The 60,948-nt window shown below is 37.6% G+C and overlaps 5 protein-coding genes across 5 annotated transcripts; 2 read left to right on the forward strand and 3 right to left on the reverse strand.

The window, feature by feature from the left end:
- Positions 1–15,798: 15,798 nt before the first annotated feature.
- LOC143565910 (P-loop NTPase domain-containing protein LPA1 homolog 1-like) lies at positions 15,799–21,166 on the reverse strand. Its single transcript, XM_077052743.1, has 8 exons — positions 21,058–21,166; positions 20,796–20,961; positions 19,577–19,902; positions 19,410–19,491; positions 18,291–18,686; positions 17,169–17,864; positions 16,976–17,086; positions 15,799–15,981 (listed from the first exon to the last, which is right to left on the reverse strand). Exons 2-8 carry the CDS (start codon positions 20,937–20,939, stop codon positions 15,859–15,861), a joined length of 1,878 nt encoding a protein of 625 aa, XP_076908858.1. The 5' UTR covers positions 20,940–20,961; positions 21,058–21,166; the 3' UTR covers positions 15,799–15,858.
- Positions 21,167–24,947: 3,781 nt separating this feature from the next.
- Positions 24,948–29,609, reverse strand: LOC143565911 (ruBisCO large subunit-binding protein subunit alpha-like). The gene is made up of 7 exons (XM_077052744.1): positions 29,551–29,609; positions 29,287–29,482; positions 28,342–28,671; positions 27,771–27,916; positions 27,382–27,688; positions 25,953–26,404; positions 24,948–25,311 (listed from the first exon to the last, which is right to left on the reverse strand). Exons 1-7 carry the CDS (start codon positions 29,602–29,604, stop codon positions 25,024–25,026), a joined length of 1,773 nt encoding a protein of 590 aa, XP_076908859.1. The 5' UTR covers positions 29,605–29,609; the 3' UTR covers positions 24,948–25,023.
- A 9,512-nt stretch (positions 29,610–39,121) lies between these two features.
- LOC143565892 (vacuolar protein-sorting-associated protein 37 homolog 1-like) lies at positions 39,122–42,239 on the forward strand. The gene is made up of 7 exons (XM_077052729.1): positions 39,122–39,228; positions 39,466–39,675; positions 40,681–40,768; positions 40,862–40,901; positions 41,018–41,064; positions 41,191–41,311; positions 41,922–42,239. The coding sequence occupies exons 1-7, from the start codon at positions 39,215–39,217 to the stop codon at positions 42,083–42,085; spliced, it is 684 nt and encodes a 227-aa protein (XP_076908844.1). The 5' UTR covers positions 39,122–39,214; the 3' UTR covers positions 42,086–42,239.
- Positions 42,240–44,835: 2,596 nt separating this feature from the next.
- Positions 44,836–47,993, forward strand: LOC143565901 (uncharacterized). Its single transcript, XM_077052735.1, has 12 exons — positions 44,836–44,844; positions 44,886–44,990; positions 45,888–45,971; positions 46,081–46,196; positions 46,280–46,381; positions 46,465–46,578; positions 46,876–46,932; positions 47,029–47,095; positions 47,361–47,414; positions 47,572–47,637; positions 47,789–47,824; positions 47,895–47,993. Exons 1-12 carry the CDS (start codon positions 44,836–44,838, stop codon positions 47,991–47,993), a joined length of 909 nt encoding a protein of 302 aa, XP_076908850.1.
- A 2,288-nt stretch (positions 47,994–50,281) lies between these two features.
- Positions 50,282–50,776, reverse strand: LOC143565902 (protein S40-4-like). Its single transcript, XM_077052736.1, has one exon. It carries the CDS (start codon positions 50,774–50,776, stop codon positions 50,282–50,284), a length of 495 nt encoding a protein of 164 aa, XP_076908851.1.
- Between the last annotated feature and the right edge of the window lie 10,172 nt (positions 50,777–60,948).

Raw genomic sequence — 60,948 nt, forward strand, 5'->3', positions numbered from 1 at the left:
TTTTTAGATTTTTAAAAACGTGGGCAGGTAGTTGATGAATATATTGACAATTGGCATCTTATTTTATTGGTGATTATTAGGAGATGGAAAAAAAAAGTTTTCTCAATGTTATTAAGGGCTGTGTTGTGGGTAAGCTAAATAAGACTATTATGACTTTAGGCCTCCAATTTTATAGGGCCCTAATTTTAAATAGGACTGATGTATAATGATATTTTGAAAGTAGAGTTCTTTTTAGAATTAGTAACTTGTTGATGAACATAAGAAGGATTGCTTCATATCAATTATCACTTCATATCATCCATATTCTATAATTTTTGTATACTATCTAGCTCTGTATGCATAAAGATCGAAAAGAAGAGAAAAGAAAACGACCTCAACATTCTAGTTAGTTTTAGGCATCTGAGTACGTTAAGCCGGTCTTGGGCCAAAGTGATATAAGATTTCATGTATATAAAATATTACTATTGTATGTATGTATATGTAATGTAACTACACAGTTCCCATTATTTGTGTCATGACTGCCCTACTCCTAATCTCTCTCTTCAATCTCCTGATATCATGAAGATCTACTTCCATCTTTCCAACTTTTAACCAATAACCAGCTATCTCAGATCTCAGATATATTATCTTTATTTCTTCTTTTTTTGTTAATTCTTGATCTATGATTGTTTCCTTGAGTTCCCACTTTTCCTATATGGGTTGTGTTTGATTTTCCGATCAGCCACCGGAAAAGAGAAAGAAATAGGGTTTTGTTTGTTGTTACTTGTTATTATTAATAATATTATTTAGTTTAAACAAAGGTTTGGTAGCTTTTGAAAAAGAGTTCCAACAGTAGATCTTATTGGTTTCATGACTTTAGGATTCGACCAATGTAACAGGCCCACATCACACCTACGCTCGTGCCCTTAATAATTGAGTGACTCTCAACTCAACCCCACTAAACAAATTCATTCCATTATTATTATACTTATTATTATTATTATTATTTACACCAATTTTTTCCATCTCAAATCAAACCCTATTCCTATTCGTTTTCATATTCATTGGTTAATTAATTATGCTACAGCAACCGCGGCCGCCGTCCGGTTAGTTAATATTACACAGTCGTTGTTTTCCGGTGTAGCATCTTCAAGATTCACGAACAAAAAGCAGTAAAAAGCTTTTTGAATACGAGAATCTTGATGATGCTGCATCGGCAATAAAACGGCTAGCTAGCTATAAGTAGAAGATCAAAGGTAGTTGATGTGTTGTGGTTGTACTTGTTCTGATCTCTTCATTTGCTGATGGTTACTGTCTCATCAAATCTGTCAGTTTCAAAACTCTCCCAATCTGGTTATCAGGTGGGTATTTTTGTTCTTGTTTTCTGTGTGTGTTTCTCTTTATTTAGTATATATTTTAACTTTATGGTAGTATTAATGTTTCTTAAATGTGTAGGTGCATGTCTAGGTTTTCTTTGTGGACACATATTTTTGCAGATCTGTGGAGAAAAAATTAACATTTTATGGTTGAAAAACTATTAATTATTTGTGAAGAATAAGGCTCATGAATTGATCAATCAGTTTCAATTAGTTACAATTCCTAAGTCTGGTTAGTTTGTTCAACATTCTTTTCAGGGTTTAGCTTTAGGAAAATCTTGTTAAAACTTAAAACTAGTGGTTTTGTTTAAGGATTATGCAACTTAATGACTTCATATAATTAGGGTTAATCATTATAATCATTATGATTAGTATTTTTTGAGCTACAACTTCATCATATATAACAGGTTTCCTTCATATATATATGCAAACTCTGTGAAAGTACATTTTATGTGATCAGATAATATGAATATATATATTTGGTGTTAACTTGTTAAGATATTTGTACATGGCTTGGAGAAATACTAACAATGAATTAATGGGTTGACCGTGAAATCTTTCATAGTACGGTTCAGTAATGCTTAATCCATATAGTGGAGTTAATTAATTCATGGTTAAGTCAAATTTGTATACAAAATGTGTATTATCAATCTAATCTTAGAATTAAACTTGACTAACTGCTTATGAGGTTAACAAGAGATATCTTGTTTGAAATGGTTAGGGGGAAATGTGCATGAACTTATGATATTCTTTGAAATATCACCAAACAATTGCTTAAAAGAAAAGATCTTTGTGTTGGATAAGCATGTTGTTATGAACTTATGATATTCTTTTAAATGTATTCCATCACTAAATATTTCAAATCTTATATATACTTGTCATTGTGATACAAACTTGATCTTTGTGCTTTAGTTTTTGCATACCTTGCTGACTAAGTCATCCAAACTATTTGTATTTGGGTATCTACAACATCAATCTGCATTGTTTTACTGAAATTATTACATTGTTAAAAATCCGATATGTTGACATGTAAGACCACATCATGAGCGGAGCTAGAAGGGCTGGCCGGCCAACTTATTTATTAATAGCGTTGTCTTATATAGTTTGAACTCTAGGTACGTAGAATAGTTGAAGTGAATATAAGAAGTAATTTTTTGTTGTGACCTATAGTTAAAACTCTCTCTTGTCGCTATGGACCGGTGAAGTGATCAAGGTGCATATTGAAGTGACAATGAGATGAGAAAGATTATGTTTTAGATGCTTTTATTTTCTGTGAACTAACATTGATCTTGGGAGATGTATTTAACATGTGCAATACTATTATGATCATATATTAATATTAAGCTTTAATTTAGTTCTACATGTACTTTGGTTAATATGCATGTCATCCATGTTAGGTTTATGCTAACTGCTAACTACCCTTTTGTTGGACACTAATAATAAAATTCTTTTCAAAAATATTATGTTTGAATTCAATTTAATATGACATCATGACTATAGTACATCATGCCAAAACTCTAATGTAACCAGTTGTAACTTGTAAGTCTTTTTGTCGATACTATAGAAAACGATGTCTTAAAAAGGCTGATGTAGCTTGATAATTAACTATAGAAATATTTCCAGCAAAGAAGTAGGTGTTGGTGACTTTAAATTTGAATCAAAAACATGTCACATTGCTTGCTGCCATTGTTGGGGTTGCTTTTAAGCTTTGTTTGTGGGGTGCATGGTCCTCTCTTGAGTGCTTTGTTGTACTACTGGCTGACATCAATCTGAGTCACTGGAAAATATACACACACATCATATAAAAGGTTTTCATATCTTCAATAATACTACCCACAAAGGTTTTCTACATTTATAAACTCATAAACTTTTTATTTTTCTACAATTATCATCATTCACTCCGGAATCCGGATGTCCCTAGTCTAAATTTTTCATCCAAATTAGTGTTTTGTAAGGTTATATTAAACTGAGTTCCTTTGAGAACGTTCATTTAGAAAAATTGTTTATATATGTTTACATGGTTCAATAGCATGATGGTGATGGTTAAGGTTTGGAATTCTTGGAGTCTTAGGTTCGAACTTTGACTCAAGGTGTGGGTTTCCTCCTTAATTGTGGTTTTGGGTGAGTCAGAAGCGTCAAAATCAGTATGGACGGTTGACATCTCATATCAAAAAGGCTCGCTCGGGAATTGTGTTCCAAGCAGTGTTAAAAACATGGTAATATAATATGAAGGGATCTTTGATCCGGAATAAATCTTATGTAGAGTTGATGAATCATATAATCATATGTATATTTTGTTTTAATTACGATAGACAAGATGGTTACAACATTCACAATAGCTTCTCCAAATTAGGTGGTGGTGGGGGGGGGGGGGGGGGGTTTCTATATTTTTTAGAGTATATTTATGAGCATTCTCATTCCGTTGCTCTATATTATGTGAGGAGTGTTTTTATATGTTGGGGAGTCTCTTAATACATCCATGAATTATATACAAGTAAATTATGTCATTTTCCCGGTCCTATATTGAAAATTAGTATCCGGTCGAAAATGTCTCTTGTAACATATCTTAGTATTTAAAAAACATGTGTGATAATTTTATTTATATAAACATTTGGCACCTAGTAGTTCATTTTTATCTACAAATCAGGTTATTTTAATTCATGAGTACTCTTTTCTAGGCGTTTACAAATTAATTAAATGCGCTATATGATTTTTGATTAATGAGTTTAGTTATTGGACAACTGATTTAATGTGCCAAGTAGAGACTTCTTTTTATTATCTTAATGAAAAGAAAAGTATGATTTACTATAAAAAGTTTGTTGATGCCCTTAAATAAAAAAGGTATCATACTTATCGTTTTAGCAAGTATGGCAAAATATGTAAATTTGTGTTTTTACTCCTACATTGGAGTCCCCATTTTCAATTCTCATACCTCATCCTCCATATGTATATTTTATTGGAAACTAAAGTAAAAACCCTATGTTAGGACCGGGCCGGTGTCAGCGTCAACCATCGTGAAAGCTGAAGCTTCGACACTTTCGCACCACTCATTTAATTTATCTCATGTAATTTAATGTTGAAATTATGTAGTGTTTGTTTAAAGCTTCGGCCACTCGTTTATTTCTATCTCATGTTTTGTAGATCATGTAATGTAAGACTGATTTTAATGAGAAATTAATCGTGTTTTATTTAATTTTTTAGTTCAGTTAGATTAATAACAAGCTCTCCTATAAATTTTTCGTGTTTTGTTGCGTTAAAAATCTCGAAATTCATCTCTGAAAAGTTTTCCAGTATAGGCAGCTACAGATGTTGTCGTTATTAATTGGGCATTAGCAACAAGGTGTTAACGGGGCAACATCTATGCCGCAAAGACCCCAGCGGCGATAGATGTAACGGCGATTGTAAGTCTACATTTTGGTAGTGAGGGCAACCAGGTTGTCAATTTGATCGTGATAACGGAGCTCGCTTGTTGAGAATTAAAAATAACTGGATTATATATATGTTCAAATCCTCTCTTAATACAAAATGGAACTTGTTTGTTTAAACTACTTTCATTGGCAATCTCACAATCTCAATCTTACATTATAAAATTAATTTCTCTCTCTTCAATCTACATAATTTAACTCATCCCAATCTTTTATACACATTCACAACCCATCCCAACTTAAAAAAATGTTTTTTTAAGGAAGTCCGTTTTTAATAAAATTTATATCGGAATGTTCATATTTTTTTTAAGAAATATCGTGTATTTAATTATTTTTTTTAGTTAGAATATTAAAAGTTAATTAAATAATTAAGTTATCGGGGGTTAGTTTGGATTGCAATCTAGGTTTGCTCCACCAACCTAGATTGCCAATCTAGATTGCATTATTTTCTTTTTCAATTTTTTTTAACTTTGGGCCCACCAATCTCATTATGAGATTGCCAATGGAAGTAGTCTTAGAAAAGCATAGCACTCTTAAAATATATTCTTTAATTAACTAACCGAACCTAGTTTTTATAAAAATAAACCATTTGGAATTGTGGATTCTATTTATTATAAATTATTTTTGTATACTTGATTACAACATACCATTTATTTTAGACTATTTGTTGTGGAGCGCCAGGGAGGTGTTACACGGCCACCTCACCCATTAACGCCCTAATTGTCATTCTAGTGGCAACACATGTTTTTGTTCTCCGGAGTGATCCCTTAACTGCCCTCGATCTTTTGATGGGTGTGGTACACTTCAAACTCACCAATCATATGCAACTTACACACTTTTATTTACTTTTTATTTTTTTCTTCTTTTATTTAAATACTAGTTAAATCAAGTCAAACCAAAACATACTAGTTAAAAATGAGCTAGTTAAAACTCTGTAGCCTATGTGCTAATGGCGTGACGTTTTAACTAACATTTGCTAGTTAAACCACATTGATAGTGGTTATGTATGGTGTCAGGTAAAAAAAGAGGCAATATGATAAGTTTTTATGTCACGGTTGTTATTATTTATACAATGTTAGATATTTATGTTGTAAAAAGTATCTTGATAGGTTTAACATGCTTTATTGCTTTTATGGAAGGATTATCTTAAAATAGTTTTATGGAATTGTTTTTAGTCGATCTAATCCACTTGTTTATCTGTTGTGTTGTACTTGTGTAGTGCTAACAGTTATATGCTGACATTTGAGTAACGTGCTCTTGTAATAATAATAATGGTTTTTCGATTAGATAGCAATAAATTATGTCATTTTTGTTTATTAAAAATTAAAATATGTACTTTTTAAAATAGTAACACATTGACGGTTTCAAACTATATTTTATTGGACTATATATATACTGTGAAGAATGATCGGGTTAACGTCATAATGCTAAAGACAAATGGTAATTAAAATAAACAGAAAAAAATACAAAATGTTTAGTAAAACTTAACAACAAAGTTGTATTTTCTCAACTTTGTTTGATGGTTCTTTTACAATGGTTAACGTAGATGGTTCAAAGTCGGAGGCTCTAAAAAAATTGGTGGTAGAAGGTATCCTCTCAACGGCGTGTTAGGTGGTATGAAATCCCATGAGTTAAACTGTATTTTAAACTAATGATTATCCACGAAAAAAATCTTATTTTGGGGATAATTATTCATTATTCTTATATTTTGACTCGTAACAAGAATAGTAAGGTTAATATTGGCGGGATCAAGTTAACGAAAAGTACACTTTTATATATGTAATTCCTTTTTTTATTTTTACTTTTTTTATTTTTCGTTAGGTCCTTTCTAACCAGTTTCGGTTGTTTATAAATATAATTACCTTGTTATTGTAAAAAAAATAAAAAAAAAACTTAACAAATTTCAGAAAAGTCTTACAAAACTTGTCGGTAAATAGAATATTCTGGACAAGCATTCCGTCGAAAGTTTTCATCGTTTATAATCCTACCTCTATTCTGCATATCCCTCGGTCTTGAACTCTATATGTTTAACCCCCATATATTTGGTTATATAGTTATCCCCTTGGTTTTAGATGTTAGTTGTTAGCCTCATATATGGTCACGATGAAAAGGGTGGTCTTGATGGCAATGTTTGTTACAACTCAACAAGTGGTCTCATGATGCAATTTCGTCATATACGCACATGAATGTTGTATCTGGCGATCAAATTGAATCGACAAGTTGTGGCCTCGTAGTTGAACTCTTCCCATTTGTGTGCTCAAAATGCATAACATAAAAACTTTATGTGTAATTGGGTGTATTTGTTTATGATTGTATATGTGCATAAAATGCAATGATCAGATTGTAATGGTTGTTTGTATTTCAATATATTTACAAGAATTTAGATATAATTCTAATGAAGTATTATTTTGTTTGATTTGTAATTAGTCAAATCTACTCATTTTCTCATAGACTTTTTATTACTATCACATTTAATATTTGGAGTAAATTATTTTAGAATATAAATACTGCTTTCACGGCTAACGTGTTAAAAGATAAACTCTCTAATTTAACGTATAAAGATTCGACATGGGGTAAAACACACTGATTCTTTCTTTCGAATTTTGTCTAAGTATGAGCTTGAAAATGATTATTTGTGGTGGGATTATGGTTAATTTTAAAATTAAATTAAGGGATAAACATGAAGACATGTTCACATGGCACCCTCCAACCAATGACTTTAGTTAGCTCTGATTAATTTAATTAGCATCCTGATTAAGCGGAATATTAAAAGGATTAATTTAAGCGAATATGCCCACATGAAATGACAATCAAGGATTGAACAAAGATTCCTCTTCCTCCCCAAATAACACATCTCATATTGTTAGTTTATAAGTTAAAGGCCAATATTTTTAAACGGAAAATAATTCACACATATAAGTTTGTGTTTCTTAATAAATTTGAATTCATTCTTAAAAAATAAAAAATAAAAAATAAAAATCGGTAAACATCATTATATTGTAATTGCAGTAGTTCCACCAAAACCGTATGAGAAGCTTTAATTTTCTACTATTCTCAAACGTACGGAAAAAATATGCAAACTATGAAATAATAAATATTTAAGTCTCAAAGTTAAACAAGAATTTCAAATCTGTAGTTACATCATTATTTATCATGATTTGTGTCTACATATCAAACAGTAAAAATTTTATTAAAGGAGCCCAGAAGAACACTCATATTGGAATCTCTATATAATCTTTATCATATAAGTTAAGGAACAATTTATGGTTATTTTTATCAGTTTTTACACTTCATCTGTTAGAATATAATATATGTGTATGGATCATTGAATAGTGATTCCAAATATGTATGGAATACTATTCAATGGTCACTCCATATATTCACCCCCAATCCCTTATATATTTTATGTGAGTAGAAAAAAAGAAAATACAATAAAAATGAATAAATAAGTCTTATTTTATTGAATAGAGGTGGTTATAAGGAATTGGAGGTAAAAAAAATTTATAAGATGAAATAAATTTGTTTTTTAATTAAATTATATGAATGAAGATAGAGAATCAAAAGTGAATGTTCTAATTTCATATATATATAGGCAATTACTAGTTAATTCATATATCTATACTATACTTTAATGCAAAATATGAAATATGATAAAATTTTTAAACTTTTTCTTATGTTATATGGTTTGGGATGATATGGGGTTTACAATATGATTATATGAACGGTTTAAATTAAAAAAGGAAAACTGAAAGGAATGTGTGTTAACGGTTTGTACAATAAGCAAGATTATTGGTACATTAACGAACATTGTTAAATACAAAATACCGTAAATTAACTTTTAATATATATTATATAAGATATTCCAAAAAAAGTTTGGATGTGATAAAAAAAATTCTTGACTAACAATTAACAAAGACACAAAGTACCTAGAAAGAGAATTGTCAATTGAAGTGGTCCATTTATGCACCCTGAAGAGGTATGTACCCGCCTCAACATCAAGCGAGGCGGGTCAACCCATAAGATATAGACAAGAGGCTTGAAATCAAGATATTATGAAGGCACAAAGCCAAAACCTATGCGCATGGCGCATATCACATATGCTCACGCATATCACATATGCTCACGCATCACATATGCTCACGCGTATCACATGCTCACGCACCATATATGCTCACGCATATCACATCTGCGCGTGGCGCATCCGCGCGTGACGCATATCACATGCTCACGCATATCACATCTGCGCGTGGCGCATCCGCGCGTGGCGCATATTACATATGCTTGTGCATATCACATCTGCGCATGAAACATCTGCGCGGGAGAATAAAGAGAAGACCTTGCACATCCTCAGGATAGGCGCATATCACACATGCACATAATCAACCTCGTCCTTATCCAAATCAGGATAAGGACAACCTTGATTGTGCATGTCAGACAACCTTCCAAAAGGTATCCTTTAAGGAATAAGAATATGCTGATGTTGACAGCTGCCAATGAAATGTGGACAACTCAGCAAAACCCATGTGCTACCACGTGATTGCACATGGGTCAGGTAAAATACCTGGGTCAGAGAATAATCAATAAAAAAGCACCATGTGTCCTAAGGACACGTGGCGCAAAGCAATAAGAGGAGGCCAAAAAGGCCCTAATAGGGTCTGAGCCCAATCATTTAAAACCCTAGCACTATAAATACCACACCACCTCCACAAGGAGAGGTAAGCAAGAGTAAGCAACAACAAGCTAGAAAATACATTCCAATTCCTTACTCACTCTCAGATTACTATCTTCTCCTACAATCTCTTATTCTCACACCGGAGGGTTACCCCAAAGAGGACCCTCTGTCCCTTTCTGAGGGGTAAGTTTACGGTGCTGTTCATTTTGTAGGTGGAAGAATCCACACTCCGGAGAACCATCGGTGAAATAGCATAATCATACCCGAGGAAAGTTGATCGTCTACCAGTGCGCGCTCAACCCTCCCGCCATGCATGCGCGCTCAACACTCCGCCATGCATGCGCGCTCAACTCCCCGCCATGCAAGCGCGCTCAACCCCGCCATGCATGCGCGCTCAACTCCCCGCCATGCATGCGCGCTCAACCGGCCATGCATGCGCGCTCAACTCCCCGCCATGCATGCGCGCTCAACTCCCCGCCATGCATGCGCGCTCAACCCCGCCATGCATGCGCGCTCAACTCCCCGCCATGCATGCGCGCTCAACCCTCCGCCATGCATGCGCGCTCAACCCCGCCATGCATGCGCGCTCAACCTGTAACACCCCGACCAAAGGCGGATTATACATCGGGGCGCCACATATTGTTTCATTACTCGTGACACTATTGGGTGTCAATATTTAATAAATACATTCATTCGCGCACGCGCAAAGTAAACATAAGATAACATAAATCATCATAAATCAATATATTATAAATCATAATATTCGAACAGCAATAACTTGTCTTGATACATTTTAATCTAGGTCCAAAATAAAGAAAACTTCCTACGTGTCCTCGAGCTCCAAAACAGCTACTGCAAACCTGAACATGTGTTAAAATAAACGTCAAATACTTGCGTGTTGGTGAGAAATCAAGTTTAATACAATACATAGATAACAATAAATCTGCGCGCAACATGTGTATGTCTGGTTTTCAACAAGGGTGTAATCCGATCGGGACCAACTCTAAGATTCATACTCATAGACTGCCAGTGCTCACGATTGAGCTCACAAACAAGAAAGACTGTGCAAGTGTAAACAAAAGAGAAAATCATAAACGATAGTTCTCCCGTGTTCATCTAATGGTACCATGAGAACTGCGGAATAGACCGACAAGACGGTTAATGATCCACACATACAAATAAACAGCCAAGTCTACGTCCTCAACACATGGGATACTGCGCGACTAAAGTTCATAAACAGATTAAGACTCTAAGTTTGTACGAACACATGAACATCCCAAAACATTAAAATAAAAAGGGATTAGGTACGAGATTACTCACTTGATAAACGATGCGGTGTAAGATAAAGCAAGAACAAACTTTAAACAAGCACAAGTTAACCTATAAATAAGATTATTGTTTTAATGATTTGTTTTAAGTCTTGATTATAAGTTAGCATAATTAATAAGTAAATTATTATATATAATATATATATTACCGGAAAAGCAGGGCAGAACAGGATAGAAGACGAAGGCAAAGAGAGAGGAGACGGCAGAGGAAGAACAACGGCAAGGAGCAAGAGAGAACATGAGAGTTTAAGTGCTTTGTGTGTGTAGTGTTAGGAAATTAACATTATTATTTATAGGGAAACCCTAGGGAACACAATCCCTAGAAAAGGGGAAAAGATCTCCAAAAAGTAAAAGATTCCAAAAGCAAAAGATATCAAAAGATATGGCAGCTGCAGGGGGCAAAGGAAAAGCTGACAGGTAACAGTAAACAGGCATGGGCGGGTCAGATAAAGGTACTGGTCAAGCATGGTAAAGCAGATCTCAAAAGATAATGTCAGTCACTTTTTCTGTCAACCAATGGGGTTGGTGCGCATGCTGCGCCAAAAGTGGCTTTTCAGACATAAGATAGGTCAGGTCAACAGCACAGAAGATAAGACAACACAAAAGTAAACGGCTGGATTAAACAGAAGAAAAGACTCAAGACATAGCGCGAGAAAGCTTGAGCGCGAAGGCAGACACAGAAGGTCAAGAGTGCGCGAGCGCGAAGGCAGACAGAACCAACCTTAACGCGTCGCGGGAAGAACTACATTTCTAAGCGCGCCGCGGGAAGAACTTCAATTCTAAGCGCGTCGCGAGAAGAACTATATTCCTTAGCGCGTCGCGGGAAGAACAGTATCCATAACGCGCTGCGGGAAGAACTAAAATCCTTAGCGCGCTGCGGGGACAGTTCGTCTCGCGTATCGCAGTAACAGGTGGTCTTCACGCAGGCTTCCTTGTAAGGAGTCTGGCGCGTGGAGCTGCGCAGACAACCTTAGGCGGGAAGGAACAAAGGACAGTTAGGGGTTCAAGGCTTAAGGGCGGGACGGCGACAAGAGGGAAAAGAAGGCGGAAAGAGAGAAGAAGAGGGACGGGACGGCGGAAAGAAAGAGAGAGAAAGAGGCGGGAAGGAAAATATATTATTATTATTAAAAGTAAAATATAAGTATAAATAAATATTAAATCATAAAAGAAAGAGATCGGATCAGAGAAACGGGTACCTGGGTCGGGTCGGATCGGGGCAGATGTCACACAACCCTCCGCCATGCATGCGCGCTCAACCTCGCCATGCATGCGCGCTCAACTCCCGCCATGCATGCGCGCTCAACCCTCCGCCATGCATGCGCGCTCAACTCCGCCATGCATGCGCGCTCAACTTCGCCATGCATGCGCGCTCAACCGTCCGCCATGAATGCGCGCTCAACCCTTCACCATACATGCACCGAAAGCTCTCGCATAACGTATGTTAGCCTAATAATATCCCAAACGGCCACGCGCCAAACATAAAGGTCGGGAGCCTAATAATATCCCAAACGGCCACGCGCCAAACATAAAAGTCGGGAGCCCAATAATATCCCACATGGCCACGCGCCAAACATAAAGGTCGGGAGCCTAATAATATCCCACATGGTCACGCGCCAAACATAAAGGTCGGGAGCCTAATAATATCCCAAACGGCCACGCGCCAACGTAGGTTGGGCACACCTCATAATTTGCCCGAGGATGGGAACCTTGTAATACATCCACTTTTAGTTGATATGTTTTTGCAGGTTCGGCTACAAGTCGCACAAGCACATATGACATTATTATTATTATTATTATCTGGCCGTTTGTGCCTCCATTATTATTTTGAAGACAAGCCGGGATAGTCATCCTGCGTAGAAGAGGCCCTTGTGGGCCAGTCATTATCATCATATTATAGCTCATAAGCCGCAACTCGCGCATGCTTCGTTATTTTATAGCTCGTAAGTCGCCTCGCGCGCAAGCTTCATTATTTTTATAGCTCGTAAGCTGCCTCGCGCGCAAGTTGCATTACATTATTATCGAGGTGCGCACTCTATCTTTTATCAGGCCCCGCGCCACTACTGTTATGATGCGTGCTATATCTTATTCATGCCAGTGCACCATTATTATCATAAGGATCACAACATTTCACCATCATGGAGGAAACCTCTCAAAACTCAAAGACAATAAAGACAAGGCCGAAGAAAGAGGAAAAAACCGCCTCATATCCTAACACACCTTATGAAGTCCAGCGCTCCACCTAAACGCTTGCACGCCTAGGAGCAACACTGGACTTGGGGGGCTTGTAGGGGTATGGTACTAAACCCGGCTTACGACCTTAATTTATTATGTCTGGCTTATTTTATTATATGGACTAATACAATATTATTGGGCTGAGGGGGTTTTGTGGAGGTAACCCTAACTGGGCTAGGCCCATTAGGGTACCATGATGGTGGCCATGAGGCTCCCTATATAAGGAGGTCTCCACCTCCTTATTAAGGGTTGGTTGTTCTCAATAAGAGCCACAACCATAACCATTTTTGTGTCTGTAAACAAGAGATCCTTGAGATTTCTTAGCAGTCACCTCCACACCCCCAAAAACCATTGCAGATCTTAAGCTACCGGAGAAGAAGATCGAGTCGTGGTTCGTTCGTCTCGAAGACCGGGGAACATCGTCATGAATCAGGTCAGATTCATTTCATGTTTCTACACACCCCATGTCCTCATGGGCTTTCTTTTTATTTTCACATTGCTTTCTTTCCTTTTCTCTTTATATTGGGTATCCTCGATTCATTCTCTATATATATCTCTAAAATTAGTTAATTACATCAAAATTACTATTTTTTTTTATTTTTCTCTTAATCACCATTCACAACCACTTTAAAAAAATATTAAAAATTATGAAGTAACATTTTTCTCTCCTTCACTCCTAACCACACTTTAAAATATAAAAAACCACGCTCACATAATTTAGAGGATGGATTGAGAATGTTTTTTTTCGTTTTGTTTATTTATTTTACTTTAGTATATATGTTCGATAAGTTTTCAAACAGTTATGCATTTGGCTTCCGTATTAGGTAATAAAAAGTTTTGTGCCTTTATGTAACTTGGCAATTTTAACTTTAAAGCTATAAAGTTAAAATGCAGAATTTATGTTTGTCAAAACAGGTTTCAAGTCATCTTTTATATATGAATTAATTTACAAAAGACTGAAATTTAAACGTTTCAGATTAGAATCTAAACGAGCCAACCTACAAGCTATTCAACATTGGGTCGCTAAAAGCTAGTATTCAAGTGAGCTTAAACAAGCTTGGATTTCTAAAAAACGAAACAAGCTTGAACTCTAGTTTCGTGTCGTAGCTTGACTAAACTCACAAATCTAAATGGATTTATCGTTTATACTATACACATAATAAAAAATATTATTATTGATAAAATTTATCTATATCTATACTATATATAATATACCATTAATGGATAAATTAAGGCGCACTTTTTAAGTAATTTACAACATGTAATGCATGAGGTATAACATGAACTAAAAAATGTTATTGTAACGTTAAATCATTTGCAATTTTTTAAAATAATTACATGTTTCATCCCATAAAATTACAACATTGGTCATTAGTTTTTTATTTATATATTATATTATTTTCACTTTTAACCCAACTACCCCCACGATTTTTAAACGGTCATAACTTTTTCGTATGTTAATATATTTTAAAATAAATGAAATAAAAAAAACGAGCATTTTATTATCTTTAATTTGAATATCATATTGCTAAAGTTTTCAAAGTAAAAAAAGTTATGCAAAAGTGTTTGCGGTTTGCTTGTGATGGTTTTTAAATTAAACCATGAGCCAACTTTACACGTTTTTTCTTTGTCTTCGAAAACCGAAACTAAACTATTTCTAATTAAAACCCAACTAAACCGAATCATTACCAACGATTAGGTTTCGATATATTTTGTGCTTTGACAAAAAAAATTGAGTTTAAAATTTAAAATAAGAATTATTAATCTACATATACATTCACTTCAAACTAAACATCAACTAATATGTTATTAAGAGAATCATACTATGGACAAAGATAATTTTGGTCACATAAATAATAAACCTTATTAGAATAAATAGAATGCGAAATCATAACAAGAACAAAGATTATAAAAAATCATACTGGAAATTTGGTTAAATTAAAGTTGTAATAGACGAGTTTGCTCGTATTAAATAAAACTTTGGTTAACTATATTTTAACTATGTCTAATACATATTATATCTCATACTAAAAAAGTAAACAATTAGCATTTCAATATGTACGGCCAGCTCCGGTTTCAACCGTGAAACCAAACTGGTGAACGCTCTCACAGTTTTAAACAAAATAATAAACACCCAAAAATTTGTTACGTGATTATCAAAGTATGTGTTTCCAGTTTCCCGCTGCATCGCGCGAGCACTCTTCTAGTATAAAGTAATAAAAAAATATTATATTTTATGTTCTACATACATATATAAAATTATTAGTATAAATATACGTAAATTCATGTTTGACTCGATCTCGAAGCATGAAACAAGGCAACTCAAGTTCTTTTAAGTTTAACGAGTCGTGCTCACTAGACTAGCTCAAGTTGACTACATCTTTTTGTTTAAGATGGTGTCAGTTACAAAGAACATCTCTATCCCAGAACTCAAAACACACTCCAAAAACCACCTTAGTCATCTACATATAAGCAACACTCAGTTTTTCAAAAAATAATTTCTTGCATTTACACATTCTGACATTCTCACCAAATACATTTATTTATTTTTAATAACTAATTTTGTTTTTAAACTTGTTTAATTGAAATATAACAGAATAAGAATACATATATTACATAAACAAGTGAAATTTTATAATTTTAAAACATTACTTAAAACAAAAATGAAACACTATTTTCTATATCTTTTCAGAATATAAAAAACCTTTTCTGTTTTAGCAACTGGTTCCAAACCAGAAATGCATGCGATTTGGGAGTGAATTACATTCCTTATCTTAACCGACTGCTGAACAGCACGAGCGCTTGTTATGGTATCAATGTGTCATGTTAGTTGCAAAAAACAAATGTTAATTAGTCTTGGATTCTAATTTTACATCAGTGAAGTGACTGTTTTCTTGAATATCCTGCATTGCAAGATCATCATACTCCTCATCTGACTTCGTTGACTCCTCGTCAACTGACCCTTCAATCTGTGCATATAATAAATAAAATAATATTATCAAAAATAATCGAATATAATGGTTCAGACTTCAGACTATTCAGTGAATCTAGGATCGTAAGCAAACCAAACAAACACTCCAGTGTTCGTATTCATTCGTTTAAGTTTAACCTAACAAAAGAGCACAAACACTTAAACAAATAGATTTACTTGCTCGTGTTCATTTGTTAAGAACTATGTTAGTTCATTTGATAGATAAACATTAACAGCCATGCATGAAAAATGTATTAAAATATTCAAAAAAATGGTCTCAAAAGAAAAGACTGTTTACATAAAATTCATTTTCTTTGACATATGTTATAAAAAGTATTTAATATATATATATAATTAAATATATAGGGAGAGTTTCATTACAAAACACTATATTATTATGAAAGCACACACACAAAAAAAAAAAAAACTATTATTTCTTACATGCAATGTCTTAATATGTTTTATTTTTCATTTTTTAACGTTTGCATACGCGTGTCGGGGTATTGTAGAGAATATAACCTACACATGATTTGCACATGTGCATGTTGAGGTTTTATAAATAAACGAACTTTGTTTATACTTTTTGTAGATTATTAGAAAATATGAATAAACATTGCCGTTCAACCATTTTCTTTATGTTTTAAAACTATTTTTTTAAGATTGAAAATCAATTTGATTTACATTGTTCTTGTTCTAGTGTAGTGATTCATATTTTCTAACGTTCAAATGTTAAGAATTGCCTTTCAACCATTTTCTTTATGTTTTAAAACTTTTTTTAAGATTGAAAATGAATTGATTTATATTGTTCCTGTTCTCGCAAACAGTGTACTGAACATTTGAACGTTCATGAACAAAAGAGATGCCTGTTCAGTTTGTTCGTTTAAATAAACGAACGAAAATGTTGTTCATGTCCATTTGTTTACTAAATAAGGTACCATATAAAAATTCCCACCAAACGGTCCACTGGTTTACACTAAGTGAATAAACTGTACCTCTTCAAGCATATGTTCTTTGGCATCATCACTAAGATCGTCATCACTGTCAACCTCACGGGTATCATCTGCCTCTTCATCACTACCATAAACCGACATCTCTTCTTTCAACTAAACCATTATAATTTTATCAAACTAGCACACAAAAACGCCTTTTTGTTCAAATAAACAACAAAACAAAATAATAGCATACCTCTTTATCATGCCCTTCAGAGACCTTCGGCGAACTACAACATGAAGAATAATATTTACTACCATTATCCATAACCTCACCTCTGTCATCAACACTACTAGCCTGACTAGTACACCCGAGCTCACTCGGCCACGCACTAATCCCAAAATTACCAAACTGTAAGTTAACCAATTCCGTCTTTCCAACTTGCAACGGTCCATCCATCATAACAGCACCTAAACCATCATCAGCAGACCACGCTTTTGCAACCGACCCATCATTATTCAACAAAGCCATTAACCGCCTCGAAGAGCCTTGTCTTTGAATCAACTGAAACATTCCTTTAGACCCGAGTGAACTAGCGACACACTGGTTTCTATATTCTTCATCGACTACATAAACCGTGTTGGTGGCGGGGTCGTAAAGGTGGTCTCCTGCATCGAGTCTTCTTAAGCAGCTAAAAACTGTCGCGTGTATTGCAGCGACACTTTTGTCGACGTTTGTGTTATTTATTTTTGGGACTAGATGTTTGTCGGCTCGGTTGCATAGGTATTCTTGGATTGTTCTGATGTTTTTAATGTACTTTACGTATTTGTTTTTGGCAGGATCTAGAGTCATATATTTTGCACGAACCGCGAATCTTTCCATGTGTTTGTCTTCATTTGTTATGTATATCATGAATGGTATTATTGATGGGTGTTTCTTCATTAATCCCATCTGCAAATTATACCAAATATTGCATCAAACCTAAAATTTAGCCACATATCCAAGATCGAAACCAGAAGTAGCTAAACTGCATAAACGAACCGAACATTCAGTGAACAGTTCGTAAAACATTTGGCAGAAAGTTCGTTTACTTAATAAACAAACGAACATGAACACATGTCCCGTTCATTCATTTATGTTTGTGAAAGTCCGTTTATTTAGATTCGTTTATGTTCGTTCATTCATCTAACACTTAAATAAAAGGTTTTAGAAGTTTTGATAACAGTCCACGCAACTTCCGACCCGTTTATCATGTTTGACCCATCTGATCCATTTCCACTTATACTCATATTATTTACTTTACCCATTTGACCCATTAAAAATAAAGCAAAACACAAATCAACCGACTCATAACTAAAGGGATTGAATATTACATACCACAAAATTGAGACTCAAATGAACACCTTCCACAACAACAGATTCTTTCTGTTCTTCCCATGCGGTTATAAGTCGGTCAAGACTATCAATAACCATCTCACTCTGTGCCTTAAACCCCTCAATGGCCATTTGTTTAGGGCTAATCAAGTCAACTGTGGTCACACTAGAACCTTCCTTTGACTCAGGTTGACTTTTAGAACCTTCAAATACACCATCAACCTCTTTCTTAGCTTTTCTCTTGGCCTTAGCTTCTGAGACCGCTACCGGATCTAAATGTTCACCCGCATGATAAGTAGAAGACCACAAAAGTGGATTTTGACTTTCATCAACAAAGCTTCTCATCATGTGACGTATGGAATCTGTTGATATAACCGTAGTGATTCCTAATCTACTAGCCTGCAAATTATAAATTCTATTTAGTAACATATATTTATTAATGAAAAGTGCATATAGAGAAAGAAATGTAGATCAAGCTGCAAAAAAGATTAATTAAAACTAAGGCTTTAAATGCTAACTAAAAGAGAGTGTCTAAAAGTAACAAACTATCGTTTTCATTTGATTCAATTCAAAGTTTCAAACAATATATTTTTATCTCCCTAGTATAATAAAAACATTTTACTTTAATGATAATTTTTTTATATATAACTGTAATACTAATTATATATCTTATTAGGGTATCATTTGTATAACTAAAATTTAAGACGCAGTATCTTACATTGAGATTTAGTTCGTAACTTTATAATCTTAGATGCTATACGAAAAAAAAATTATAAGTTAAACATATAACGTGCCATATATAGAGTCAGTTATTGGTCGGCGTAAATTCGATACCAAATCTAAAGGCTTAATTTTTTAATATTTAAAACCGTTCATTTAGTTAGTTCAGTTTAAGTTAACTTATCTTTAGTTCATTGTACGGTTTGGTTTCGATTAATCCCATTGCTGACCAAATTTTTGTGTTAGCACCTGACAAGTTATATTTCTTTGTTCTTTTCCATATTATTTGACTTAACGCAACATATAGCATTTCACGTACTTTAAATGTGAATTAGTTATAATATTGATATTTCTTATTTACTATAGTAATACGCTAATGTTATATAAGCAAGATGGATATACCAGCAAAGCCGACAAGGTAGATTTGCCACACCCACTGGTACCACATAGTAAGACAGTAACCGATCCCTTCCTTTCACGAATTCTGAAAAATGAAGGTAAAAGTATTTAATCTGTAATATAGGATGAATAATCTTATAAAAGTAAACAAATATATAAGTTACAAATACCTGCAGGCTAAAACAAAATCAGCTCTCTGATTGGGACCAACATACTTGTATTCAGACAGGGCATCACATACAACATCTATAAACCTCTTCCTTTTAATAACAACTGCTGTGCGTTTCATGTAAGATTCAAAAGGTTTACCATCTTCCTCTGAAACCATACGATTGCTAACATTCATCTTATCAGACTGATTATCAATGTTTTCACAACTGTTTTCTTTCAGAGGATGAACTTTTAAAAGATCCTTTCCCCATTGAATCACATCTATATCAGTCCTACTGTCCTCTAAGCATTTCTTTCTCATGATTTCAAAAACCCTTTGACTAATCTGTAAGAAAATGGAATCATATTCATTGTAGGACTATAAAACAATAGATCACCATATGCAGGTAACAGCATTGCAATTAGAAAGCCAAAATTAGTGCTGTAAACGAACCGAACGTCCGGTAGGAAGTTTGTTTATGTTCATTCGTTTGATAAATGAACGAACATGAACAAGGAATTTTTTTTCGATTAACTAAATGAACAAACACGAACAAAGCCCATGTTCATTCAATTGTGTTCGTTTACGTCATTAATATTTGTTCATTAAAGGTTTTTAATACTTTTCAATGACTTTTCTAATCTTATCATATAGATGTAAGCAAAGTTCTATGATATAAAACAAAATATACATAAGTATTATGTGATTAACTTATATGTAAAATTAGGATATGAACATGAATGTTAAATAAACATCTACACAAACTTGATACTTGATAGCCAGACTGAACTGTTGACACTAACCATTCTCAGTTAACCAAATCAAATAAAACATTGTTTATGTTCATTTGTGTTCGTCATCCGTTCACGAACAATTCCATTTCCTTAATAAACGAACACAAACAAGAAATTTTATTCAGTTAGCTATCCATGAACCATTAGCTTGTCCGATAAAATCTTAACGGGCGTGTCGAACACGTGTTTGGGTTAGTTTACAGCCGTTGCCAGTATCAAGTGAAAAACTAGATGCTCTAAAGTAAGTATCTATGAGAATCAGGTTGCATCCTAGTAGTATAATACAGAATGAAGAATAATATTCAACGCAATAGCAGGATTTCATACGGATCATGACTAATTTCACATAAACAAGACAGAATCATATCAAATCTGAATCTAATTTCGGTATATAATTTACAATTTGAAATTAGAAGAAGAAATTTGTTAGGTTAATAAACAAACCTTGAAGGCGTGACGTGCTTTACATCCCATCAGCTGTAGAGTGGTTTGAAGAACAGGACGAGTGTATCTGAATGACGATTCTTCATCTGCTTCTGATTCATCATCTTCTACTAGTATGTAGAGCAATTTATCCACCTCCGTCATTTGCTTAATTAGTCTATAAACCCTAGCAAATTGTTCATTATTATTGTTTTATAAACAATTCAAAACGAAATGAATCAAAGACGTTTCAAACTTTGCAACGAGGATTAGAATTGCTTACGTGGAAGCCTGGGTTATAATATAAATGGAGTGAGTTAGGGTTCAGAAGAAAGGAGGTATGAATAATCGCCATTTGAGTAACGTGATATCGTCATTCATCGGCCACTTGCGGTTGCATCACCACCGTCAACAATCCAAAGAGTTGTTGTCTCTTGACTTTGACTGCTTTCAATCTATTGCCTCCTTTGACTATGGTATGGCTTTTTATAAGATTTTAGTAATTCTGAATTTCAGATAGTTAAATAATATTTTCAAATTTGTGATTTTCATATGTGTAGTTGATTTCATTTGCAGTTAAATTCGACCTTACTAATCTCGTTAGTATGATCGTTAAATCTATCAGCGTACCCCTCGCATGAGCGGCAATTTTGTTCTTTTTATCATCAAATAAACCCCAACCCTAATTGCAAGCCCCTCGCTTGAGAGGCTAAGGTGTGTCTGGAAAAAAAAGACAAAATTGACCCTCACGTGAGGGGCACGCTGATGGGTTTAACGATCATACTTACTGGGATTGGGTTTAATTGCAAGTAAATGAAACCACATGAACGAAAACCGCATATTTGAACAAACCATAAAGTTAGGGTTTATAGAAAATCGGAGTTTACTCTTCTTTTTAACTGTCAACGAATACTATAAATGACTACCAACTAAGCTCACCACATCGGCCATCAACATACACTCGTTTTTCGATCTGTGAAAAACATTCACCTAACGTCAATGCCCGTGAACACTCGCCCGAATGCACGACAGGGATACAACCATTGAAAACGACATACTCGTCTAGTTTCTCATCATCACACTAGTGCCTCAGAAACTAAATTGTAGGGAAATGAATCAAACTTGGGTCACATAGAATACCACTTACAAGATACCAAATGTGTATTTCTTTTCCCTATATTCATTTTTACCTTTTTATTAAATTAATTATTTCAGATTACATAAAAGAAAGGTTGATACAAGCATCATACTTGTACGGTACTTGTGCACTAGGAGTTTCGCATTCAGGTTTGTGGCGTGGAGGATTTACATATGTGACGAGGAGAACGGGTGTGGAAAAGTGTGGCTATGAACACGAGGGAGTCAAGAATATGATAGTGGAAGGAGACATGGGGTAAGGCAAAGTGGCAAACCCATCTAGCCATAAGCAGTTCACGAAAGTGGAGACTGAAGTTCATTTGACCTAGCGTTATTTCATGTGTGAATCCACTACTAGTTTACATGTTAAATTAGTTTGTAAATAATCAAAAAAATAAAATCAAATAAAAGTATATTAAGCGGGCATTAATTAAAAAAGAGAGAATAACCACTTTCTCTAGTGGTATATCTTTATGCATGCTTAAAATATTTTAAGTTTAAATTAAACGTTCTGTTTGGTTTTTTTTAAGAGTAAAGTGTCATTTTCATTCTTATGGTTTGGCAAATAATGCGATTTTAGTTCAAAAAATTTATTTTTTGTATATGGACCCTTCACGTTTCCCAGTTCTTACCAATTACATTCAAATCACTAACTTAGTTAAATTTAATCGTTAAGTCATGGTTAGGCATGTCTTTTCACTATTTCTTTATTATAATACTTATTTTAGTGAACTGCGGTTTTCATCCTTGTGGTTTGTCCAAATCTGCGATTTTAGTCCAATAGTTTCAAGTTTGCAATGTTCGTACTTGTAGTTTCATTTCACTTGCAATCAAACCTGAACTTATTAATCTTGTTAATTTTGGTCGTTAATCCATTTGCGTGCCCCTCACGTGTCGACCAGGTTTGTCATTTCTCTCCCTAAATAAACTTTAGTCCTAATCCGCAAGCCCCCTCACGTGAGGGGCTGTGGTGTATTTGTGGAAAAAGAAACAAAACTGCCTATCACGTGAAGGGCACATTGATGGGTTTAACAACCAAACTTAACGATATTAGAAAATTCGGGTTTAATTGCAAGTGAAATGAAACTATAGGAAAGAAAATTGCAAATTTGAAACTACTTGACTAAAACTGCAAACTTAGACAAACTAGAGGGATGAAAACCGCAGTTCACTAAAATAAGTATTATAAATTTATAATAAATAAATGGTGAAAAGACATGTCTACCCCTGACTTAACGATTAAATTTAACGGGGTTAGTAATTTGGATGTAATTGGCCAGAACTGGGAATGTGGAGGGTCCATATGCAAAAAAATATATTTATTGGACTAAATTTGCATTATTTACTAAACCACAAGGACTGGTACTTTACTCTTTTTTATTAGTGCTTGGTTATGTGTAGGAAGGTAAAATATAAATCAAACGGTACAATATTTTGGGTGGATATGGTGGCTCAATGAAGGAAACTGAGATCTCTAATTCGATACTGAGAGGTCCGCATTTTACCACCAATGGGTCTTCGGGCGAACGAGTTTTCTCCGGAACTGGAGATAACTTAGAGGAGCTTAAGCCTTAAGGGTTTCGTACGTCTGGATTGGGCCAGTTGGTGGTGGCCTTTTGCTATTAGGTCACGTTATACGAAGCCTGCACATAGTATCTAGATATTCTATGTTTGTTGACCGTTTAAATATAAAATATTACTAAGGACTTTATGCCTTTTGTTGAGTCCCTCGATACTTATGTGAGCAATGGCTTTTTTAATTTTAAATTAAAATGAAGTTAACAGATTAGATAATTCATTAAAGCTCTTTATAATTTATTTACGACCACCTAACAAAAGTCTACATGCACGTTCGATTATGTTAAGTGAATCATTTATAAAATCAGCTTTATTCCATTTTTGCTTTATAACTTTATCCTCTTTTGACATATTTAAGAAAAATATTGTTATACGCCAAAGGAAAAAAGTTTAATAATTCTATATAATTTACGAAATAACCAGAAGGTGACGATTGTGACTACTCAAATCGAAAAATGGACATGAGTGGACCACTCCTAGTCCTAGCATCGAATTTTCTCTTTTTATTGATTATTATTCCCCATCATATTGCAGGGATGTAAACAACTCAATAAAAAGGTTTTCAAGAAAATACATCTTTTTGGATTCTGGAATCTTGAGAACTGAAGTAAAAATTACTTTTTATGATTCTTTGTTGAAAGGTTTATTTTCTAAATTAAAGTAATCAATACAAGACATTAAGGTTAAAAACATCTACTATTGGACTTACATTAGCTAATCTTATTTTGAGTTTATTGTCAGAGTTACTTCTCAGACTCCGTGTGGCGCCCGAAGGCCAGCCAATCGGTCCGCTCATGATCAGGGTCTCCTGTTTCGTTCCGCCTTGGACTCGTTAGGCGAGCGGCAACAACTCACTACCAGTGATGTGTTCGTCGTGCAAGCACGAGTAGGCATGTATGTGTCCTTTCCCGGTGAAGTCCAGGACGAACCAACAAACCCAAGCGTTTCAACACAAATCAAACATCTCGATCTTCAAATATTTGGTCCGTGACATTATGCCTAAAAACTACTTTTATTAGCCTATTTTTAGTATTTTTATTTTGCGACTTCAGTTATATATTTTTTTTAAGTTTGTTATTAAGTTTTGCTCATCAAGGTTTTTAAACTCAGTGGATTATTTGTAAGACTAAGTTTTGCTAATAAGCAATTTTGGACTAGTTTTTTTCTATGTTTTATCATTTTTAGGTGTTGTACTTTATCGGGTTCGGGTCAAATAACGAATCAAAATCCTTCACTTTTAAAAACAGGTTGGGTTAAAGTCACATAATTAAGAGGGTTTATGCATTTTTATAGCAATATGGAGCATATTTCAACTCAACTATCACCTCTTAGCTGTTATTCTTGATAATAAAAATACACAATTATAATCAATAATCATTGCCATTAGTATTCCGAATCTTATGCTAGTACTCTCCATGAAAATTTTATTACCTAATAATCTATAAGAGAGGGAGAGAGAGAGAGAGAGAGAGAAGAGTGAAGTCTCAATACGGTCGGGTTGCAGTTGACCCGATAACACTACAAATTACTTCACTCATACAGTAAGACCTTGTGGTGCAGCAGCTACAGGCGCTTTTGGCTTAGGCTTTTCAACCACGATGGCTTGTGTGGTTAGAACCATTCCCGCGACTGAAGCCGCGTTTTGCAAACCGCATCTAGTCACCTTTGCGGGATCAATAACTCCAGACTCCACCAAATTCTCATACTTATCGGTCATTGCATTATAACCCATATCCCATTCACTCTCCTTAACCTTCTCCACCACCACCTCACCTTCAACTCCCGCATTTTGAGCTATCAGAGCAGCCGGTGCCACCAGTGCCTGTAAAAAAAACAAACCAAAATAACCAATCCGTAACCGAAATAACCAAACCCAGTCCAAAACCAGTGGTTTGGTTTTATGGTTTTTAAAAAAACCGAACTTGCGGTTCAGTTTCGGTTTTGCATGTACTGAAAAAAACAAACCAAACCAACCCGTATAAATCGACTTTTTTTATCGAGTTTTTGGAGTATAACATTTATTTTTGATGTTAAGGTAGTTATGAAAAATTAATAAATGGTGTAGCCAAAAATTTTAGGCCAAAATGTTTAATAATAAAAAAAACAACTTTTATTATTTAAATTTAGATTGTAACTTTCATTTTTTTATGTTAAGTAATTTATAAAAAATTAATAAATAGAGTAACCCAAAAAATTCAGGCCCAAATGTATCAACAAAAAAATTAGACACGGTTTCTGGCCCAAGTTCATTATTAAGGGCAGGGCATCTTTTACGGAAAAAAATTTTCAAGCCCAAATGCCAAGACCGAAAAACAGAAACTGAGTTGAATAAGCCTGACTCCCAAAAACCCCAAAACCGAACGGTTTTCAGACCGAATTTCCGGTTTATGGTTCGGTTTGAGCCCAAAACCGATGTGACCCCTAATTAATAGACCAAACCAACCGTTAAGGTACATGACTTGCCTTTTGAATAATGTCAGCACCTAACCGCTCATCAGCATCCTCAAGTGTGTCCTTGATGGCAGGAACAAGTGTTGAAAGATGAACAAACGCAGCACCGCCACCAGGAACTATACCTTCTTCAATGGCAGCAAACGTCGCGTTTTTAGCATCTTCAATACGTAGCTTGCGGTCTTCTAATTCGGTTTCGGTTGCAGCACCAACTTTAATAACCGCAATTCCACCCGACAATTTGGCGATTCTTTCTGATAATTTCTCAGTGTCGTACACGGAATCTGTTTCGTATAATTCCTTTTTTATCTGAGCAATTCTGGATTGTATCTCGTCCTTTGTTGCTGCGTCAGCAATGATGGTTGTAGAATCTTTGCTGACTGTGATCTTCCTCGCGGTACCGAGTTGCTCCACGGTGGCGTTCTCAACCAGCAAACCCAAATCACTGGCTAGATACTCGGCCCCTGTTATAACCACAATATTAATAAAAATGCTGGTTAAAATGAAATGAGGTTGAATAGGTCAAATGATCAAAAGTATTGCAAAGCCTTATTTGTAAATCATTATGCATAAAACCTCCAACATCATTTAACAAAAAATAGAGAAATGTATAAACGAGCCAATCCACTCGTGAGCTCATTGCCTTGCTAAAAGCTCAAACCAACCTAAACTTAAATAAGCTCGAGCCTAAAGCTTGTATAATAAACGAGCCCAAGCATGTGCTTCACTTATCGATCTCAAGCTGACTCCCAAGCTAAACGATCCTATTATCTATGTAAGCTTTATATAATATATTACATATATATAAATATGTATTACTATATATAGAATTATGATCAATATAACTAAATAATATACATTATATTACACATATATATTATACTTAAAATATACATCAAAATACTTAAAGGTGTATACAAATTCACTAATAAATAACAAATGAGCAAAGCTTGAGCCTGAAAACTACTCACGAGCCGAGCTAGGGTAGGTTAAACGAGCCAAGTTAGAGCCTAGTCGACTTCAGCATGGCTTGGCTAGTTTACACTCCTATCGAAACTACTTATAGAGGTCAACTAGTACCGTATCCATTTTCGTTTATATCAAATATAACTAAATATATAGTGAATGATGAAAATTGCTTTCAGTTTTCAGGCCATTCGATATTCGGAAATAAAAATATTTAAGAAACCAAAGATTATATCAGTTATCCAAGTCTTTTTTTTCAGAATTTTGGTATTAAATGAAACAGGATGCATATTTGGGTGACCTCCTTGTACATTATCTTTCAAAAATTAAATTATTATTGAAATAGTATCCTTCTGTAATCATATTCAACATACTAATTGTATAAAATACATAAACGTGCATCAAATAGGCTGGTTTTTTTTATCCATTACCTGACCCTCGGACCTGCCCAAATTACAAAAGAAACCAACTGTACCTGTCACAATGGCAATATCTTGAAGTAAAGCCTTTCTCCTCTCACCAAAACCAGGTGCTTTAATGGCTGCAACGTTAATAATACCACGCAGCTTGTTCACAACAAGTGTAGCCAAAGCCTCACCCGTTATATCCTCAGCAATAATCAGCAAAGGGGCTCTCAATTGAGTTGTCTGTTCCAATATTGAAATTATTTCCTTTATAGAAGATATCTTCTGGTCTGTAACAAGAACCCTCGCGTTCTCAAATTCAACCAGTAGTTTCTCTGGGTTGGTAACAAGTTGTGGGGAGACGTATCCTCTATCAATCTGCAATATCCCAATAAAATATTATCAAACACACAACAATTAAACGTAAATTATTAGTTTAAAACTAATTGATAATACAAACCTCCATCCCTTCTTCAACATCAACAGTTGTCTCAAAAGAGGATGATGACTCGATAGACAAGACACCGTCGGGTCCAACCTTGTCAATAGCATCAGCAATCATGGTTCCAATGATGTCATCATTTCCAGCAGAGATTGAAGCAATGGCTTTAAGCAGAATTCAAGAATTCAATCAGAATATGAGAAAATCTAATGCAAAACTAGTGGTGACAGTCGTATCGGGTTGGAGTGCGACCCAAAAACAACCCATATTTTTATTCGTGTCAAAAAAAACATCAACCCACCCTAACCCGAACATATCTAAAATTGTATAACCCAAACACATCTCGTTTAATCCATTTATCTAAATGTGTCAAACAAGCTTGCACAACAAGCAAGTTGTAAATGTGTTAATCAGGTTGGTTATGGTGAGTCATAAACAAGTTGATGGGTCAACATGTAAAGTAAACGGGTTATAAAGTCAACTAGAACATGACCCGTTTAACTAAACACATCAACCCAAACACGGCCCTTTTTAGGGTTAGACATGCCAACTCACCTCTATGCAAAACCGAGTACAGAAATCATGTTACCTTTAATGTCATCACGGCCTTTCACAGCCCTGGCTCTCTTCTCCAGCTCCTCAACTAAACCCAATACCGTCTTATCAATACCTTTCTTCAATGACACCGGGTTAGCACCGGAGGTGACACTTAGAAGCCCAAGTTTAATAATCTCACGGGCAAGAACCGATGCGGTGGTGGTACCGTCACCAGCTGAGTCATTAGTTCTACTTGCAACCTCTCTGATAAGAGCAGCACCAGCATTTTCCATGGCATGAGGTAGTTCAATAGCTCTGGCTATTGTTACTCCATCATTAACCACCTTCGGGGCACCATATTCATCTAAAACAACATTCCTTCCTAACCATTCAAAATTTCAAATACTTGATGAATATTCTCAGCAAATCACACAGTTCCAAAAAGTTTTGAAAATTGAAATATAATGATGGATTTAGCCCTAACAAACCAACCATGGTATTAGAACCTTATATATAAGTTAGTTAGCCGGTTAGTGCAGTTCACACTTGTAGATTTATGTTATCTATATCCAGTGATTTCTATTCATTCAGCTCAACACACTCATTGAGAGTTAGTTACATACTTGATTAAGTTGGTATACACAGTTTTATTAGTTAGTTAGTTAGTTAGTCAATTAGTTAAGTTCACCCGTGTACTTTCCTGTTATGTACGCATTACTGATTGTACATTTAGTAGTTTGTGCTCTAGCCTCCTATACATCTAGGGTTACGCATTCTTATTCATTCAACTCGATACACTCATATAGAGTTAGTTACATAGTGATTGATTTAGCCCTAACAAACTAACCACATTATTAGGGTCTTATATATGAGTCAGTCAGTCAGTTAGTTAGTTAGTTAGAGCAGTTCACTTCACACTAGTACATTTCTGTTATGTATCCATTAGTAATTGTACATTTAGTCGGTTTATAAATGTTAATTATGAATCACTAGATACCTCTAGGGCCAAGAGTAAGTCCAACAACGTCTGCAAGTTTATCGATACCGGCCTGCATAGCGGCTCTCGAACGCTGATCAAACGCAATATCTTTAGCCGAAGCACGAATCGCAAACCGCCTATTATTAGATTGCCTCGTCTTCTGAGCAGTCTGCAACTGACCAATCCTCCTACTACTTCCATTAATCAAATTGCCCTAAAATATCCAAAATAAACACAATTAGCACATGTGTGAAAGAGTAATTGAAATAATATACACGATACCTTGGTGTGTGAAGAGAGGATTGAAGGTGTGGATATAGCATTAGCAGACGCCATTGAAGATGATATTGCGTGCTTTGGTTATGGATAAGGAGATGGTTATTGAAGAGGTGGTCCAGCAGAGCCCAGTTGGACCCGCAAGACTCACCTTAAACAGGGAAGTCTGCGCAGAGACCAACTGGATCTGCAGAACCAACCATGCTCAGAGACGTGACGTCCTTACGCGCAGTACGCAAGCTGGTCCCGCAGGAAATGCCTCCCAATGGTGAAGGACTCCGCCTGTCCCCGCAGCCTCGGATACAAGCCATTAGGGAAGGCCACCCGCGCAGCATGGCTACACGCACAAGGCACTTAGCTCTCGATCATTCAGTGTCACCTGAAGGAATGAGCCAAGCCGGGAGCAATCCCGCACAGAGGCGGGAGGGGGAATACTCCCGCCCAAATAAGCCAGTCCGTATACTGAAGGATCTTTTACTGTACCTGACGAGGTATGGGCGAAAGATCTGATCAGAGATACGACAGCTCACTGATACAGTATGACGAGCAGCATGCTCCTGTACTGTATCACTATTAGTCGCTGCCTACTCACCAACTACTGTCATACCACGTGCATAGCCGGCAGTTGGTGGAAAGGGAATAGTACGCAGCAGGCCTGGTCACTATCAGCCGCTGCCTACCCACCAACTACCAGCAGGGCACGTGCGTAGGCTACTGTTGATGAACAGGAACACTGTAGCAGCCGGCCATACCTCCTTGGAAACCTAACTTCGGCTATAAATACCCCAAATGGTATGATCATCTGAACACATTACACTATCACGTTATCATCATAATATACCTGATATCTGCTCTAGCAATCTCTTAATATACTTTTATATTTAAAGAGCAATCTAGTCTGATTCTCACGCCGGAGGGTGGTCACAAGGAGGAACCCCCCCTTCTCAGTGACGAGCTCACGGTGTCTGTTTTGCAGGTTATCAGAAGAACCATCTTCCAAGGGTCTAACCCCTCGTGGGAAACATCTATCTAACCCCCAGGTTACCAGTAATCTGCCCGGGGTCCGGTTAGTGTTTCTTCATTGGCGCCATCCGTGCATAAAGCTAGAACTACAATTTTCTCCAGTTTTTTCAAACTTTTACAAAGATGGTTAGAGAAATTCCGGTAACCACAACCCCAGCTACTAGGGGGAATACCGGCAACACAGTTTTTACGAACACTACCCCGGCTACCGAAGCCGGGGCAAGTGAAGTAAATTTTACGAACACTACCCCACTTACCAAAGCTGGGGCAAGTGCAGTAAATGATCGCCTACTGGGATCCACCGATACTCAGTTTGAGAAACGAAGACTCCCCCGCCAGACTCTCGATGAAGTTAAGGCATGGGCGGAGGCACGACAAAAAGAATTCCAGGCTGAGTTGGACGAACGCTTGCGTTCCGTGCAACAGGCCGACGAATTCGAGTACTGGGAGGATGACTCGGAGGAATCCGACTCCGACGCGAACCCTCGCCATAGGGCAAAAGGGAAGCGTAAGGAAACGGAATCCCAACCGAAAAGGCATTTTGGACAAGCCTTCAAACCAAAAAGCACAGGTGGAAGTCCACGAGACTTCTCCAAAACGTTCAGACCAAACGTTGCAAATGCAGGAATGTCCAAGTTTGCAAGGGACATTGCGGAAGCAATCGCCCCAAAGAGTGCCAAACAAATGCCTAACATAGGCACATATGACGGTTTATCTGATCCAGACGATCATTTGAACAGGTTCATAGCGGGGGCAACCGTCAGCAATTGGACGGAACCCACGTGGTGCTACATGTTCCAAATGACGCTTGTTGGGGCTGCTAGAGCTTGGTTTGATCGTCTACCGGTCAACCACATCTACGACTGGGCAGACTTCCAACAGAAGTTTAGCCAACACTTCAGCCAGCAACGGAAGTATACCGAGGAGCAATGGACAATCCTCAAATGCTTACGAGAGGAAGATGAATCTCTGCCAAACTTCATCACTCGCTTCAACTCAAAGAAGCTAAGTTTGGGCAATATCAGCGAAGACCTTGTTCGCGCTGCCTTCATCCAGGGCGCACATGACCCAGAGCTCATCCGCACCCTAACGGGTAAAGATGGCATGCCATCCACATGGGATGATATCATGACAGCAGCAAAACGCTATGCGGAAACAGAGAAGCAACTGGGTAAAGATCTCCTACAGAGCACACACCTCTACACTCAGAAGACGAGAGAAGACAACGTCCTCACCGCCAGACTAAATAAAAAGCGAAAGCTAGGCATTTGGCAGTCAAGGGTAAACTTTGACACCTCATCCGGCTTGCAACATCGAGTGGGCGGAAGGGATAATGTACAGTCGCACCGGAACTCCAGATGGACGCCACTCACCAAAAGCGTCACTGAGATATTCGCCACTGAAGAGCTCCCATGGCCAAAGCCTCCAATAATCCGACATCGTCACGATGCTGATCGGAGCAAATACTGTGACTTCCACAAGACAAAAGGCCACAACACTGAAGAATGCATAGACGTAAAGGACATGGTCGAAGCATTTGTCAGAGATGGGACGCTCGCGCACCTCGTGGCACAATAAAGGCTGAGCAGGCGGGTGCGTATAGAACCTCAGCTGGGGAAGACACGAATCAATTCCAGCTTCAAAATCGAGACTACATGCTGCGTAAAGAACGAGATCCCGAACCAGGTGCATATCGGCTCGATGGCACTCCCATCCCAACATGGAAGGGAGCTCATTTACACAGTCTGCATGTAAATCAATTCCAATTTGTAAAGAAAAGGCCAAGAGCCACTTCTAATGGAAATGATTCTCTTTAAGAACATCGAAGCTGATGATTTTACATTCATACTTTTCTGAACACTAATATGCCGGTTTTCACCGCATAATTACGTGAAGTCATTGCATGGGAAGGCGGTCCTACCCGCACGAACCCAATAACGTGACAAACCTTCACGCAGGTCAGTTTGGGAAAAAGTTCAGCACCCAAAAATGAAAGTGCCGGTCTATTCGCATGAATCATTAAAGGAAACTGAATAATAACCTATCAACAACCGCGCGTCGAACGGTTAAACTATGCAACACTGGTGACGGCGTTCACATTACGTGAAGTCGTTGCGTGGGAAGGCGGTCCTACCTACACGAACCCAATAACTTGACAAACCTTCACGCAGGTCAGTTGAAGGGGAAGAGTTCAATTATCCTATTAAATGAAAGTGCCAGTCTATCCGCATGAATCATGAAAGGAAACCGAACACTAACCTATCGACAACCGCGCGTCGAACGGTTCAAAACAAAATTCTTAAAGGATAAGGAAAACCTACACGCAGGTCAGATAAGGATAAAGTTTTGCCATCCTACTAAGTGCAAGTGACGGTTCTACCCGCACAATCACGAAAGAGGAAGCAAGACTTCCTGTTATCAACCACGTTCAAAGGTTAACTTATCCTCAAAAGGTGAGAAAAACCTACACGCAGGTCAGATAAGGGTAAAGTTTTGCCATCCTACTAAGTGCAAGTGACGGTTCTACCCGCACAATCACGAAAGAGGAAGCAAGACTTCCTGTTATCAACCACGTTCAAAGGTTAACTTATCCTCAAAAGGTGAGAAAAACCTACACGCAGGTCAGATAAGGGTAAAGTTTTGCCATCCTACTAAGTGCAAGTGACGGTTCTACCCGCACAATCACGAAAGAGGAAGCAAGACTTCCTGTTATCAACCACGTTCAAAGGTTAACTTATCCTCAAAAGGTGAGAAAAACCTACACGCAGGTCAGATAAGGGTAAAGTTTTGCCATCCTACTAAGTGCAAGTGACGGTTCTACCCGCACAATCACGAAAGAGGAAGCAAGACTTCCTATTATCAACCACGTTCAAAGGTTAACTTATCTTAATGCCTTAGAAATTTCGAAAAGGAAAACCTACACGCAGGTCAGATGAAGGTTAAAGTTTAGCCATCCTACCAAGTGCAAGTGACGGTTCTACCCGCACAATCACGAAGGAGGAAGCGAAACTTTAACACATTATCAACCACGTTCAAAGGTTCTTATTCTAAACACTTGGAAAATCTTCAGACCCTTAATACGGGTCGTCAAGGTGTACCACCCTTGGATGCACCTCCAGGTATAGAAGGTCATCAGGCGGTCCACATGGGGCTCGATGCCCAAAATCCGGCACACCCACTCAAAATGGCGAATCTTGGCGATCGCCATGGGGTGCAGCTCGGTCAAATGAACACCGTGCCTCTCAAGGACACGGTAAACAAATTTTGTCAACGGGAATCTAAGATTCCCATAGACAAAAAATGCAGCATAAACCCCGATCTTGCCTCTGGGGACATCATACACGGTCTGGTGGGATTCAGGAAACTCAGGCTCGAGATGATCGAGCATGAACTTCCTGACAACATACCGGTACTGATCGCCGGGCAGAGCACACTGGCACTCGCCAGCAGTACCCCTGTCGTCAGATATAGCTTCAGCATCACGAGAAGACATCTTGCAGAGAAAGAAGAGAACGATTTCGAGAGAATGCTCGATTGAATAAAGGAGTATTCGCCGGAAATCGCCTTAAAGATGAAGAGAAGAAGTGAAAAGTGTGAATTGCAAATAACCCTCTCCCCCTTTATATAGTAATCGCAATTAATGCGGTGAATTTAATGCGGAGGAGAGAGAAATCGAATGTGCAATGAAACTATGACACGTGGCAAAAAGCAAGCTGGCAACAGCTGTTGAAAGGACGTGTGCCAGTAATTTCGCGGCCACGCGCCCGAAAAATCGCGCCCACGCGCCTGAAAAAGCGACTGGAATGACCATGTTCTGTCACGTCACCATAACTTCCTGCACGTCCTGACACAGTCAGAAGAAACCGTCGCACGACGTTTCAGAGGTTTGGACTGTTCTGATCTTTTCACCAACTCTTCGAATTTCAAAATTCAAAATTCGAAAATATTAAAAAGTAAGCGGGAAAATACCCCTTTACCCCTTGGCAAACAAGTAACCGTAAGACGGATGCGGGTACAGTGTAAAGGCAAAACCCTTCACATACCTAGCACCCGCAGGGAATTGAAGCCAAATAAACCTTGGCAAACAAGTAACCGTAAGACGGATGCGGGTACAGTGTAAAGGCAAAACCCTTCACATACCTAGCACCCGCAGGGAATTGAAGCCAAATAAACCTTGGCAAACAAGTAACCGTAAGACGGATGCGGGTACAGTGTAAAAGCAAAACCCTTCACATACCTAGCACCCGCAGGGAATTGAAGCCAAATAAACCTTGGCAAACAAGTAACCGTAAGACGGATGCGGGTACAGTGTAAAGGCAAAACCCTTCACATACCGAGCACCCGCAGAGAATTGAAGCCAAGTACCTCGGCAACCAAGTAACTATAAGACGGCTGCGGGTACAGTGTTCAGGCAAAACCCTTCACATACCTAGCACCCGCAGGGAATTGACGCCAGGAATACCTTGGAAGTAAAGTAACCGTAAGACGAGCGCAAGTACAGTGTTAAGGCAAAACCCTTCACATACCTAGCGCTCCGCTGGGAATTGAAACCAAGAAGGATCTTCTGGGCAATGCTTGCGGAAACGGAAATAACATCCCCGCATAGCGGGAACGTCGAGAACTACGTTGTTTGAAGCTCCAGGATGGAATTGGTGGTCTTAACATAATTGATTACTATGTTCAAAACTACCAAAACCTCATGGAAAATCCATACAACTGGGACTCAATGCTCCTGACTTGCGAGGAGGTTACAGACCTACCCGCATCATACCCAAAGACCAAGCAGGAAACTCGGGCATTTCTGCAAGTGACAAGGACTTCCGCGGAAAGAATCCCCATGGAAAACCTTACAAAACCCTTTTCAAAACCCTTTGCTCAAGTCCAAAAGTTCACCTCACTTTATTAAACACTCATGAGAAGAACATTGGACTGGGGGGACTTGAAGAGGTAGGTCCCAGCAGAGCCCAGTTGGACCCGCAAGACTCACCTTAAACAGGGAAGTCTGCGCAGAGACCAACTGGATCCGCAGAACCAACCATGCTCAGAGACGTGACGTCCTTACGCGCAGTACGCAAGCTGGTCCCGCAGGAAATGCCTCCCAATGGTGAAGGACTCCGCCTGTCCCCGCAGCCTCGGATACAAGCCATTAGGGAAGGCCACCCGCGCAGCATGGCTACACGCACAAGGCACTTAGCTCTCGATCATTCAGTGTCACCTGAAGGAATGAGCCAAGCCGGGAGCAATCCCGCACAGAGGCGGGAGGGGGAATACTCCCGCCCAAATAAGCCAGTCCGTATACTGAAGGATCTTTTACTGTACCTGACGAGGTATGGGCGAAAGATCTGATCAGAGATACGACAGCTCACTGATACAGTATGACGAGCAGCATGCTCCTGTACTGTATCACTATTAGCCGCTGCCTACTCACCAACTACTGTCATACCACGTGCATAGCCGGCAGTTGGTGGAAAGGGAATAGTACGCAGCAGGACTGGTCACTATCAGCCGCTGCCTACCCACCAACTACCAGCAGGGCACGTGCGTAGGCTACTGTTGATGAACAGGAACACTGTAGCAGCCGGCCATACCTCCTTGGAAACCTAACTTCGGCTATAAATACCCCAAATGGTATGATCATCTGAACACATTACACTATCACGTTATCATCATAATATACCTGATATCTGCTCTAGCAATCTCTTAATATACTTTTATATTTAAAGAGCAATCTAGTCTGATTCTCACGCCGGAGGGTGGTCACAAGGAGGAACCCCCCCTTCTCAGTGACGAGCTCACGGTGTCTGTTTTGCAGGTTATCAGAAGAACCATCTTCCAAGGGTCTAACCCCTCGTGGGAAACATCTATCTAACCCCCAGGTTACCAGTAATCTGCCCGGGGTCCGGTTAGTGTTTCTTCAGTTATGGAGTGAAGAGTGAAGATTAGAAGGTAGGTAGGGTTTCTGGGTTTATCAGACAAGGAGATATGAATACGGCGTCGTATTAAGTGTTCTACTTACCAGTATTTACAGGATATTGCTTTCACGATCCAAAAGTTTGTAATTATGCCCAAATGTCACTAATGTTCTATATTTAACGATTAGTTGCGTCACGAGACATATGTAATCATTGATAAACGTCCGTTGGTAATATGATAGAGGTAAATTCCGTTGGTAATTTGTTGACAGGTGAAGTAATCACACACTATATTTCGATGAAGTGTCATCGACGGAATTCTCACACAGACTGTTTTGTCGGTGAAAGTCATATGTTTTGTAGTGGAGTGTTTATTTACAAGGTGTTTTGTTGCGTCGGTGATTTGGCAAAATTCAAGTAAGTGATGCAATATTTCTTCCATTTTTGCGTTTACTATTGGTGATCTCTTTAAGATTCATAAGAGTATTCTAGGTAATGCTACCAAGAAAAAGGTGGCTCAATCGTTAATGATGGTGGCTTGTCAGATCCTTTGGAGCGCTCGAAACAGCTCCCGAGACTCATGACTCATCGTTGAAAAGATTATTTGAGAGATAAAGGCTTTGACATTTCTTTGGATCAAAAGTAGTCAATTAGAGCTAAAGGTCTTGTTTTGAATTGGAAGAATTGAAAAAAACTTGATTTGTAATGTGTTTTGTGGTGCTGTTTTGCTGTTGTGCTCCTCTTGCTAGCTTCTTTTTAGCAAGTTGGTGGCTTTTGAGCTAATGAAATTTATTGTTTGAAAAAAATATGTTTTGTAGTGATCGGATTTCAGGTTTATCGAGTTAGCTGAATCAGGTAAGGTGTAAACAAACCAAACTTTTGTTTATAAAATGATTTATATAACAAAAATAGAAATCTTAATAAAAATCATAAGTTCAACATTTTGTATCTAAATTCGAATTAGTTGCTAATTTGATTCGAAAAATGAACTTGAGCTTCACTTCTATTCGCCCATACTAAAAGTGAAGAACATATGTACACTTAAGTTCAGTTTACAAGTCTTTTGGTGTTCCCAAATGTCAAATTTTAACTGCCAAAAGACATTTTAATGTCATTTTAAACATGGTATTTGGTCAATATAAAATTGCAATTTATCCCACACATAACAAATATATGGATAACACAAGCTTAACCCTGATTGCTATTTTCATCATATTATGTCTACCTTTTATTATATCTCAAGAAGTTGGTGAGTTCTTATATCTCAAAAAAGTGTTTAATCCCTTTAATGATTCATTCTATTATGACATAAACATAATTAAATATAAATTTCGTATATCAACTATTTTTCTTTACTCTTTGTTGCTAAAAAAATAATATTTGTATTCTTAGATTCGTTGATGGTATGTTTGATTAATATTAATATCTTTTGTGTTGATTAATTATGTCTTTTCGGTTATGTCATAAACAATTTTGCGCATCTTTGAAATATTGTACAAATTTTGTTATTTTGTAATTAATTTTAAATTTGTGTTCAAATTTTATAACATTAGTGAACACTCTCGATCTATAAAAGAAGGCTTTGATATATGAATTCTTTAGGGCTTCAAAAAGAGTTGTACATATTCAAGCTACGTTATATATAATTAGTCAAGAGATTCTAATTTTTATTTGTAAATGGACACTTAACTCTCCTTTGACAAAGTTAACATCTTTTTGTTCGATAATAAACGATTAATTGATTCAGTGAGGGTGTTGAGATAATAAACGAAAAGTGATTTGATTAGATAAACCTCTTTTTCAAATGATAAAAAAAAAATACGAGCCTCGTTTTCTGAAAATGATATTTTAGTATATTTATCTTGTATGCGAGTATTAATGCAAATAACATACCCTTGAAACAAAACCCGCTTTTATATTACCTCTATATGTTTCTTTTTACCAAAACTAAACCTATCACCAACACTACCACATCTTGGACGACCACAAACTCCGTCGACTTCTTCCTTAATGTTGTTATATTATCTCTCTACGCCTCTCTTTACCCAAACCACACCACCAACTACAACAAAACCACCCGCAATTTCCGGTAATTGTTGTATCTTACATCAAAAGATCAAAATGGCTCTTTATTTAACATATTTTGTTCGCTAGACCAAAACTGATACAAAAGTTAAATATTTTGGACCAAAAGATTATTAGTGTCAAATCACAAGAATTAAAACAGTCTTTAACTTTATTTATATTGAAAATGACTAAAATACCCTCACATGTCTAACATGTGAGTAGTTCCACATTCAAGGTTCAAAAATCGTTAGTTATAATTAATAAGAGTGTTACAAAAAAATAAAAAAAATATAAAGCATAGAAAACCTAGTTATCGAAAACCTTGGTAACCAAAGAAGTTACTAATATTTTTTTATTTTTTATTTATAAATTTTTAATGAAACTTAAGGGGTAAGGTTGGAAGGGCAAGGGATGGGTGTAAAGCTATAATAAGTCAAAAAGGTCAACATAATAATCTATTTATTCATTCATTTTCCTTAAAATTGCCTAAATCGGAGTATTACCGGAGCACACGTTTCCGGTAAGTCAATAAACCCAATCGTCCGATCTTATAATCAATCAATCAATTCCGTAAGTCGTAAATTCGCATCTCATCGCATCCAAGTCTTTCTTCGCGCTTTGCTGTTCCGATCAATTCACCGTCAAAACCAACCGGAAAACCAGCCGTCATGTTTAAGTTCTGGTAATCCTTTTATTATTTCCTTAAATTCTCACTATTCAATTCAGGGTTTCCGTGTTTACAACGAATTATTAATTTAGGGTTTCTGTGTGAATTATTAATTTAGGGTTTTTGATTAATTGGATAAATTAGATTACAATTTTGGATCTTTATGTTGATTCAGTTATGTTATAATGATAATATTAATGTTAGTTTTACAGCCCTGCAAACAATAGAGTAATAACAGTTGTTAACTTTCAGGGGTTCTCAACAAGAACAAGGTGACCAGAGGGCACAGGAGAGTACTACAAACTCATGGTATCCTCCATCCGTTGTTAGCTCACCGAGTTCATCCCGCCCTGCAACTCCGAATAGTGCCAACTCAAACATCTACGCGCAACGGGTTGGAGAACGGCCTAATGTTTCCCCCACTGAGGCTGCTGGGATTATTGTGTATCTGAAAGATAAAAGGTAAAGACTTTTTTTTAACAGGTTGATATTCTGTAAATATTTTATTTGTTTTTTTTTCATATATTTGATGTTTGCCATGATTAGCTAGTTTGACTAGGATTAAACAGAGTGGGTTTATAAAGCTTTGTGCTAAGGTGTCTCGTTTAGAATCTTCAACTAGGCTTGTAAATGAACCGCACGAACTTGAACAGGGCATGTCGTGTTCATTTGTTTTAACTTTAAGTGAACAAACTATCGGAAATGAACAATTAAGTGATTTAACTGAGCAAGGTTTTCTTGTTTGTGTCGTTTACTGTATGTTTGTTCATTAATAGTATAAACAGACGGTTCACGAACGTAACAGATGAAGTTAACAGAATATAGATGAACGGACACAACAAAGGGACGGACAGTTATAAAACTAAATCAAGTTGCGATATGCCTAAAATTTTTTGATGAATATATAAACGAACAAAGTTCATAATACATAAACTAACGAACACAAATGAATGAACGAGACATGTGTTCATCTTTGTTTGTTTAACTAAATGGACCAAAAGTTTGTTCATGTTTTTTCTTTTAATCAAAAAACAAACGGCTCACTGTACGTTTGGTTTGTTTACCAGCTTGATTTAAATCATCCTTAGTTTACAAAATTTAATGTTCTCTTGTTCAAGCCTGAATGAATATTATATATTTCTAACTTTTAATTGGTTTAATTTGTAAATTTTGCTATGAAAATGTTAAGATGTGCAGTATAAGTTTCTGGAGTATTTTTTTGGTTACAGAACTTGATTTGTAGGAATTTAATAGTTAGGAACTTATTGGTAGCAGTTGAGCCATGTAATATTTATGTATTTGCTTTTTTATTTCAATTATTATAGTGTGTTGAATTGTTTAATAGTTAGGAACTCTTACACTGTCCATGTTGATTTTTATTTGAAACCTTTTGTTAAGTTGTAGTCTTTTGTGATTTTATACTTTTATCATGCATTCACTGTATCTTGCATTATATGATTGGTTTAGTGTTGATGAGCTACGGAAGCTTTTATCAGACCAGAATGCTTATCAACAATTTTTGCTTTCAATTGATCCCGTGAAAAATCTAAACAATGTAAGCTTCAAACTAATTATTCAGACACAAGTTTTTATAATTTTTGTCATATTTATTTTACCTTTAATCGTTTATTGCTTCTTTGTTAATCAGGTAAGAAATGAACTTAGGAATGAAACCGTGCAGCTTGCTAGTAAGTTTTTTTTTGTTCTTCTCTGTTTTCTCTTTCAATTGAGAAAGTTGAATAAGGGAAGTTGAATAAGGGGTAAGAAGGGGAAATGAGATTTTCTAATTATGTTTGTTATGCAGGGGCAAACTTGGAAAAAGAACCTCAAATAACCGAATTGAGGAACCAGGTGATCTCTTCATTTCATGTAGTCAAACTTATAGCAAGTTAGCAACCACCAAATTTACCATCATATATGTGATTTTGTAGCCATAATCTAAAGAAAGTCAAACCTTTTTGTTGACTTGTGATACAGTGCATGATCATAAGAACAAGTGAGTTAGCATCTGCTCAAGAAAAGTTGAATGAACTGACCAAACGAAAGGCTGAAATTCTAAAATCTTACTCTCCTGGTTCCCTGCTTCACAAGTTGCAAGGTAAATATTTTTTTTCAAAAGTCTCAGAACTCCACGTGGTAGGATAAAGTTCTTGTAAGCGAACCGAACAAACACGAACGAAGCATGTTCATGTTTGTTCGTTTAACTTTAATCGAACGCGAATGTAGTTGTTTTTATTATGTTTGTTTGTTAGGAAAATGATCGTGTTTTTGTTTGTGTTTGTGTTCGTTTATGTTCTTTTGTTAACAATATAACTAAATGGTTCATGAATGTAAATGAACACAACATAACTGAACATAGATGAATGAATATAAACAAACGTAATTGAGCAAACAACAAATAAAAGTAACTGTGAACATCATGCTGCTGAGTCTAAAAAGTTAATAGAACTAGACCAAGCTATAATGGGCCTTTTATATTTTTGAATATATATAAACGAATAAACGTAAACTAACGCCCATTAATGAACATATTCGAACAAATGTAAACGAAATAACATATGTACACGAACGTTCGGTGTGTTTATGGACTTACAGAAGTTTTTTGCCATTTGACTCGTTGAGGCAAAGTATGGCCCAAATTGACCTGTTTACCTGTAAATGGTTCGAAGTTAGGTAATAGTTATTTATTAATCGCATGTTTTGTTCAGAGTCAATGAATGAAACGGACGAGGAATCTGAAAGGCTCCACCAGCAGCTTCTTGATAAGGAGATTGATCTTGCAACATTTGTTCAGAAGTATAAGAAGCTGCGTGTGATTTATCATAAACGAGCTTTGACCCACCTTGCAGCAAAGACGTCTTTAGTCGGTTGACTGTTCTTTATTTGAACTGTAACATTTAAACATGAAAAAAAAATATGTCTCTCATTTTTTAAACAAAACTATGAAATAAACAAGTTTTATGTGTATTAATGTAGCTTAGTATGTTTCATGGAAGACCTTTTGTATCTCGTGAGGATTTTTGGTGTCTTATAGATTGGTCATAACAAAAAATTATATATTAGAATTTAGAACATATCCTCTTCATGTTCGTAACAACATGGACAAGGTTTTCTCAATACGTCTTTTTCTGTACTTCCATGTTTGCTATCAATACAAAAATTATAAGCGGATTATTATTATTATTTTTACTATTAATTATAAAATCTTGTATGATGTATATAAAACATGTTGAGAACCTTATAATGACCTAGTTATTTAAGTTTTTTTTGTTTGTTTTTTGAATGGTGAATTTCTTTTGATTCTTGTCGTATTAGACCTCTTATAACATGACTTTGTCTTTGATAATAGACCATTAACCTATTGGTAATACTAAGGTTTAACATCTCAAATGATTAATGGTTTGCATGAGTTAAAAATTCAAATTAGCTAAGAAGATTATGAAAACAGAAGACAGAATTACAAATTTTGTTTTTTAAATATATGTGATTTTTGGATATGATCATTTAAAAAGTTTATTTACGGGCAGTGTTCTTTATATGACAAAATACATTCGCCTTTTGTCTTTTACACTAACTATCATCTAAAAACTCAGTTAAATCCAAACATGTCAAGACTTAACGGGGTTTTTGTTTAACATATTTTATTTAGTTTCTTATTCTAATAATATATTTAATTTGTTTTTTAATTATAAATACTTAAAAGGTATATGTAAAAAGACTTAAATGCCCTAACATGCCAAAGACTTAATGGGGTTTTTGGATGCCGGTTAATCAAAAGGATAAAAGTCAAACAAACATGTCATAATACAAATAAACTTTTTAAAAGACTTGATTCATAAATTGAATATGTTTAAAAGACAAATTGTAATTATCTCAAAACAGAATATGTGTAACTTATTGAACAAAAAATAATATCATCAACATAACTTTATAGCAAAAATAATACCTCAAAGACACGTATACAAATGATACAGTTGTAAACTTGTAATCAACTCTTCAAAGAATTATGAAAATCAAAATACCACCTGCGCGTCCCAAAAATAATTTATTGATCAAAGCAAATAATGACATATTTTAAAGCTGAAACCAAAATATTTGGCTGCAATTGCAAAATCCATGCAATTTTCCTTCTACATTCATACGTGTCACAGACCTGTAAGCATTTTCTAACCTAACATTTCGATTGAGTTTCGTGTATTATGTTATATAATTTCATGAATTTTAATTTTTATATATATATATATCATCCGAAAATTGCATGTTCCTTGTGAGTTGTGAGCATTGCATGTGATCGGTTTATATATGTGTTTATACATAATCAAACTACTATGAAATGAACTATAGAGTCTGATAATCAACTGTCAACATTTTCCCCAATTTGCAAAATGTTATTAATCTGTATACAGAAATAAAAAAAATTAAGGTTACTGTGTTTGGTAAACCTAATTGTTTGCTTATATGAGCTAATATTCTTTCTTGCACATGTCCTATTTGTTTTCATTTTTCTTTATTTATCTACATTCCTAACTTTTCAATTATGTTATGAAAACATGTTATATACCTTATGTAGAAATATATTCGGTTTATGTTAATATGTTGTTATTATGTTATATACTACTTCTCTTTGTTAATATTGGATTTTTACCTAACCATGTTTTTTTCAGTTAGTTCTACACTTGTTTACATCCTTATATCCTGGTGGTTGATGTATGTGTTATCGAAACTTGTTCGTGCTTAAAACCAGGATTTCATTAGCACAATGAAAAACACGCTTCGAGGGTAAGTGTAGAATCATATATTCATATCTTGTAGGTTTGTTAGATCATGTGTTTTAAGTAATTCGGTTTTATTTTTGTATAGTGGCAATGTAAAGAAGCAAAATGATGGTGCGAGGCTTATTATAGCTACAACTGCGGGTATAATCGTTGGATACCTAATTGGAGTTAATTTTCCGTATGTTTCCCTCACCAAGGTAGGATTATTTTCAGTTCTTGGATATTCATGGTGTAAACGAACCGGACGTTCAGGAAGTTGTTCATGAACTCTATTTATTAACGAACGTGAACATGTTCGTTCATGATTGTTTGTGTGTTTAAATTCGTTTACGTTTGTTAGTTGATGTTCATTTGTTTACGTTTTCATAAAAAAATTTGCCCCGTTGCAGTTTCATCTAGTTTTATGAAATTAAAAAATCAACAATTAGTCCATTTTATTAGTTAGTGTTCACTCAGTTATGTTTGTTCGTTCGTTTACATTCGTAAACTGTTAGTTCGCACTATTAACAAACAAACAAACAAACACGAACACGTTCGTTTTCTTAACATACGAACACAAACAAAAACTTTGTCTCGTGTCCTAACGTTTACTCGGTTAAAATGTTAAACGAAGAACACGAACATGGCCTGGTTGTGTTCCCTCAGTTCGTTTGCATCTGCAATTGGTTTGACTTTATGTCTTGCAGATTGACTTATCTTCAAGCATTTACTTATCATCTGATAAAACAAGTAAAGAAAATCAATCAAAGGCTTTTGAACGTAACTTTCCCAAAAATATTGGTTCGGTTCATACACCCATAGCACCTCAGGTATAGTATTTTCTGAACATCAGTTTGATAAAGAATAGATGTTTTGTTTTTATTAATTTTTTTGTGTCTTATTACTGTATGGTTTCAGATTTATGTTCCAACAAATCCACGTGGCGCAGAATCTCTACCTCCAGGAATCATAGTTTCAGAAACGGATTTATATATGCGAAGATTATGGGGAAAACCTAGTGAGGTATGTATTTTGAGATGTTCATTGTGAAGCAATATTTTTCTTTTGGTTAGTCATCCTAAGAAAATGATAAATTTGTGGTTAAAGTACAATAATATAAGCATAGATGATTAATGGTCATTAGGTGGTTGCAAAATGATGGTTAAGTGCAATATTTTAAGCATGAAAGTTACCTCCTAAGCATAGCCCTTGTCCAAATAAGTTTTACATTGATAGGATTTCAGGTCATATGTTAGGAAAAATCTGTTATATTTTTACTCAGTAAGGTGTGCATTGATCGGTTTTGGGCTCAAATCGAACCAAAAACTGAAAATTCAGTTATTGAGTTATTGAAAACATTCGTTATCAGTTTTTTTTTTTTGGTTCGGGACTTCGGGTTCAGTTCGTTGTTTTTTCGTTTTTACTATTTGGGCTTAAAATTTTTGGGCAGGATAAAGAAATTTGGCCCAAAATAATGAATGTGGGCCTAAATTCTTTTTGTTAATTAATGATCAATTGATTATTATTCATTTGGGCTAAGATATTTGGGTTACGTTATTTATTAAATTCTTATAAATTACTTAACATTCAAAATTGAAAATTAAAGTCCATACATTCGGTTTTAATTACATGCAAACCGAAATCAAATTGAGAATTCGGTTTCTATGAAACATAAAAACTAAACTGCCAGTTTTTGTTTAGGTTCAATTAATTTAGTTAAGGATCGTTTTTTTCGGTTTCATGGCCACCCCTTATATCTCACCATAGTGTGTTATTTGATTCTTATAAATGTTTATTGGACCCTATTATATATATATATATACAAATTTTGCAGTTGGGATTGTTTCAGTACACTTTCACCTTGCTGCTGACTTATATATTCAGATAGATGCTGTTGACTTATTTGTGTTTATTTTTCAGGATTTAAAGAATAAACCAAGGTACTTGGTAACTTTCACCGTTGGCTGGGATCAAAGAGACAACATAGATGCAGCAGTTAAAAAGGTTCTTTTTACAACATGGTCACTTTTTATGTTCATTTGATGTTATGGCTTGATGGTAATTTTACCAATTGAAAATACTGAGTAGTAACTTGTAGTCATGATTCTTTTAGTTTTCTGAGGATTTCCAAATCTTGCTTTTCCACTATGATGGTCGAACAACCGAATGGGATCGATACGAGTGGTCAAAGAAGTCAATTCATATCAGTGTGAAGAGACAAACCAAATGGTATGAAATATTGCATGTTTGCCATTTACTCTTTTAAACTTTTAACCTTTATTTTCCTTTTTTTTTCCTCACTTTTCTTATAGGTGGTATGCAAAGAGGTTTTTGCATCCAGATATTGTGGCAGCTTATGATTATATTTTCATTTGGGATGAAGATCTTGGCGTCAAACACTTCAATGGAGACATGTATTGTTATTATTATTTTCATTTTTGGTTTATGAATCATGTGTTATAACGAGCTCTAAGTTGTTTATTTATGGTGTTTTAAGGTATATGAAGTTAGTTAAGAAACATGGTTTGGAGATTTCTCAACCGGGCCTTGAACCCGATAATGGATTAACGTGGCAAATGACAAAGAGAAGAGGTGATAAAGAAGTCCACAAGTAAGTTATCATTTTCATTTCATTTGACCCGTGTGCTTTTGAGGATTCGGGTTATTATTATTATTATTTTATCTATGACGGGTCAAATACTCAAATGTATAGATTTGTAACAATCGCCATTGAAAACAAGTCTAGAAGGTCGAAAGTTGCCAAAATCATTTTAGTCAAAAAGTTGCATTTATGGGCCGGTTTGGGGCTCAAACCGAACCAAACCTGAAAATTTCGGTTTTTTGAGTATTTGAAAATGTTTGGTTTCGACTTTTGGTTTGCATTCCGTAACAGTTTTTCGGCCAACAGGGATACAGAAGAAAAACCAGGATGGTGTAGTGATCCCAATTTACCTCCGTGTGCAGCGTATAGTCTCTCTCTCTCTCTCATATATATATTAATGAAAATGCACCTCACATAGGATTTGTACCGAATTTGCTTCTTTCTTTTTTTTTTCTTCAGATTCGTAGAGATTATGGCTCCTGTGTTTTCTCGGGAAGCTTGGCGGTGTGTGTGGCATTTGATTCAGGTAACTTGTTCAAAACTCCAAACTCTTTTTAAATAAATTTTATGTGTCTTTAATCTAGTTTAGAGATGGCCATTTCAACTAATATACTTTATTAATGGGACAATTTGTGGTAACGGGCCTACTGCATAACATAAAGAAAGCCAGTCTAATGGGTCGAACCGGTTGTGCCCCAAGTGCATTTCCTTAAGTAAAATTAGATTGCTAATGTGATAAATGGCTTTTCTAATCATATGTGTATAATTTTGTGTTTCTTGTGTGCATGGAGAATGATTTGGTGCACGGATGGGGTTTGGATTTTGCTTTCAGAAGATGTGTTAAGGTTCGTTCCCTTTTCCCGCCTTTTCTTAAATAAATTGTAAAAATATCTTTTTTTAGTAGGTTATACAAATATTTATTCATTTGTTCATAGGAAATAACCAACTTATTATGCATTCTAGTTAACATGTCATCTGAAACATAAAGTGTTTTTCCTACAGCCCGCACATGAGAAAATCGGTGTAGTAGATTCACAGTGGATAGTTCATCAAGTCATTCCTTCACTGGTTAGTCAGATAATTAAATTCATCATTATCAAAATGTATAAACGCTTTGGAAGAATAATAATAATAATAATAATAATAATAATAATAATAATAATAATAATAATAATAATAATAATAGGTTGTAACTTAATAATTTGCATATTTGATTTAGGGTCAAGTACCCAATGCGGAACATGGATGGCAAGAGGTAAGTATGAGAAAGTTACATCTTCAAGGTTATGAGGTTTTACTAAAGATTTTGATGTTCATTTTCATAGGTAAACGATAGATGCAAAAGTGAGTGGGCTCTATTTCAAAATCGGCTTGCCAACGCGGATAAAGTTTACCTTAAAGGGGCAGAAGAGGCTAAACCATAACTTGTTTTTTGTTATCATGTTTTCGTTGAAGTAACCCATCGTTTGACACTAAAAAAAAGGTGGTTCAAAGCTCAAATCTTCTCCATATGCAGATGTGTTTTGTAATATATCTATTCATAGGTATTATACGGTGTACAATTTGGCCACGAAAATATTTGAACTCTTAACATGCTCGAAAGACTGCTATTTTGTTAGGCAGGCTCGGTTCAATTATCTAAAAGAGTAACACATATATACATATTACATATGCGTGCTTATTTGTATTAACATATTGATGTTAATTTCTCGCGACGTTAATACTAATGTAGAAGTCGAGGAAACCCACCCCCGCCGTATCCATGTTCCAAACCCGCAGCACGGGTTATATTTTTCTTACTTGAGTTGGGATGTTATATTACTTTGTGCTAATTGAATAACACAAATTCAGGCCTATCTTCCGGCTTCCTTCGTTTGATGTAGCAAAATTGATGTGTTGGTTAATGGGTCAAAATCTCGTCCCATATGGGTCAGTACTCGGATTGTCTTTGGCTCATAAACAAAGCCCTTAGTCCATCGTTCTAAAAGTTATTTATGTGTTTAAAATCATTATAGTAAGTATATTACATTGTAGTTTAATGATGGGTTGCCTATTTGGATTGAATTCACATCTCGGTACACAATGTTAGATTCATGTATCAAAATTATCGTTTTTGATGATCAACATTCTCATGAAATATATATGAAGATCGCAAAGTATACATTGAACCCGAAAATTTTATTAACAAGCTTGGAGTGACCGATTATGGATCTCTTTAGTTTTCACTTTATCTATCATATACCAAGTAAAATAACATAATTATTACATTATGTCTTCATTACAATTTTACAAATTATTTATGTCACATTCATAGCGCTGTATCTTATCTTTTTAGTTGAATTAAAAAATGATCAAATAGGAAAGCCACTTGAAGAAACACTAACCGAACCCCGGGCAGATTACTGGTAACCTGGGGGTTACATAGATGTTTCCCACGAGGGGTTAGACCCTTGGAAGATGGTTCTTCTGATAACCTGCAAAACAGACACCGTGAGCTCGTCACTGAGAAGGGGGGGGTTCCTCCTTGTGACCACCCTCCGGCGTGAGAATCAGACTAGATTGCTCTTAAAATATAAAAGTATATTAAGAGATTGCTAGAGCAGATATCAGGTATAATATGATGATAATGTGATAAGATATGATAAGATGATAAGATGAGATGGTCATACCATTTGTGGTATTTATAGCCGAAGGTAGGTTTCCAAGGAGGTATGGCCGGCTGCAACAGTGTTCCTGTTCCACCAACAGTAGCCTACGCACGTGTCCTGCTGGTAGTTGGTGGGTAGGTAGCGGCTGATAGCGACCAGGCCTGCTGTATACTATTCCTTTTCCACCAACTAGCGGCTACGCACGTGGTATGGCAGTAGTTGGTGAGTAGGCAGCGGCTAATAGTGACATACAGTGCAGGAGCATGCTGCTCGCCATACTGTTGTCAATAAGCTGTCGTATCTTTAGTCAGATCTTTTTCCCATACCTCGTCAGGTACAGTACAGAAGATCTTCCCGTATCGTACGGACTGGCTTATTTGGGCGGGAGTATTCCCCCTCCCGCCCTTGTGCGGGATTGTTCCCGGCTTCGCTCATTCCTTCAGGTGACACTGAGTGATTGAGAGCTAAGTGCCTTGTGCGTGTAGCCTTGCTGCGCGGGTGGCCTTCCCTGATGGCTTGTATCCGAGGCTGCGGGGACAGGCGGAGTCCTTCACCATCGGGAGGCATTTCCTGCGGGACCAGCTTGCGTACTGCGCGTAAGGACGTCTCGTCTCTGAGCATGGCTGGTCCTGCGGATCCAGTTGGTTTCTGCGCAGACGTCCCTCTTCAAGGTGAGTCTTGCGGGTCCAACTGGGCTCTGCTGGGACCTACCTCTTCACCACTCAAAATGAAATAGAATTCGTCAACAGTCAACTATTTGAACCTTTATTAGTCAACGTCAACACGCTTTGAAACTTTCTTCTCAATGTTTTCATTTTTCACACAAAAATCTAAAAAACAAAAATATGCAAAAAATCATCAAAACAAAAAAACTCATCATTTCAGTCTCAAAATCGGCAAAACTGCAATCGAAGTTACATATTAATCCGTTTAAAGTATCAAAATTGATCAACAATAGGCATCATAACCAAAGTATATAGAATAATAATAATAATAAGAACAATAATTTACTAGCAATTAACTCGTAGGCAAAATTTTGGATCAATCAACCAATAATCAATCGATTAGTCTTCAAATCCGATCTGCTTCCACACGGCGTTCCGTACACGGCTCAGATCTCTTCCTTTCAACGTCCTTCCAATTCCTTCATGTACCGAAAACGACGCGTTCCTCCCACGCGCCAAATACTCATGCGGCGGAATCACGGCATCAAACTCATCATCTTCATCATCATCATCATCGCTACCGTAGGTACGATTATTATTATTATTATTCCTGAGCTCCTGTTTGAGAATAATTGACCAGTCAGGTACATCCACCGGCAACGACATCGCCGCCGATCGCCGTACTTCTCTTCGGTTACTCTTCGACGGTACGGATTTGTTCGAGATCGGAGAAACCGCTAGGGTTTTGTGATATTCCGGCGATGACGTCACGTTCCAGATGTCGAGTTCGTTGAATTCGAAGGCTAAGTTTGTTGCTGCTGTTGTTGTTGTGTGGAGTTTGTTTTGATCGGAGAAGTAGCGGTGGTGGTGGTTGTAAGTCATCGGTGCTGCCATTGAAATTGGCCGGAATGAGGATGGAGAATTAGGTGTGATTTAGATGTGTTATTATGTGTGAGTCCTTTTGGTTGATTATTATTTATAGAGGTGTTTGAATATTGATTGATCAAGTGTGTTGTCTTTTACCTTGAAACTTATTGTTTTTTGTCTGTATATGGGTCTCAATTGTTTTTAGGTGTGATGTAATAATTGAGAAATGAAATTATGAGAGTGTAGAGATAAGATCATAATAATTGAAGAAAAATCAAACTATGAGCGTACACAGATAGATTAAGTTATACTTGCTTGCCATCTAAGTAATATCTTTTCGTAATCCCGTTGTGTTATGTATTAAATCATCTTACTTTTTAATTTGAAGATCCTCGTTGCTCCACTCTGGCCAGACTATGCTGTCTTAACCGGACACATGTTGACTTTAGCATTTCTTCGAAAAATCATGTTGCCACTTGACAGTAGTTGTGATACTACAAGAGCATAGCTAGTGTAAAATTCGGTAGGACGAAAACTTGTGTGGGCTAATAATCACATATGTGGTTATAAGTTTTCAATGTTTCATCAAAGCTATTATTAAGTAGAGTTGAGTTTTCACAAAAACTATCTAATTAAAGGTCGTGCAGTATTCAACATAACATCAACATTTTTCACCAATCATATATATATTCCACTTGTCAATATGTTTGTTTTAATCTTTCTTAAGAAATCATTGAGCATACCTTAAAGTTATTAACAAAATTGACTTTCGTTTTAGATATACACATTCCGTGAAGAGTTGATAATTGCAATTTGCAAAGCACAACACGCAAATTTGGTTATGTTATTGTTACCCAAAGGCTGTAGAAAAATATAAGGGGCTGTGTGACCAGACTTTCTTCATAAATGTGATTCCGGTGGTGTGTATGCACATCAATAATGATAAATTATGATACAAACAGAACTAGTTGTCTATTTCAGTTAGTTGGGAGGTAATTTAATCTCCTGTATTGCAATTTATTGCAAGATAAGGTTTATGTTGAAGCTATAAATCTAATAACATGGGGACTTAATCGGTAAGATGACTCTTCAGTGTGTGGTTGTCATCCTTACACGAGTTGTAGTTTACGCTGTATTTGTGAGTTTTCGGAGCATTTGAATGCAAGTAAACACATTAGTTTCATATGTACATTATGTGTGTAAAAGATGCTTCGTGTGACTTCAAGGGAACATTGTGTAATAGTAAGACTTTTATCATAAAGGTTGAGATTAAAGTTTACAAGGTGCATGCATAAGTGGAATAAACCATTTCAATTGCTTCGATTTTAATCGATATATGAACACTCAGAATGCAAACCAAACATAGAATTTCATTTTAATATTAAAGACAAAATTCGATTTCAAAATAAAAAGTTGTCGTGTTGTTAACTTTCGGCAAGAAACAGGGGAATTATGAGAGTTTGTTTGGATGCGAAGGAAGGATTACTGTTGGCTGATGACGGGTCCATGGAAAGGACACGTGTCTTGTCAATGAGGTAAGCATTCACGTGAAGTGGAGCCCTTGATTCCTCCATGACAACTTTTCTTTTCTTTTTGGCACTTTCCTCCCGTAACGCGACACTCGGGATAATATTATTATTTTTATAATACTTAAATAGTTGATAATAAAACGGTCATATTTATAAGTTGATGCAATCATGCAATACAGTTGATCGTTACACCCAAACATGTTTGAATTGTAGTATTTAAATAAGCAATAGACATATATCATATAATACACACGTAAAATGCTTATATAATTGATCGGTTTAATAGTTAAAACAAACAAAGTTATATTATCGATCAACGCTTATTTCATTGATTACCTATATCTTGTCCGGATATGACAACATAAGGGCATTTTATTACCTCACATGTATTGTTGGGACTTGACTGCTTTACGCTCTTGCAATCAAAGACAAATATGACAACATTATCAATAAAAAAAACTATCCATAGAGATACATTTAAAGACATAACATCAAAAACACAAGGTAACTCGTGTGATCAGTGGCGAAGCTTGGACTCGAGCGTTGGGGAGCTGAACTCAAAATGAATTTAAAAAAATCATAAACGAGGGGACGACTCAAATTTTTGGCCGAAAACGGGTAAATTTAAACTATGTATAAAACTTTCGAATGAAAAAACGGATATATTTACACTACTGCGAAAAAAATATGGAGTTTTCGGGCGAAAACGAGTAAGTTTACACTACATATTAAATTTTCGGGCGAAAAAACGGATATATTTACACTACTGTGAAATAAAATAGGGAGGTCGGGCTCAAAATTTCGGGCGAAAACGAGTAAGTTTACACTACGTATTAAATTTTCGGGCGAAAAAACGGATACATTTACACTACCGCGAAAAAAAATATGGAGGTCGGGCTCAAATTTTCGGACGAAAACGAAGTTTACATTAAATATTAAATTTGCGGGCGAAAACGAAAACATTTACACTACTGCGAAAAAACCAGGGGGAGCCCGGGTCACCCTTAGCCCTAATGAAACTTCGCCATTGCGTGTGATGCGTGCTAAACCCACTGTCTTCCTATTTTAGAAGGCACAAGTTTTTGAATATGAGTATCCCTGCAACTTAATCATCAAAACACATATAGGTACAAAATCATTTAAACATTATTATACGTAGAGGTCGTAATATATGTGAAGAGGTATGTACCCGCCTCAACACGGAGCAAGGCGGGTCAACCCACAAGATATAGACAACAGGCTAGACAATCAAGACATTACGAAGGCACAAAGCCAGAACCTATGCGCATGGCGCATACCACACATGCTCAGGCATCATATGCCCAGGCACCACATATGCTCAGGCATCATATGCCCAGGCACCACATATGCTCAGGCATCATATGCCCAGGCACCACATATGCTCAGGCATCATATGCCCAGGCATCACATATGCTCACGCATATCACATATGCGCGCGGCGCGAAAGCGCACGGCGCATATCACATCTGCGCATGAAACATCTGCGCGTGAGAATAAAGAGAAGACCTCGCGCATCCTCAGGATTGGCGCATATCACACATGCACATAATCAACCTCGTCCTTATCCAAATCAGGATTAGGGCAACCTTGATTGTGCACGTCAGACAACCTTCCAGAAGGTATCTTTCTAAGGAATAAGAATATGCTGATGCTGACAGCTGCCAAATGAAAGGTCGACAACTCAGCATGACACATGTGCTACCACGTGATTACAACCAATGAGAAAGCGCCAGGTGTCCCAGAGGACACGTGGCGCAGAGCAATTGGAGGAGGCCAACAAGGCTGAGCCCAATCAGTGGAAACCCTAGCACTATAAATACAGCATCAACTCCACAAGGAGAGGGGAGATTCATTCACATTGATATCACATTCAATCATATTCAATTACATTCAATCACAGACAGTTACAGCCAGTAACACAATCACATAGAGTATTCAGCTACTAAGCAATACTCTCCAGATTTCCTTACTCTGATATTATTATCTTCTCCCACAAAATACTTATTCTCACACCGGAGGGTTACCCAAAAGAGGACCCCTCTGTCCCTTTCTGAGGGGCAAGTTGACGGTGCTGTTCATTTTGTAGGTGGAAGAACCCAGATCCAAGAGAAACCATCGGTGAAATAGTCTAATCATACCCGAGGAAAGTAGATCGTCTACCAGTGAGTCGATCCACGTTTCTTCATTGGCGCTAGAGAATCATGAATATACTTACGCAGTCAGGTTGGACTTCAAGAGCACCAACAATGAGGCTGACTATGAAGCCCTGCTGTCTGGCCTGCGCATCGCGCACAAATTCGGGGTTAAAAAGCTAGAGGCCCATGTTGATTCATACTTGGTAGCAGCACAGGTCAATGGCCTTTATGATGCCAAGGAGAACACCATGCCTCTATATCTAGAGCAGGCGAAAAAGCTCATCGAGCAATTTGACAGCTTCAGAATCATTCATATTCCGCGCAGTGAAAACAAATCTGCAGACGCGCTGAGTAAGATGGCATCAACCAGTTTTGATCACTTTGGCAAAGATGTCAGGGTAGAAGTAATGAGCAACCCGTCGGTGGTAGCGAAGTCTGTCCTGGTAACTCATACAACCCCTTCATCATGGATAACTCCAATAATGGAATTCTTGAAGGAGGGAAAGGTACCAGATGATCGCGCGCAAGCGAGGAAGATAAGACACAAGGCGCAGAACTATGAACTGCTTGATAGTACATTATATCGACGCTCTTATCTTGGGCCGCTCATGAAATGCCTAGATGCTGAGGAAGCAAGCTATGTGATCAGAGAGATACATGAAGGAATCTGTGGAATACATGCTGGCCCGCGCATGGTGGTTGCCAAGGCAATGAGCGCAGGTTACTATTGGCCTGGCATGTACTTGGACGCTCTAAAAGAGATCCAAAAATGCAAAGCATGTCAGAGCTATGCGCCAAACACCATGCGGCCAAAGAACAACTTGATTCCGGTGACCTCCGCATGGCCTTTCCACAAATGGGCAATCGACATTGTGGGTCCCCTACCGCAAGCGCCTGGGCGAGTAAAATTTTTGGTAGTGGCAGTAGACTATTTCACAAAATGGGTTGAAGCCAAGCCACTAGCAAAAATAACAGCCGAAGCGATGAAGCAGTTTATCTGGAGCCACATCATATGCCGTTTTGGCTTGCCCATGGAAATTGTGAGCGACAATGGCAAGCAATTCACTGACAAGAAGATATCCAGCTGGCTCAAGGAATTGCGCATCAACCAAATTTTCACTTCAGTTTATCACCCTCAGGGGAATGGACAAGTGGAACGCGCGAACCAAAGCTTGTTAAATGGGCTGAATAAAAGGTTGGAGGGAGAATCCCATTCTTGGGTCGAAGAGCTACCTAATGTCCTGTGGGCACACAGGACATTAAGCAAAACCAGCAATGGCGAATCCCCCTTCAGCCTAACCTATGGAACAGAGGCAATGATTCCAGCGGAAATTGGATGCCCATCCCATAGAGTGCTCATGATGAGCAAGATTGATAACGCGCGCGAACGAAGGTTGGATCTCAACTTACTTGAAGGGCGCAGAGAGGCAGCTATTATCAGTGAAGCCAAGTACAAGAAAAAACTGGAAAAATATTACAACCAGCGTGTGAAAGAATGCCACTTCAAGAAAAATGATTTTGTCCTTCGAAATAATGAAGCTAGCCGCGCGATACCCCCGGGAAAAATGTCCCCCAACTGGGAGGGACCTTATCAAATCTCAGAAGAATTGGGGAAATGCGCATATGCTTTAAAAGATTTGAATGGAAAGAAAATCCTGCGCGCATGGAATGCAGCACAGCTTAGAAAATGTTTCATGTAAAAAAATATCAAGTTTGTAATCAAGGCCTTTTAAGCCATTATGAATAATGATACGCGCTATCTTCTCTTAATGTGGATTCTATTACCTTTTGCATACATGTTTCACACTTCCCTTTATTATTTTTGAACAATATGACAACATTGTATTGACATCAAAACGAAATAAAAACGAAGTAAAACATACATGCGCGAGCTTCAAGCTCAAACGCGTTAAAGAGTCTTAACTCTAAAACGTCAGGGCCTTAGCCCAATAATGTGAGCCTTAGCTCAAATCACTCACAACATCCAACCTACATACTGCGCACCCTGACCATAAAAATACCTAAACACAACTAAGGCAAAGCAAATGCCAAAACATAGTTGTTAAGGTCTCAGGTCGAGGTCGCGCATGAAAAGGTAATGGATATCTGAGTAACACATATTGACACGTAAAGGCTAAAAATTTCATAATTCCATGCGCGAAAACGAAGCGCAAAAGAGGAATAATGAAAACGCCAAGGCGCGTGTCAACATAATCAAGATATGGAAATATCACTTACAATATGACAAGGATTAAGTATAATAAATTCCTTACAACCTTGTTCTTATTCCAACGTGCAAGCATATCTTATATTTAACAAGCAAACATGCGATATAAACAGATGAATGGTAATGCGCAAGATGCGAAGAAGGGAAAAACAGAATTTCATTCAGAAGCATTGAAATTTACAAGTTTACAAGATGAGATACAAATTACAAATAAAAATAAAAACATGAAGGGCTTCTCAAGTCTCCACGTTGACATCAGCCTCTTCATGATCCTCATCCTCGCCCTCAGCATCTGGCGCAGCCTGCTCCTCTTCATCTCCAAACTGACCATAGTCAAGTTCTTCATCTTGAATGGAGTCTTCTACCATGACAGTGTCAGGAGCGGATCCTTTGGCCACGCCAGAGCCGCTAACAACGCCAGCTTTCGCCGCGCCATCGTCGCCGCCAGCCCCTTCGCACTCGTCAAGTAATTTCTTTAGCGCGCCGAGGTCGGGCTGGTCAGCAAGCGATGATATCTGCAAATCATAAGCAAAAAATATGAGTACAAAAAGACTTAGAAAATAAGTCAAGGTAATCTCATTAAGGTTAAAATACCTGCGCAAGGATGGGAATGGGAGTGTTCATATACTTCTCCCCCATCGCGGCCATTTCCGCGCAGGCAGCGTTGCTCTGATAAGGGTACTCGGATGGGTTCTTCTTTAACATGCCATATTCGTAACCATCCGTGAACCCTTCAGCTCGGCCCACCACGTGCGCGGCAGCGTTGCAATCCATCACCAGGGCCTGAAACTCGCCTGAGTATTTCATCGCGTAAGCGCAATGAGTCATGCCCTGTGAGATCAGCCAGTGGCGATCCTGCGCGAGGCCAGCAACAGACGTCTCGAGGGCAGGAACCTGAGAGTTTAATAACTCAACAGTTTCCTTAGTCTTTGTTAGCTCCTCTTTATCGGACGCTGCTGCCGCCAAGATTTCGTCTTTTTCAACCCGCGCAGCATCAAGTGCTTCCTGGCTAGACGCTGCCGTCGCCTGGGCTTCGTCTTTATCGGCCTGCGCGGCCGCCAGCTCCCTCTTCAGGCGCGCAACCTCACTCTCCAGTGATGATTTTTCAGTTATAGACTGGACAAGAGCTTGGTCACGCGCCTCCGCCTCAAGCTCCAACTCGCGCGCTCGGCGCGAGTACTTGGCCGCGTCCGCCTCCGCCGCCTGCAGCTTCTCACGCGCAGCCTGAAGCTCATGACCGCGCTTCACAAAGGCGCTGTTGGCGCTGGCTCTGTTCTCACTGAGCTCGGCTTGGAGCTTCTCAGCTCTCTCGCGAGCATCAGAAAGATGCCAAGCAGACACCTTAGCCTCATGCTTGGCTTCCGCAAGAGCATCACGTACTTTTACGTAATCAGAGCGAAGCTCTTGGGAGGCAGCAAAGAAGGCCGACCCAGCAGACATATGGTCGTTGAGCAGGTCGTCGCGAGCGCGGTCCTCCTGGAACCTCCTTTCAGTTGGAGGCACAGCATGAGCCCAGAATTCCGCACACACACCCATGGACTGAAAGGTGCTGTCTTCAGTTATATTCCATCTCGGGCGGTAAATGTGGTCGGATTCCTGCAAAAGCAAAGTAATTATCTAAGTTATCAAAACACTAAGATGGAAGTAAGTGCAGCGGAACAAAAATTAACCTATACCTGCGGGGATGAAGCAGAAAAGTCATCGCCAGCCCTACGAGAAGGCTCCGCCGCGAAACCTCGTGGCGCTACAGGGCTGGCGCGGGCGCCCGCGGAGTCTTCAACTTCAAACTCCTCACCCTCCTCTGAAATAGGCCTCTTCTCCTGCGACCTAGAATCAAAATCGGTCTCGCGGGGAGGGCTGTGCGCATGAGGAGGTGAGGGAGGTCTCGACGCCGCCAAGTCGGCGCGCAAAACGGCCTCCTGCTCCTTAGTAATGCCGATGAGGGGAGATTCATCGCTTGCAGGAGCAGGAGCAGAGCCAACGGCGCTGGGAACGGCGCCAGGAGTGCCGCCAGAAGCTTGTGCACCAGCTACGGCTTCTATGAAAAAATCAACAACAACAAATGGTTCAGGACTTGATCTAAAAGAGTCAGAAAATAAGAGCGCAATACGTACCTTGGCGCAACTCCGTTCGCGCAGCAAACATCGCCATGAAGTCCATTCTACCCTTCTTTGAGGGTAAAACGGGGGACTTCGAAGCGACCTCCGGCGCAGCCTCGGCATCTTGTTGCACTGTCGCCGGCAATACAAACATTTGAGTAAGACAAGATTCATTAGTAATCCTATAAGGATCGCGCTCATAGAACCATAAAGGATAAGCAAAGTTTACCTGTCGCGGGCGTTTCCGCCGCGCGAAGGGAAGAGGTAGTGGCACCATGCCTCAGGTGGACAGGAGGTCTGCCCACTTTTATAGGCAGGGAAGACAAGGAAACCGTGGTGGTAAACTCTTGGGTTTTCCCAAATCCCCCCGCCTAAGTAGGAGGGTCCTGAACAACAGGGGCAACATCTTTTTTCTGTTTCTTACTGGCCCCTGCGCCAGTTTTCCCCTTAGCTTTACGCTTTAGTTGGGGCGCCTCCTCCTCCTCCTCCTCTTCCGCGAGCTCCAGCTCGTAGTTCTCCAGCGCATCTACAATACATGCAACAGAAGTGTTAGCAAAATTTGGTATTATAAAGGAAAATGCATAAGTGCAAAGGCTTACCAGGCGCATCGCTGTCGAAGACAAATCCCAGATCAACAGGGATGAACATGTCATCAAAGCGATCCGGGAAACCAACCTCCCCAGCGCCAAGCGCGACGGAGCCACCCTCCATGTGCTCATCATACGCAGCATGGATATACTCCTTGGTGACTGCACAAAACAAGTCAAATGAGTTCAGCAAAAAGAATCATATTCGCGCAGAAATAAACCTATGAGATAAAACTTACATAATCCGTCGACTTGGATAACGGGCTCAAGCGCGCTGTCCGCCCACCTCTTGCTCATACCAACCCCCACCAGCGCCTCCTCACAAATGTTCTTGGCGGGGGATGGTTCAGCGGTCAGCTTATTAACCCAGGCGCCAGTTGGGTTCTTAAGGACACCCACATCCGCAGGCGCAGAAGAAATCGCGCGCATGGTCATGCGGATGGGGATCACACCAGCCCTTATGTAAAAGAACCTCTCAGACCAGTCATGAAGGCTCTTGAATGAAACAGTGGAGCACCTCACCTTCTGACTGCGAGGAATAAAAGAGAACCAATTGTCTTGGATCTTGGGCTTGTAAAAAAACTGAAAGCGCCGAGGAGTGGGCTCCTCGCGCTGGGATTTGCACATGAACTCAAAGTGAGTCATGCGCACAAGTCCAAACGGATGGACTTGGGATATATGAATCCCATAAAACTGAAGCAGTGCACCCACAAACCTTGTCATCGGGAGACGAAGGTTGCAGTGGGTGAAAAAATGGCTATATAGGGATATATAGCCGGTAGGCGGGTTCGCCGCCGTTTGCCCGGCCCCAGGCAACATGCAGCCAAACAGGGTGGGAAAACCCTGAGAGGCGATAATGCTGTCAAGATCAGCCTGCCTCAATTTGCAGGGGATTTCATTCCACCTCTTCACCGCCTTGGTCCTCCTTACCTCCTCCGATGAGCCCTCAGCAGCCTTCTTCCCCTTGCCGGTCTTCTTCAATGTAGACATTACTAACGATTTTCTACGGCAATGGATGGAGGAGATTGTATTGTCTGAACTATCAGACATACAACTGTAAAATCAAAAAAGGGAAACTTCTGAAGAACAGATAGCTGGAAGCAGAACAAGGGTAATCATAAGACAAAGAAAAAAAAAGCTCAGAAGAATAAACAAGAAGATGAAGGATAAAAAACTCTAAGGGCTGGCTTTTATAGGCCCAGGAGAGAGAAATTTGGGTGCTGAACGGACTTCACACGCCCCCACTCGCAGGTCTTGGCCAATGCGAGCGCGACACGTGTCCCTGACACTGTGTGAGGGGACATGAAAGAAAACTATACGGCTGCTGCCAGAGTTCACGCGCCACCACTCGCAGGAACTGACCAACGTGAGCGCGACACGTGTCCCTGACAACATGTGAGGGGACACGAAAGGCAACTGTAGCACCTCGAGCACACGAAATGTCTGACACGTCTCCATCACTGACCCACGTCAGCAACCATCACGTACATAGACGATTCGTTTTCAACCAAAAGGATAGAATTTCGCGCAATAACGAGTAGTAAGAAGAAAAAGACAACACCCCTACCAAAAGAGCAAACTATTTAGTCTAACATCTATCT

This window comes from Bidens hawaiensis, unplaced genomic scaffold (assembly GCF_021521415.1).
Source record: "Bidens hawaiensis isolate Kalapana, Puna unplaced genomic scaffold, B.hawaiensis_p1.1 tig00022579_1, whole genome shotgun sequence".
In the NCBI taxonomy this organism is placed as follows: Eukaryota; Viridiplantae; Streptophyta; class Magnoliopsida; order Asterales; family Asteraceae; genus Bidens; species Bidens hawaiensis.

Coding starts and splice junctions, on each gene's coding strand:
- LOC143565910 (XM_077052743.1), bottom strand. CDS start 20,939: ATGACGGAGGTGGATAAATTGCTCTACATACTAGTAGAAGATGATGAA. Junction 19,903..20,795: donor AAGCACGTCACGCCTTCAAG/GTTTGTTTATTA, acceptor ATTTTCTTACAG/ATTAGTCAAAGGGTTTTTGA. Junction 15,982..16,975: donor AAGAACATATGCTTGAAGAG/GTACAGTTTATT, acceptor TTATATGCACAG/ATTGAAGGGTCAGTTGACGA.
- LOC143565911 (XM_077052744.1), bottom strand. CDS start 29,604: ATGGCGTCTGCTAATGCTATATCCACACCTTCAATCCTCTCTTCACAC. Junction 28,672..29,286: donor ACTTACTCTTGGCCCTAGAG/GTATCTAGTGAT, acceptor TTGAATGGTTAG/GAAGGAATGTTGTTTTAGAT. Junction 25,312..25,952: donor GTGCTGACATTATTCAAAAG/GCAAGTCATGTA, acceptor TTTTTTTTACAG/GCACTGGTGGCACCGGCTGC.
- LOC143565892 (XM_077052729.1), top strand. Junction 40,769..40,861: donor CCGTGAAAAATCTAAACAAT/GTAAGCTTCAAA, acceptor TTTGTTAATCAG/GTAAGAAATGAACTTAGGAA. Junction 40,902..41,017: donor TGAAACCGTGCAGCTTGCTA/GTAAGTTTTTTT, acceptor TTTGTTATGCAG/GGGCAAACTTGGAAAAAGAA.
- LOC143565901 (XM_077052735.1), top strand. Junction 47,415..47,571: donor CTTTCAGAAGATGTGTTAAG/GTTCGTTCCCTT, acceptor TTTTTCCTACAG/CCCGCACATGAGAAAATCGG. Junction 47,638..47,788: donor ATCAAGTCATTCCTTCACTG/GTTAGTCAGATA, acceptor TATTTGATTTAG/GGTCAAGTACCCAATGCGGA.
- LOC143565902 (XM_077052736.1), bottom strand. CDS start 50,776: ATGGCAGCACCGATGACTTACAACCACCACCACCGCTACTTCTCCGAT.